A 72,089-nucleotide genomic window follows, 5' to 3' on the forward strand; every position below is an offset into this window, starting at 1 on the left:
TTTTCATCAATCAACAAAATGCAGTGAATGAACAAAAGCAAAGTCTTAATCAAATCAATATTTGGTGTGTCCACCCTTTGCCTTCAAAACAGCATCAGTTCTTAGGTACACTTGCACACAGTTTTTGAAGGAACTCCACTGGTAGATTGTTTCAAACAAGAACCAATCACAGATCTTCTGTGGATGTAGGCTTCCTCACATCCTTCTGTCTCTTCATGTAATCCCGGACAGACACGATGATGTTGAGATCAGGGCTCACTTCCAGTACTTCTTGTTCTTCTTTACGCTAAAGATAGTTGTTAATGACATTGGCTGTATGTTTGGGGTCATTGTCCTGCTGCAGAATACATCTAGGGCCAATAAACAATCATTTATATTTCTGAAAGCATTCTTTGTTTACAGCATTTTTTCACACCTGCCTAAAATGTATATGAATATGTAGAATATGCATGCAGGGAGAAGATTTTTGGTACTGGATGTTTTTGGCCAGTCAAATTAGAGCAAACTTTGGTTACAGGGTTAATTTAGCTATAAAGTCAAAAGATATGCCCATTTTATAACATAGTGAATATTGGTTTATTTGAAACAGGACCAATAAACTGACCAGCCTAAAATGTCTGATAAAAACATCTTAATTCAAATGTATTGATATATTCAAGTGCAAGAAAATATATATGCTGCTTAGTGCATTATTGTACATACAATGTGTACATCCTTCTACTATGGAACGCCAGGACTGCCATAATGAATTAATTAAATACACCATTAAATAATTAAGAATTCGCTGAAGAGGAAGGAACACAGTAACTGATTCATCATAGCATTTCCCCAATTTACCAAAAAGATCAGGATAGAAAGAAGAGAGCAGACATAAAATTCAAACTTAGGTTTCCAGGCATTTCATTATTGTGCATGAAGGCAGGCAGATGTGGATGCTGTTAACATTTACAGAGTCCGTCTCAACATAACTAATCAGTGTGTAATTGGGGGAATCCACGCGGAAAAGCAGCAGATCACTGACATCAGAAGACTAATTAAATGGTAAATCTTACAAAGGTCAACAGTGTGTTGGCTAAGGATGAAGAGAGTAGCCACCATATGGCTAAAGATGCCCTCAAGAAGTGTGTCTTCACTGCTCTTTTAATCTTTTGAGCTAATTGTGCCCCCCCTGCACCCCCAGTCTTCTCGTGATTGTGGCCAGTGCTCAGGCAGACAAAATGTGGTCAAACTCTAATCTACTTAACTGCTTGGCACTTTGTTTTTCCAATTATGGTTAGGCCTTGTTATTGTAGTGCTGAAACCCGCTGACATCAGCATTTATTTGGCTTTCTAAGCAAATTTTCTACTCAGAGTTTAACAGACGTGAAACAGTTTTTACAGCGTAAAATAAACAGATACAACCAACAATTTATGAAAGAATCATTTATCCAATGAATACACAGAAACAGTGTGAGGATACTGATCCGATCACTTTTGCTGAGCGTTGTAATGAGTTATTATTTAGCTATTCAGCCCACAACAGTTCACTCTCACTGCTCTCACAGTGTAAGTTTTACTAAAGAATCTCATTAAATTTACTGCTAACCAAGAAAGTGTCAGACTGGCTAATCAACACAGTGGAGCACCTGAAAGAGTACTTGAATGATTGTGAAGATTGGACTTGTATTCATGTTCAGACTTTGAGCAGAGAACACTATAGAAGAACAGCCCATTTTATACTTACCTTTCATTTAGGGAGATGTAAATGAATTGTAAGGTTGCAAATTTTGTAAGGTGCACTGTAAAATCTAATTAGTTCCCAGAACTCCAAAAAATTGAGGAAACTCGTTGCCTCAAAAAAATTGAGTAAAGCTTAGCTAAAAATGACTAAATTAGGACAACTTATTTATTTTGAGTACTCTGTACAAGCTCATTTGTTCCCAGAACTCAAGAAAATTGGATCAAGTTTACGTAAGTTGACCAAGTTAGGGCAACTTACTCATTTTGAGTACACTGTAAAGCCTTGTTAGTTCCCAGAACTCAAAAAAAAATTAAGGAAACTCATTGCCTCAAAAAAACTAAGTAAAGCTTACTTAAGATGACTGTTAGGACAACTTATACATTGCAAGTCTGCAGTATTAAGAATAACTTGATATTTCTGACTGTACAGTGCTAATTGTTTACTTACTGACAAACATTTCAAGTTCAACTAAATGAAAAAACAATTTGTGGTAACCTGAATATGATTAAAAATAATTAACAACACTTTTTGTCATGATGTTAAAATCAGACCAACTTTTATTTTCAAACACAACAAAGTATAACAGCCAACATACTGGACACTGTTCTGCTGAACAACAAACAATTAATATTGCCATCACTGTTATAATGTTATAATCTTAAGTCTCAGATGTAATTATTCTGAATAATAAGTTTAGGTCTACCACAAGTTTGTTTTGTACTTACTTATATAATCAAAATAAAATATTTATTGTTCTGTCACAAGTGCAATCTCTGATTTAAACAACACATTTGTTTTTCATTCCAACACAGGAGCTGGAATGTTGTAATGTTTTAAGGATGGCTTGTTTCCAGTCCAGGCATTACTGCCTGAATGACTATCATGGATCGAGGTGATCCAAATGTAGGTGCAGAAGAAAGTCTTTAACTTCCCTTAAATACAGTGGCAGTGGATGTGGGTTGGAGATGCAATGAGCTTGAACCGGCAGGCGACCATCTTCACTGACCACACCATCTGTGACCGAGGACTCATCTCTCCTGGTGTCCTGCAAGCAAACAATCATATTTTTTGGAACATGAACTTAATTGCTTTCTTAAAACATTTTTTTCTCCATTTGGTATAGAACAGACTCCAATTTAGACAATCTCAAGCTTCCTCCCAATCAAAGAGGTAACAATGTCCCAATTGTCAGTCTGGATAGCCGTGACCACCACCCAACATACAATAATGTCATGAAAGCATCATTTTAAAAAGGGCTATGCAAACATGGCCAATAACTTTCATTCTAATGATGTGCAAAATGATTTGGGCACAAAACAAATTTTGTTGTTAGAAAACTTGCAGACTTCACTATATACAGTGTAGACCCTCTAAACTAAGTTTGGGGGATGTGATCTTTCAAGAAATGCAGACTGTTGTTGTTTGTTTACTTACACAGCATGTCTTGTAGAATTAACTGGAGTCACCAGCAACAGCATAGTGCAGTCATATCTCAAGTCTAATAACAGAAGACAGGAAAAGATCAGTAAAGAAACAACTTCCTCAAACCAAAGCACAAAAAAAAAACCAATAAGTAAAACAGGCTGATCTAAAGTATGATGAAAGTTCAGCCTGATTAATATAAATGTCACTGACAGTTGCTAATATATTGGAAAACCAAAATACTTACCACTGAGTTGATGTCTTTCTGTCCAACAACAGGAGTGCTGGTCCCGAGCCTCAAAGACAGTAAGAAGCAAGCAGAGGGAGAAAAAAAACAGAACATTTTTCAGAAACTGATTTGATCCTTAATGGCTGTGCAATCATTGTTACATAGAGTTTGCTTATGTTGTTAAATAAAGGCTAGATTTGACATTAATAGATGTCACAGATGTTCAAAAGCTGCCACAAAGCATGAAAAAAATGGACGTCTCTGAAAACTTCGGCGCATTTTTGCAAATATGTGATGTCTTGATAACTCGAGAAGATATTTGAACTTTACACAGCTACATTCGAGCCTGAAAATATCTTAAAAGTTTATTTTGTGACCCAGAAAAAGTAATACGTTTTTTAGCCACGCTCCTCCGCCATTGCCACGCTTACAAGTATGCACAGGCTCCGACAAATGCGATCCTCCTTTTCCCCAGACTACCCTTTCTGGGTCACAATATAACCTTTTAAGATATTTTTAGCCGAGAATGTAGCTGTGTAATGCTCAAATATCTACTTAATTTATCAAAATATCACATATTTGCAAAAGTACTTCCACGTTTTCGGAGAGCTCTGTTATCCACCAGCGCGATAGCTGACCGGGAGGTCAAGGCTTGATAACAGTCTGCGAGCACAACTAACTCCTGGCTTATTGTTTTCAAACCCCCTGCGGTCTTTTGCTACTCAGGTTAAACATGATATATATAATTAGTTAGTTAGTTAGTTAGTTAGTTAGTTAGTTAGTTAGTTAGTTAGTTAGTTAGGGCTATGGATTGAAAATACCCCCCACACCCCACCCCTAAAGGCTGCACCTCCCGAAGAATTTTGTCTGGGCTCTTAACTCACTTTTTTATTTCAAACAATCAACAGAAAATTTCACCGACATAGTTTTATGTAAGGTTTTTAAGGCTGTGGTGTTAATTTTTAAGTAACATGAGCCCAGCGGCAGCAGCAACGCTAGGCTAACACTAACTAGCTAGCAAGATTGTAAACCTGGTGCTAAACTAAGAGAAGCCACAAAATCAGTTTGAATAAGAGTAAACATTTACTCACCAAGTCAGTGTATCAGGTAAAGATCCACAGCAATGACAATAATCTCTTGAGCTGACGCTTTTCCAGGTTTGGTCTAGTGATGTGCGATACCACTGATTTCCTTTCCGATCCGATACCAAGTACTATTCAGGGTGGTATCGACGATACTGATCCGACACCGATACTTTGTACAAAAACTTATTTTATTTATTGTATCTCAAATTATAGTGTCATAATGATTACAGAACATCAGATTATTTGTTCTTATCACTTAATAATGCAGAGTTCATCATAGGGCTGGGCGATATGACCCAAAATTCATATCTCGATATTTTTTACCTGGACGGCGATATAAGATATATATCTCGATATTTTTTTTAAAAGCCATAAAGTAAGAACAAAAAGAGAGTTCTTAGTCAAAGCTGTGTCCCAGATGTCACACAGGCACTTTTATTAACATAGAGCATAGATGTACATAAGATTTACTCAAAAATAAATTATGAGCATTTATTAAATAATAATGCTCCATAAATAAAAGAAAACAATGTTGTTTTTGTGCATAACAAAAAGCTCACAATTGTGCAGTCAAAATGTAAACTAAAAGACGCTGAGCATAGTAACCAAGACAGATTTCACAGCTGTTCAGTTCCCAACTTCTACTGTGTGACTGACAGCATTGAGTTTGAAATCCTCTTGTAACCACGTCTCTTAACAGGTGCCATTTATAGTCCTTATACACAGTAGGGTAATATTACGTTGAAGCACAGTACGTATCACTCCGCAAAGGCTCCTCGGTAGCCGTAATGCTCTGACAATCCATCAAGCGGTGCAGCACCATAGCTTACCAAAGTTGTACTAAAACATTTTTGACTTTTGATTGCTGAGCGCTGTGTACCACATAAAATCGGTTCGCGGCCATCAAGCACAAACAGAATTCATACATAAGGCGCGCTGTCAACTTTTGAGAAAATGCAAGGATTTTAGGCTGTGCAGCGCCTCTGGGCTGCATGGCGTTAGCGTGGTTAGCTCGTTAGCGTGGTTAGCTAGCTAACACGTTGACGGCGTCCAGCCCCACGCACGGCGATGTGCAGTAACTCGTTAACGGAGATTTGCCGTGTCCATCTTGTCGCTTCCTGCAGGTGAAGCGATGGGGGAGGAGGGGCGAGGCCGAGTAACGTTGCGTAAAGACAAAAGTGGACGAAAGAGAGGCAAACTTGCGGCTCCACAAGTATCCGATTGTTCAGTCTGACGTCACTAGCCGTGTCTGGGTCTAAACTCCGCTGCAGGTCCATATATCAAACGATCACTATGGCATTACTGAGAGTTGTCTGTCTAAAGTCTTTCATCTTTAATAAAATGATCAGCGTTCTGCTCTACCAGGTGTAACAATTGAGTTTAACATCCAGGCATCCATGAAAACGGAATTTATGACATTTAACGTAATTAGAAGTTAGCAGGGAGTTAGCTCGCTAGCTTCTATCTAAATACAATATAGCATGTCCTGACTGCGGGGTTTTGGAAACAAATTAAAACGTACAGCTCTGTTATCACTTCCAGCATAAATGAAGACAGAAAACTAAACAGCAGTGACGTTTGTAGGGTTACTGAAGTTGGGCTAGCTGGTATATAATGATGTGCTACGTGACCGCTAGCGACACAGCTATGTTAGCATAATATAAACAAGCTAACTTTTTTTCCACTCGATAAAAGTTAACGTGAGTGTTCTCGGTGGTCAGGAACAAATGTAATCGCATGGCAGGATTTCTCCCAATTTTCCACCCGGACAACAAAATTGAAAAACCATATCGCAGAATTCATAGCGCGGCCCAGCCAATTCCAGTTTCCAACAATGACGGCAGCTACTTAGTTTTAATATTACTCTTATTTGTCTTTCTGGGTCGCAAAAGAACTTTTAACATATTTTCAGGTGAGAATGTAGCTGTGTAAACTTCAAACATCTGAGCCGACCGACACATCGTTTTCAAACCCCCGCGGTCTTTCACTGCTCGCGTTAAACATGATATATAAGTCACTTTGCTAACTTAAAAATGTTATTGTTAGGCTTTTTCAGTGTTTTATTTGTTCTTGAGTAAATTGGTTTGGCTGAGATTAAAGTTATTAGATTAGATTAAATTAAATGTAACTTTATTAATCCCTCGGGAGGGTTCCTCCGGGGTTTTCACACAGCTGAATAAACGTCAAACAGAAAACTAATTAAACAAAGTGTGAGACGGTAGAGAGTTTACGCCAGCGCCCGGTTATATTTTAGATAGCAAGGAGCAGACGGCAGAGTCTCACTCCACCGAGGGAGCTCGTGATGTACTACCCGGCTTTCTTTAGACCGCGGTCGGGCCGGGTCCTCAGGTGGAACCAGCCAATAATAACGGTGACATTTCGCGTATTTTATCCGATAAATAAACACTGTAAAATGTATTTATCCCCCCCCCAAACAGCCCTTTTGAATGTCTCCCTAATTCTGAGGTCTCAAGGTTGGCAATTATGGCCACAACACCTCACTTTTTTTGCCACATGTAGGATCGATCCGCACATCACTAGTTTGCTCAACATATTCCATAACAAATGCTGGCGCCATGAACATGCGGACTGATCCGAGAGGGAGGAGGACGGTAGTCACGTGGCATTTTCAAAACACATCTTTCATCCTTCCGCCCTGAGAAGCAAAACTTCCAGCTTACTTAGTTTTTCTAAGTTAAGACAACTCAAATAAATTGAGTTTATCAGCATTTTGCATATAAAGTACTGGTAACTTATTTAAATCGAGTTCTAATAACAAATTGATAAAAAATGAGTTCAGCCTATTTCATATTTTGAATTAAACACAATATTACATTTTACAGTGTGCTTTGTGATAACATTTATTTAAAAATTGTTTTCATAGCTTGTTTTTAGTTAAATAAAATATAGCTAATGGCAAGTTTTCAGAAATACAGAGGTCATGTGTAAAATTCTTCAACACACCCCACTGAATGCATATTTATTAATTCATCTGAAATATGTGTTAACTTGTTTATTGAAAAATTTAAATGCATTGTTAGGTTGTTAAATTGCACAAACTTACAGAAACAAACTCAAGAAAAGGATCCTTAGTGTCATCCATGACCCTGTTTAAGTCCTCAGAAAGCGAATCCATAGATCTCCAGAGTGTTTCTGTGTGTCTATTTTAGCAGTTATTTTCTATTCAGCTCAGTCCCAGTAAGAAGCCTTTTGTCAGAGAGCTCAAAAAACACACCATACGTGATTTTCTCTGTAATAAAAAGCAGACAGTTGGCTATTAGCTAGTTAAGAGTGTGTAATATATTGGAGCTTAAGACACCAGAGCTGAAATGCAAACAAACATTGGACTTAGATTTATCATTCTGCCAAAACAGACCACGAATGAACACTGTGAATTTTGCTGGCATATGCAGGATGCTGTTTTCTAAAGCGATTATGTCAGATGGTGTAAAACAAAATTAATTAAAGCGTTCATACGTCCAATCTAAGAGCAGTCGTTAGCGCAGTTATTCACACACGTTACAAGCGCAGAACAAAAAGCAAACAAACAGTGAATGAGTACAGATGCCACTGCGCAGATGTCAGAGACCCAGCAGCTTGTGTCCCCTCCAGATTTGCATCTTTCACTTGAACCGCTCAACTGTTCAAAGAGACAAATGATGAAAATGAGCGGGGAGGCACGAGGGCATTGAAGCGTCAAGGGATGACGATGATGATGGCACTAACAGATAGAAGTATTGTTTGACACCTGTTCTGAATTTTACATTTGAAACTTTCCAGCAACCTTCCATCTCTTATCTCTAGTTTGATGTAAAAATCATGTTAGCAAAGAATATTTTATAGTTTGCTTTTCTTGGTTTTGAGTCCTTTCGCACCTTAATCATAAAATAATGTAGAAAGCTTTTCTCTTAGCCATAAACTTACTGGTATTTTGGTAAAACAAGAACCCAGTCTTATTTAAATATGACAAGAAAGTTGCTTGTTTCATATTTCCTACCTCAGTTTTGCATGCTTCTCCTCACCTCCTCACCAGATCCAATCTCATACCTGCTCCGGCTAATAAACTGCCGCTTATGTAAATGCCACATGTATGATAATTCTAGCTTCTCAATAATAAATGGGAAAACCTCATGAATGAGCCAAATTAGTGCTGACCATCACATCAGCCCCCCCAAAACTCCATCATTCTCTCTGTGACCTTTCTCTCCTGGCAACCTGAGGAAGTGGATGATCTCCAGTTTGACAAAAAAAGGGGTAGAAATGGGAGTTAATAGGCAGCTCCTCTGCAAACACTGGGAGTCTTTATGAATAGGAGGCAATCACACAGATCAAATATACAGCAAGGGGAAATGGGTCTGGAATTCAGGAGGCAAAAAAAAAAAAAGAAAAGAAAAGAAAAGGAGGGGAAATACAAATTGAAGATGCTGGTAAATATAATAATGTGTGCCTCATGTAATTGTCCGTTTAAATGCAGATACTGAAGAGGAGTGTTGACTGATGTAGACAGAGGAGACACAAGGAGGAGTGCCTGGATGGGGACTGGTCTACAGTTACAAGACTTCTAGCACAGAGCTGGAGATTTTGTTGTCATTGCTGATTCTTTTTTGTTTGTTTGCTTGTTTGTTTGTTTGTTTGTTTGTTTGCAGACTTCATGACGATCCATGTCTGAGCAGCACCATTGTGCTGGCAATGTGACTGATTGATCAGTAGATGAACAGTAAAGATTAAGAGGATGACAAATAAGCATGCTGCTTACACAGCGCTTGGGACTAATCCTACCCCCTCCACCACCCCCCGGGTTCCCTTTTGAGGACCTGCTGCTGAGGTGAGCCCACAGACAGTGACAGACATCGGAGGGAACACACACCCACACACAACCTGTTCACGTGCAACAAGTGTCAGCTGGAGCTCATGACAGGACCCCAGCTCATCTGAACAACCACAGCAGAGGTTGCAACACACAGCACGGGCTCACCCTGCCATCTGTCCACCGGGGACCACCGGAGGCCCTGCGGCCCTACGTATTTTTATTTGAAGCAACTGAGCAGAAGAGGACCAAAACTTTTTCTTATCTGCCTTCGTCAATCACTAGAGGAGATATTTTGAGAGAAAAATAATGGAGGATCACCTTACAAAGATACCCATGATGCCATCCTCTTCCCCCACAGAGTCATCTGGCAGCGGTGGGACTGATGACAGCAGGGGAGGTAAGAGCTCCACACCAACGACAACAAGTTGCCAATGGAGTCTGAAGAGTGTAACACTGACTTGGCTCGGTAACAGGGAGGAAAAGTTAGCACTTAAACAATATGAAAGTTTGAAACACCTGAAATTCTTTACTCAACATGCATCGGGTTATGAATGAAATCCAACACAAAAACATTAAAAACTCTCATAAAAACACATAATTATGAGCAAGCAATGCTTTTTTAAAATTATAGTTAAGGATTTTATTCAATTTTTGTGAGTGTTTAGACAGACTGTCCTGCTACCAGCAGACAGAGCTGACTGTACAGATGGCAGGCACATGTATGAAACAATACCAGCCCTAATGAGTGGCAATAACCGACCTACTCTGTGACTGTTTTTGACTCACAGCCAAGAGTCCTGCACCGGGCAAAGCTCTGAGCCCAGCTCTGGTCTGCAAAGTGTGTGGAGACACCAGCAGCGGGAAACACTACGGCATCTACGCCTGCAACGGCTGCAGCGGCTTCTTCAAGCGCAGTGTGAGGAGGAGACTCATTTACAGGCAAGAGGAAACTCAGCTGTAGACAGTTATTCCAGCTTCATCGTGTGACGTTTCCTCATCTATTTAAAATAGTCAATATTCAAGGTGAAAGGAATATAAACTCTGGTTTTAGCCTCTACAAACCCCATATTTTGCCAACTATTATTGTAAATTAAAGTGTTTCCTATTACTGTATAAGTAAATGCCTTTCAGATTTTAAAAAAATTGTAGCAGCACAAGTCAGTGTGAATGAAAAAAAATGCACTTTTTGCACTCAAATATAATAATAATAATAATAATAATAATATTGACAGAAAGTAACTAAGAGAAGTAAAAGTAAGTAAAACACAAATAGCTTTAATAAATATATATTAAAATCCCCTTTAATTCCATCTGTGATTAAAAGTAGAACCCAAAACTTTTCTTTTCACTTTTGATATTTTTCTTTTGATGAATGGCAGGTTAAAATTAAGGACTTAGCCACACTGGTTTACTCAGAATTCGGACATTTTCCATATACATTCTAATAGCTGATCTTTAGTAATTAATATGTTCTTACTGCTTTCAATATTCTGTAAGCCAAAAGAAAATAAGTGAATGTTATTTTGTCATTTTGAGTCGACTCTCCCTTTAAAATGCGTGACTGTTGGTTAACAGGTGCCAGGCCGGTACAGGCATGTGTCCAGTGGACAAGGCTCATCGTAACCAGTGCCAGGCATGTCGGCTGAAAAAGTGCCTGCAGGCGGGCATGAATAAGGACGGTGAGTCGTTTTAGCATTCATGAGCTTCATTAAACTGATTGGTGTCCAGTGGAACTCAAACATGAACCTGTGAGCGGTTAAAATCATTCCTGTATTATCACCTTAGATAACAGGTTGTGCCTTTCTGTCTCCCCCCTGCAGCGGTTCAGAACGAGCGGCAGCCCCGCAGCACAGCTCAGGTCCGCCTGGACTCCATCGATGTGGACCCGGAGAAGGAGCACCTGGCCACCACACGGGAACCCACCTCCTCTTCTTCCTCCTCCTCTTCCTCATCTTCTTCATCATCCTCCAATGGGTCTGTCATCACGTGGCCCCACATCACCTCCTCCATGTCCATCACTTCCTCTGTTGCAACCCAGCGCTGCATCAGTCCCCAGAACAACCACCGCTTTATGGCAAGCCTCATGACAGCTGAGACCTGTGCCAAGTTGGAGCCTGAGGATGGTGAGCAACAGTTGTCAAATGAAAGGTTTTTGCTGTAAATTTAAGGTGAAGCTTTCTCCTTCACATTAGGACTTGCAGGGGAAATGATGGTTAGAAAACACATATTCTTGGGTAAAACGCAAATGAGTGGGGTTCAGTACAAAAAGCAGAGCATAAGAGGGTGTTATCAGGTGGGCAGTGAAGAAGGTGGGGTTGATTTCAAATCTGTCATGGTTACATCTCCACTTACCGGAGCATGATGAGATCACCATGATGATCAATCCCATTCTAGAGTGATCAAAAATCTTTACTAGCTAACCAAATTTGCAACTCTGCTTAAATATTCTTCTAATTCAATTTAATATTTTAAAGTTACTATTTAGCAAACATCAGGTGAGTAGTAGCATGTACAAAATGCTAACATGTGAAACTATGATGACATGTTCTTTAGTCTTAGAGAGACTTTTTTTTGTCCATATGGGCATCTGCTGACTTTCAGCTGGAGCTCAAATTTTATGACTTTATTACATAGTAATAAAGTCTAATCTAACCTGAACTGAAGCACATCACAACTACCTGAAGTTTAGTTTCATCTGTCTATGCAACAAGTTGGTTTTGTTTCCTCTGCACTCTTGATTCTGAGCTCATCTTTTCTGTTTCAGTTGATGAAAACATAGATGTGACCAGCAATGAACCAGAGCAGGCGTCTTCAGAGTACCACATGGCTTTGTACCCGTCTGGTTCTGAAAATGTATACGAGACCTCAGCAAGGCTTCTCTTCATGTCCGTGAAATGGGCCAAGAACCTGCCCGTTTTCTCCAACCTGCCCTTCAGAGACCAGGTAAGCTGAAAGTGAGGGTTTTTTTTGTTTGTTTGTTTTTTAAGATAGTCTCTATAAACTTTTTCACTTTGCTTTGGAACTATTTTTAATAGGTTAAAATTGACCTCTATTCTTGTTAGAAAAAAAAGTATAATGATAAAAGACAAATTAAAGTTACAGATATAAAAAATATAAAATGCAGATGTCTCTTTTATATCTAAAAATATATTGAATCATGATTTATCTTTATATGCGACAATGACAGAAAAAGACAGAAATTCTTATTTTTATCTGTAAATTCCAAATACCGATGTCATTATGTGCTTACAGGATTACATATGTTGATGTAACTTCATGTTCATGACATTCATGACATGGCCACAATGACCACAAAGCACATTCAGCATTATGAAATGACAATATGACAGTTAATAGTACCACAAATACTGTCTGACTATAAATAAGTAAGTGAACACTGAATTAGTGGTCCCATTCCTGTTTGACAACATTACAATGTGATTGGCTCTGCAATAAAAGGGAATGTCAGGAATGAGCATCTATAGTTTTTCTTTGTGATTTCTTTGGGTCGAAGGTGAAGCTGAGTACAGGGGTGCATATTCAGTTTCTGGTTTTTCTTCTTCACCAGGTCATCCTGTTGGAGGAAGCATGGAGTGAACTCTTCCTCCTCTGCGCCATCCAGTGGTCTTTGCCACTAGACAGCTGCCCACTGCTGTCTTTGCCAGACCTCTGCCCTGGCATGCAGGGAAAAACCAGCTACACTAGCCTGGACCTGCGCCTCCTACAGGAGGTCTTCAGCCGCTTCAAGGCCCTCGCTGTTGATCCTACCGAGTTCGCCTGCCTGAAGGCCATTGTGCTCTTCAAGCCAGGTGAGGAACAAAACACTATTCAGTTGATTGTCTACAATCTGGCAGATTACCTTTAACATGATCACAGTACGTAGCTATGTCCACTGTCATTGTTTTCAAGAGATAAGCACCACGCAGAGGCTAAAATTTCCCTCAGTGTGTTTTATTTAATTAAGATCACTATATTACCATACATGTCATTTAGTAATCATATCATCACTTTATAATTATGATGCCCATCAGTATGGTACATCAAAATTATAGAGTCTTTTTTTTTTATTACATGGAATGTTATACAATTTTTGTCAGGAACAGTTTTCCCTAGAAAGCAAAGATTCCATAAAGTATTTCTTCTGCTTCACAGAGACTCGAGGTTTGAAAGATCCAGAACAAGTGGAGAACCTGCAGGATCAGTCGCAAGTCATGCTGGGACAACACATACGGTCACACTACCCTAGCCAACCAGCCAGGTAACAACCTACCTGATAAAGGTCACCAATTCAATGGAACAAAATGACAAAACACAAAACAAAACTCCAGTGTGTTTATAACAAAACACAGAATTTTTGTTCTTTATTATGTTTAAAAGTTGATTTCTGGATTTGAAAGTAACCTTCATTCCTTCATTCTGTTTCATGACAAGCATCCTTAATTTGAGGTTTTATATAAAAAACTGATTTCCCTATGTAACTGATTCTACAATGTGAAAGGCTTTTGCTTTAAATTATTTGACATGGCCTTAATTTTATTATGATCTTTGTGTTTAGGTTCGGAAAGCTGCTTCTTCTCCTTCCCTCTCTGCGCTTTGTGAATTCTGAGCGGATAGAGCTGCTGTTCTTCCACAGAACCATTGGAAACACTCCCATGGAGAAATTGCTGTGTGACATGTTCAAAAACTAAAAGAATCACAGAGAAACCCATGCAGTCATCAGTAATGTCCTGTTTTGGATGGGATGATGACTGACAGATATTTGTTTTGTATATATACAAGAGATTCTGCATGCTGTTGTTTGTTGTCTTCTTTTGTCACCTCCACATCAGTTAATTTGACAAAGAAGAAAATGCAGTTCAGTTTTTGTCATAATGCGTTTTCTTTGTATTATATCAAGAGTCTCTGATTTGAAGTTATGGTCATACTAGTTTTGTTGTTGTTGTTTGTTTCAATAAAAATACTTTGTTTGGTAATAGTGTAATTTGTTTGGTAACGTGTGTGTGGCCCTGCTGATGTTAATGTGACTGTTGTATTTATGTTGTTACGCCTTGAAAAAGTAAAAACAAAGAAGAAAAAATCTAAAATATACCTGTTGCTTTAATTCTATGGAGCAGGAATGTTTTCAGTATACTTGCTATGTTACTAAGAGCTTGCACCGAACCCATGAAACAGTGCCCTCTTCTGTCTGGTTAATACACAGATTCTTCAACACACTCTCACACACAATAAATATAATAAAAAAGATGACTAAGATGTAAGTTGAGCCCCTTTAATCTGTACCTCCTATTTAAATTAGAATTATGAAAATTAAGCAAAGTGTGAGTAAGACTAATGCTTATACTGGCGTATCAGCATTACTGCTTTCCACAGACGTGGAGAGTGACATTTCACTTTATGTCTTTGTGTTAAGCATTAACTGTATCAATTTTCTTATTGCTTCTCTTAAATACAGCTGTGGAGTCATTTGAAAACATTGTCATTCAGCCTTAAGTGAAACTTCATTATTTTGGCGTGTTGGAATGACAGCATCATGTATGTGGCACCTTTCCACCCACTTTCTCAGTGACAACCAACGAAAAAACCAAAACCAAAAAACATTGGTGAGACATCTTTAACACTGCTGGTAGAAGCAAAAAACCTTTTTACTTTTTCACTTTTTTTTACTCCAGATGAACCATTTTCACTCAATTTTTAGTGTGAATGTTGCAGAACACACACTGACAGTTTGGACTGACAGATTTCGGTCAGTCCAAACTGTCTGTAAATACGGGACAGAAATGCTTCTGAATTCTTTTGCAGCTTTTTGACAGGTATATATTGCTGTGTTACTGACAAGATTAGGAGCCAATGTGCAGGAATCAGAATCGCCACTGAGCTCAAGATACAGCTTTTTGTGCTGGACTCACAAGGATCAAAAATAGAAAAGAACTTAACTAGGGAGAGACTAGGAATTTGCTAACTAGGAAACTACAGGAGACACTTGGAACATGAGGACACTCAGCAAGCGGGAATGAGGGACAACACAACAAAGGGCAAAGGGACACCGAGACAATAGCTGTGTCTCACTTCAGGGGCTGCAGTCTTCGGAGGACCCGGCCTTCGCGGTCTACATGTGCCAGATCCTCCGAAGACCGAGAAGGCCGGAAGCGAGGCTGTGAAGTGGGATGGTCTAGCCTTCAGATTTGCCTCGCCAGCTGTCTCGGTGGAGTTTAATAAAATGAGCCGTCTGCTCCTTGCTATCTAAAATATAACAGGACATTGGAGTAAATTCGCTACCATCTCACACTGTTTAATCAGTTTTCTGTTTAATCAGTTTTCTGTTTGATGTTTATTCAGCTGTATGAAAACTATAACTTTAATCTCAGCCAAACCGATTTACTCAGGAACAAATAGAACACTGAAAAAAGCCAAACAATAACATTTTTAAGTTATCTAAGTGACACGTTTAACCTGAGTAGTGAAAGACCGCGCAGGGTCTGAAAACGATGTGCCGGGAGTCCGGTGTTCTCACCTTGGCCACCCGGTCAGCTATCGAGCTGGTGAGTAACAGACGTGTTACAAATATGTGATGTCTTGATAAATCGAGCAAAAATTTGCAGTTTACACACCTACATTCTTGCTTGAAAACATGTTAAAAGTTTATTTTGTGACCCAGAAAGAGTAATATTTCAAACTCGTTAGCCGCACTTCTTCGCCATTGCCGCATTTGAAAAGTATTTTTATATTATTATGGAAATTTTAGGAATAATAATTTAATTAATAAAGTAATAAGAGTAATTTTACAACTAAGTAGCTGCCACCATTGTTGGAAACTGGAATTGGCTGGGCCGTGCTTTGAATTCTGGGATAGGTTGGGCCAGGAAGGATACACCCAACCTATCCTTGAAATCCGGGAAATTGAAGGACGCATTTGTCGGCTGGAGCAGCCTTCGAATTACGTTGCGTCGCTATGACGTAATCGGCCTTCAAATGCGGCCTCTGAAGGATGGACTGAGATACAGCTGGTATACAGTCAATAAAGGAAGAGGAAACAAAAGCAGTTAAACTGAAAACAATGCACACAGGATAAGAGGACCTTCAAAATAACACAGGAACCTGACACTTAGACAAAACAAACATGGACACATGACTGAAACACGGGTCACAGAAAGTAACAGTTACAACTTATCATCAGTTATCATGCTGTAACTGCTCACTATTATGTTATTTCTGCTTAATGTATTTTGTCTTTTTTGTGAAAAGCATTAAATTCAAAATACAAATACACATTTGAATATATAAGTATATGTATACTCCCATGTATTTCTATGCCTCTGATTGTCAATTCAATTCAATTTTATTTATATAGCGCCAAATCACAACAAAAGTCGCCTCAAGGCGGTTCATAGATACAGAGAAAAACCCAACAATCATATGACCCCCTATGAGCAAGCACTTTGGCGACAGTGGGAAGGAAAAACTCCCTTTTAACATCCAATATTTAAAAGGTAAACAAACAAAAAAATTATTTTGACCAGACTGTAGTCAGACACCTGACTACATCAAGAAGTAGTAGGATCTTTACACTCTGTACCACGTGTCTTCACATTTCCATCTACACAGTGACCTTATAACAGTATTATTAAAATGAAGTAAATTCCACCTTGAAATGAGGTTTGAAATGATGAGTTCTATGTGGTTTAAATGAGCGTTGGTGTACCTCAGCCAAATGTCAGCTTGATAAGAAACGTCAGTCAGTATTTCTTTACCTTTTGATTCAAACACACTGCCACTATCAAAGAGACACAGCAGAGGAAAGGAAGTGGACCCCTGCTGCATTTCATTGAGACATCAAACTTGTTTTTTTATGCTTGCAAGCTGAATTGAAAGAGTTTTCAGTTGCTTACAAAGGCAAGCAACTGAAAACTCTTATTTTAACACAAATATTTTTCATTCTAAGCTGAAACTGAGCTTGAAGTCTGGGGTTTAAGAAGTTAAGAACAGCATCCAGCACATCTGTGGTGATTTTTCTATGTTGAAATAGCAGCATTTGAGCCATCTGGATCCAGTGCCAGGCCCTTACAGTCCCAGTCTTTGGATCAGATCAGCTGGCCCTCTGCAGCCTTATGACAGAAACTCACCAGTCCAGATTAAAACACTTTCAGCTCCCACAGGCACCAGATTTCCCAGCAAAATATGCTTTGACTCAAATGGTGCTATTAAATTTTCTTTTAAGATACACAGCATGAGCACTGGAAATCATCATAAAGTCCTGCTTCAGCTGCAGTTTGGAGAAGGTGAAGGTCTGTTGTTAGTGTTCGTCCTCTGCAGCGGCACTGGATGCTCGTCACATGGTTTCTTTCTGTCTCATTTTTATTTCATAAAACTTTAAGTTGAGGTCCTTACGTAACGTGTCCCATTCTCATTTTCACCTTTCTGTCACTCGTTCACACAAAGGTTGCCTCTGTTTCAGTGAGATTTTCATCTTAAAAGATTAGTCTGTTAAGTAACAAGCGGAGGGAGGCAAACAGGTTGGTGCCATTTGCTGTGCAAAAATAACATTACCTAATCTGAATGACAAACCCATAGAGTCGTAGGTGAAGATCATGAGATGTCTCATTAGATGAGCAGCAATAGCTGGACCAGTCTGTCTGGCAACAACCAAACGACAACCTAATTTGATGCTCAGTTTGATGTTTCTCCCATGTGACTGGCTGAATTCATATTTGTGCTGAAGAGCGATTGTGCCTAATACATGGCTCTTGACTGTAGTCTTGTTATTGATTAACACTCCCATTGGATAATACAACTTTAGCATGTTTCACTGTAGAAATGGTACTGGCCAGATGTGAAGAATTTACTGGACTCAGACTTATTACTTACGAACCATTTAAATATCTGCACCACCAAACTCAACAATGCATTTTTTTTTGTTAACTTGACTGTTAATTAAATCCCTAAACGTGATGCTACATTGTCTTTGACCAAATATTATTCTATGAATCACTTTTAAATGATTATGTTGCAAGGTTTAAAACATTTGTTCCTCCACTTGCTTCATTTCACGTGAATGTTAAACCTTGCTCCACTCTCCCTCCCTTCTGTGCAGCCCTTAATCTGCTGCGTTTAGTTATTAGCTGGACTGGAATGTGTTGGGGTTCTTGGGCCAAGCTGTCCTGACACGTTGCAGCAGCACCAACAGACTGCTGACTGGAGCTGGACCAGGAGGAGTCCTCTGGATCCTTATTTGTCCTGCTTCACCTGTATGACTTGATTAAACAGCTGCAATGAATCAGAGCAAAGAGGGAGTTGAGCCTTTTCAATATTCCTATTATGACTATTCAGACTGGTACTCAAACAACGCAGAGCCTACAAAACCACCCAAAGAGTGAGTATAAAAAAGTTGAGTCAAAGGTGTCAAATGGGGCCATAAGCATTGATTATTTTCACAGGTTGGGTCCTGGTACATCAACAAGGTCAGAAAAGTGCTGAGATGTGGTGGTTTGATTTGTTTTAGGCTTACTTTGCACATTTTTTAATGATGGTTTTAGTCCTTATTTTCTTTTTGTCGCAGAGTTATTTTACCATGTGACCCGACAGCAGATGACAAGCTCTTCCATATATGCATATTATCGATATCAGTAAGTATACTTGGACCTGACTACTCTCTTAAGGGCGGGGGGTTGTTTTGTTGGGTTACTGCAGATAAATTGGGGTCACTTAAAATACAGCATAATATCAAACTTGTTGAACACATTAGCACTCTCCATCACCATATTCCAAACACCAAAAGAGGGAATAATTTAGAAGAATGATGTTCTTCTTAATCCAGTACAGATCCACAGACGTGGAGAATCAATATTACAGTGCACTGACGTTGTTCTGGTTGTACATGGTGACACAACACCTTACTCAAGTCACTGAGTGTTGCTTTTTTTTCTTTAACTTATCACCATCTAAGTTATGATCATATGGGAAATAATGCTAATAATGCATTAATTTATCGGACCTATAGGCTACTGTAGTAGCACAATGAAATGTAGTATTTATAGCTTTGCTTCATTAATGTATAACTGCAAATTGTTGTTGTGTTAGGCTAAAATAAGTCCCTTTATAATTTAAAAGGTGTCTAAGGAGATGCAGCTTTAAAAAGTAAAGTATTATATATTACTCTTTACTTTTCTTATAAGTAATGCAATGCAATTAATTACTTTCTTTGTGATTCATTACTTAGTAATTCATTAGTAATTCATTACACTACTCATTAAAATGCAATAAAAAATAAGAGGATGCATATCCACTCCTCAAAGGCTGTATCACCCCACAAGCTTTTTTCCTCCTGCACAAGAACTGAAATTGGCTGATTGTGGCGCGAATCAGAATCAGAATCAGAATCAGAATCAGAATCTGAATACTTTAATAAGTGCACAGAAAAAAAACATTTGTTAGATGTTTTTTTTTAATCCACCTGTGTGCAGATGACTGAAGAACGCAGTTTATAACACAAGCAGTGGCAAAATTTAAACTGTAATGAAATGACTGAATTTAGTTCAGTAACATGCTACATTACTGTGTTGCTGAAAATGTAGTGTGACTACAGTAATGTGTTACTTTTTAATCTGTTACACCCAACACTGCTTGTTTCTACAGTAAGGCAGAATGAACAAGAGAAACACTGATAACTTTGTAGTTTCTTGGGAATGCATGGCTTAAGCAGTTTATAGCAATTATAGACTGTATAAAAGAGTGGACATTGTCACCAATGTAATCCGCTAGTCATCTTAGTCTTAAGATAGCTTTTTGCAAACAAACATAACAAGCAGGGGTCAGCTCTGACTCACAAGCCAAGAAATTTTTATGTAGTATCAGATAAAATTATAGATTTGAATGTCTGCTGCCAACACAGCTTGAACATTTAAACTATTCTCCTTTTAAGTGGAACATAAGAGGATGAGAGAGGTTCATTTCCCAGTACATCCTTTGGTGCATTTTCCAGGAATCCGTCAGTTGTCTTTGCTCCCAAAGGATATGCCATTTAGGGACTTTTACTGTCATTTAGCCTTCAACCAATTACGAATGAACACAACTGACTCAGTCATAAAAATCCTTCTACTGTGTATAGAATGGACACGACCCAATTTCATTGTACGGTAAACAATCTGAAAAACTATTAGAGGTGGGTCATGAAATATGTTTTCTACCAAACAAGGTTATTTATTTGAGGTTCTTCTGACTTATAGGTCAGTTCCTGACATATCTACAGTGCTGTGTTATTTTGGAAAGTTGAAGTTTTAATGAGCTCCTGGAGCTGGCAAAGGCTCTGATAAACACAATCAAATACAACTTAGCCCTGAAAGATAGGGGGCACAGTAAAGCCTTATCATTTAGTGACACGACAGCATATTAAGAATAACCTTTGCAGTTCACCATTTGTACCTGAAACGAATGTCATAATCCTGTCTTAATCAGATTGTCCTATCATTTCAAGGAAGCATTCGATTACACTTGTTTACAAGTGTGTTACAAACAGTCTTTTTTTATGAATCTGCCAACATTTTGGGGCAGCTTTTGACAAAAGGAAACTTTTTAGAACAAGCTAGCCTAAAATTACGTTTCCAGCATGTAATGTAAAAAAACTATACTACTTTACTATATTAGTATATAATGACAATCACTGATGTGGCATTAACTGTATGACGCGTAACGGAAGATCTAAAATTTTGTCCTTCCATCTAGCTGGTGATCATGTTAATCCTGGCAGGTCTCACCAGGAAAAATAAATTCTGCCAGGGTTTCGCAAGAGGATCCTCAAGCATCTTCAGGTAAATTTGGTAAATACAAATTTAACTGCACATTTGTCTCATGTTATCTGAGCCTCCCTGTGTGATCTCACAGTCCAGCCAACTTCCTGGATCAGACTCAGAAAAAAGGAGTGGTTATGGCTGTTTTTGGACTGGTGTTCAGCAAGCTGGCAATGCTGGTGATCACCCCAGACCCTCTGCCTTTCTCCAAAGATACTCCAGCAGATAATAAAGGTAGACATCTGAATGCTTGTTTGTTCTTTAGTTGCAATGAAGATTGTAATTGCTTCAGTTATATGGTGGTTTGATTATCATGCCAGTCAGTGGTTTTTGAACATACACTGCCTTTATTATTATCCCTTTATTATTAAAAATCAGATTATTCACGTGGAGGATTCTAGAGAGTCCTTGTTTTTCCATTTTGTCTATACTGATTAGATTAGAGGTTTCATTTTAGGAACTGATATGCCCTGTCTTTTTTTGGGTCCTTTTTTTCCAGAGTACATGAAGATAATCGCCATATTTTATTACCCAATCCTGTATTATCCTCTGTTGGTATGTGGAACTCTGCAGCGCAAAGCAGGTTATGTGTTTGGGACACTGCTCTCCTTCACTCACTTTGGAGTCCTGGTGTGGCAGAAATTTGACTGTCCAAAGACTCCAGAGGTAAAATACCAACAAAAAAATACTGATGTATAATGTTTAAGGGAAACAAATGAATTTCATATCTGAGAAGAATACTTTCTTTAAAAGTTTATGTTGCCCTTCTGTTTTCAACGTCAGACTTGGTATAAAAAAATCCTACACAGATTTCAAATATCTGCTGAATTTAAAGACATTTGTTGCTATGCAACCTCATGGTAGATTTTGAGGTGCATGAACAAGCTACTGTGGCAACAACTCAACCAATCCCAAAGATTTTCCTTTCCATGTTTCATTTTCATGACATGCTTGTACAGTGTTGATCTTGCTTCTAGTTGTAGCAGACATAAGCTAGTCAAAAAGTTTGAAAACAGTGCAAAAGCTGGAAGAAATAAAACCCAAACAAGATGGGAACAGCCAAGTCTGGTTATAGTTGTTTAACTTTTGTGATTTGTCATTAAGTAAGTCCTTTAGTAACTGATAATTTTATATAATTTTGGGTTTGTATAAAATACATCACGTTACAATTGAAGGAACTGATACTTTAAAGGACAGCATATTTTATTTGTTTACAGATCTATAAATACTATGCTCTACTCGCAAGTCTGCCTCAGCTGGCCTGCCTTGCATATCTCTGCATTCAGTTCCCTTTGCTGTTTGTGAAAGGACCAAAGACGGACGAGGTGAGAAAAGTCAGAATACACAAACATTCTAAATTTCAACATTCTAAAAATGTATGATATTTATCTCTGGCTGTGGCTGGTGCACACGAATAAGTACGTAACATAGTTCAATTATGTAAAACAGAACTGTGATTACAATGAGCAGCTTGTGCAGAAAAAGAACAGGTTTAACCCTGTGTCCTTCAGCAGATTATGACGGGAGAGGTGACATTTTCCCACCTTCAAATATATTAATCCAAGACTTATACTTCAAAAGCAGATTAAATCCCCAACAAACACTAATTGGTAACATTGAAATTACAGAGTTATGAAGGAAATTAAACTTGTAGTTATGTTCTGAAATACTGACACCTTAAAATGTTTTTGCTCACAGGACCTTGACAGTAGCTACTACACCAACTATGTGAAGTTACTTCTCAAGAAAAAGTCCTCAACTGCCAGGTGAGCAGAGATTAAAGAGTGATTTATTTTATTAGACTCAGAGTGGTGACACAAAAAAAAACATGATAGAGGTCGGGATCATATTTCAATGAAGACGACAAAATTTATAATGAAAGCTTGCTCATTGGCAGTTTTGCTGCTGACTTTAATGTGTTCAGTTCCAGTTCCATTAACTGTGCCATTACAGTGAGCTAGCAGCTTACTTTGTTGCAGTGTGATCATTTTCTGACTTCTCAGTTTCAGAATGTAATATGTGACAAAGGCCTGATAATGTTTGTAGGTTTATTTTTAATCGATATTTATAGAGTAGTATTTGCTAAAGATTTTCCTTTCAGAATATTCTTTTCTTTCTACATTGTATTAGCTGACTGTCACTGGTACAGAGCCCAGGCTCCACAAGTTATAAGCTAAAATAATCGCTCTTTTGGAGTAACTTCAAAAATGAGATTAGTGGAGTCTAGCATTTGATATTAAATCAACTGATCATTTGCTTCTCTGGCTTCATGCAAATCAAATTAATTGCACTTTCAAGCCACATGCCAAAATTATTATTTTTTGTCTGTTTTTTAAAAGTGAGATTCCTACTGGCTTCAACTGTGTAATTGTGTATAATCCTTTAAACCCACAAATATGTTGAAATTTACCACATTTCTCACCACATGTATGCATGATTTTCATTCAAAGTAAAAGCATTTTAAAACTGTGGATTACCTATATTTGCTTGCACCTTCAAAGGTGATAAAATTAGGATAGTTAAAACAACCAAATTCACCTTAAAAATCCAGGTTACTGTTAAGACTGATAGGAAGAAGAGGAAGAACAAAGTTATTTTCAAAACAAGGTACAAAGAGTTTACGTGCAATTAAAGAAGTATGAGTGAAGTTTATTATATAAAGACAGGCCAAAAGCAAGTGACAGTTTTTAAAAAATAAAGAAAATGCTGAATTAAAAAAGATGAAGTGTTATCTTTGTTTATCTTCAACAGGCCATTGAACAATTAAGGTGCTTACAGAAGGTTTACTGTATATTTCGGGGGATAAACCTCTATAACCGAAATGATCATTGCAAAATGGGATTTGGATATTTATTCAGCTTTACCTGACGATCAGTCTGACTGTGTAATTCTGAATCAGCTCAAGTTTGTTTTCTTTGTCTTTGTTGTGTGAGCAAAAAAAAATGAGAACAGTGGATTAATCTAATCAAAATCAAAGGTAGTATTTTCTAAATTATTTTATAGACAAGGTTTTTTAATTTTGAGAACTGTAATATGCATAAATAAACAATTACGTTAATATCCTTGTTGAAATTTTAATTATTTAAAGATATTTTTTAAGCATTTATTAAATAAATACTTACTGGAAGACTGAGATGTGAACCAAAATAGGAGGAAATATAGTACTACAGTGTTGCAATGGAGCTTGTGGCCTTGAATTGTTACTGTAGAAAATGTTTGGTTACTAGCGTAACCCAGATTCTCTGAAAACCAAGGGGGATATGAGAGATTATTCTGATTCTGATTATCTGATGGATCATACCGGAGGGCTCTTCCCATAGTGAGGTACTGGGGGGGGCTTGAAAAGGAACTTGCAATTCAGTTGCAGATATCAGCAATACATAAGTAAATAAGTTAAATAAATTAAATATAAATCGCATTCATGTAGTTTGCAGCTCTCACGACTTGTTCTCTTGTAGTTTGTCAGCATCTGACAAACCAGCGCTTGCAGAGAGAATTCTGGAGGTGATTAAGGGTTACATTTATATTCCTGAAAAAGGTGAGTGTTCTCATACAGATATATTTTTTATGTAACGCTGACTTAACTTCTTCTGCATATCTGACATATTGGAAATGCTGCAGTAACCTACTTGATCATTTTTCCTTTCAGTGTTTCGTTTTCCACTGAAGCTGGCGGTATCATCTTTTGTTACCTGTGTGGCTATACACCATGTGAGCTTAAATAAGCCAATAATACCTTTACCTATTTTAAAATGTCATACCATCTTGGTTCATTTGTTTTACATTCACCATTGCCTGTTTCACCCTACAGACCGCACTCTTGATAGTTGTCCTGGTGGTGCCCACTCTCCACATTGTTCGTGCTGGTATTGATGAAAATATCGCCTTCTTGTTACTGGGTTTTGGGATTGTGTTATCAGATGACAGGATGGAGGTTGTTAGAATTGTAACTTTTTACACATGGCTGCTGGAAGGTATGTGGGTCTGTTTGCTGTCCCTGTAACAAAATACCAAAGTATTTTTGTTTTAAAGTAAGACTAATTTGTTTTTTCTTTTGCATCATTTGCTTGTTAGTATGCTACCTCTGTGCGATGACCCTGTCTTGCTTGGTCAGCCTTATTATGCTCATGAGGTCCATGGTTCTCCACAGGTATGTGCAGTAAATCCTCAGAGACTGGAGGCATTGGTTAAAGGAAACTCTATTTTCTCCATGAAAAGTTTACTTATTCTGAATACTGATTATAGTCTAACCCCAATATTGCCAGACTTCTCATTGTTGCCTGATGATAAGTATTTCAACTTTGTTACTTATTTTTCTCTAGATTTTTCTCAGACAGGCCTTCCTGTCTGAACCTGATGTGTCACTGGCTTAATGTGTTTCAGATCAAACCTAAGAGGACTGTATAAGGGAGACATTTACAAGCTTTGCAACAACCAGAAAACCATGCATCCGTCTAGAACAGGTGTTGTCTGTTGGATGGGCTTGACGGGATACCAGGCTGCAATCGTCAGCCTTGGTAAAGCTTGAATAAACTGCATCACTGACTTTAGTTTTAAGAATAATGCTGGAAAATACCACATCATGAAAAGAAAAAAAACAAAACCCTTTTGACTTGTCCTTTTAATAGGGATTGTCTCTCAAAAAGTTTTTTGTCCGAAGAAAAGAACTACAACTAAAAAAGACAGGCTGTTGATCTGGATGGCATGTTCCCTTATTACCATGAATGCACTCATTGTAGTTTACTAAAGTACTAACTATGTAGTAATCCAGCTTTGCAAATGCTTGTGAGTGATGCTTAATAAAACCTGTAGTGCTGGCCATTTAAAAAAGGCTTAAGGGGTTAAGGAAAAAAAATACTTTTAGAAATGATTTTAATATTCAAAGTGGCCTGTTTCTGTGTTAACTCTGCAGGAATGGCTATCCAGACCATTGTGTTTTTCATCTGCTTCTTGTTGCTGGTGTTTTTGATCATTATCCCAGTGTTTTACGGCCGTAACATCATTGTCTTTGAAATTGCAGGAAAGGCATGGTGAGTCAGCAACAATTCATATAGCTCTTTCCTTTTTTCTCTTTTCATGAATCAATGATTCAAAACACTTTCATTTTCCACCTTTGTGATGTCTCAGGCCGGCCTGGGTCACACTGATACTGGTGACAGGGCTTCAGCATGTGACTGCTAAGTTTGCTTTCATCAAACAAAAAGCCGGCACAAGAGACCTGAACAACAGGTGTGTTTGTTTAGTCCTACTCATTTGTTGGAATGCAGTTTAATTAGGTTTTGTTTATTACTTAGACATTTCAATTACTAGTTGTAATTTTATTTTTGTTCGATACTAATAAAAATGCAATGCAATTCTGAGGATGAAACTGTTTAATTATTAGTAACACGTGTCAGTTATTTAGTTTAGCTCTTTTACAGCATAAATGATGTCTTTAAATTACAAAGAACTGAATAAATAAATAAATGGTTTTCCAACTATTAGTACTGAAGGCTTTGTATCTGTATCGTCAAAAAATACTAAAGAAGTAGATTAAGTAGATTACAACATGAATACTTTCTCACTGGGATTCAACTTGTTAATTAGAGACATGCAACTACTTCTGAGGACACTGGGGTCTTTGTTTTGTGGGAGAGGGGGCCTCAGAGAGTTTCTGTTGAGTAGTTTTAGCTTTAGGCTGAAAACTGATTCAAAAACATCCATTTAATACAAAGACATTATTTAATTTATATAGATTGTTAAAGAATAATGAGTGGTTTTATTTAATTTTGTACTGAGGCATAAAGTTGGAGAACAAAGAACAAATCTAGCTGAAAGGGTTGAGATTTCTTGAGTTTTAAGACCTATTATGGTCCAATCTCAAATACCATTTCCCACAATGCAACTCAGAATCCTTTATTTGTTGTTGTTGTTTATTTGTTATTACTTCATTTAAAAATGTGAAGCCTCCACTCATCAGAGGTCAGCACTTTCAGGGTCACAAGCTCTGTCACAGGCTTTGTATTGCTAATGTAATTAACTTCATGTTTACACTCAGTTTTTTCTCACAGTCTCCTCCATGATGCTTTTCAGAGAGAGTCTGTTCCTCCTGACGTACCTGCTGTTCCTAATCAACACCGTGGTGGGGCTGGTTGTTGCCATATGGAGAATAGTAATAACAGCTTTGTACAACATCATCCATCTTGGTCGTATTGATGTCAGTCTGCTGCATCGCACAGCAGAGTCCTATGACCCAGGTACGATTCATTCAATTTGTCTAGAACAATGGAATCCTGGAGTATTGAGGAATAGGCTATATAGACCTTTGTGAACACATCCTTTATGTACAGTAACACTGTTACTAATTTTAATCATCTTGAATGACTTGATGATAATAACAAAAGTATGCAATTGCATTTTTCAGACAGTCTGATTTAAATTCTACTCTGTGACCTTTAACTCTATTTAGCCTACTGCTACTACACACACTTCCTGAAGGTGGAGGTCAGTCAGTCGCACCCGGTGATGAAGGCTTTCTGTGGGCTGCTGCTGGACATGATGGTTGGGGGTGGGAGAGCTGGACAGAAAATACAAGATGCAGAGGAAGGTAGAAATCCTAAACTGGAAACACATAAAGACAAACATCCTCTCTCTCTCTCACACACACACACACACACACACACACACACACACACACACACACACACACACACACGCAAACACAGTCCAGCTTTTGTGCCACTACATTTAAAACATATTGAACATTAAGTATTTAATAAGAATGTAATAATAGTGCTTTATGAAAAAAAATGCGTTGTGGGCAGGAGAGGGAGTTGTTGTAATACCTAGAATGATCACAATTGGAAAAAATTAAGTGCTGACTTATTCTTTTAATACAGCCGTGGTTTAACTTCTGAAGGCCACAATGTGTTACTCTCAACATGTCAAGCTCAGCTCTACACTGTCCAGCTTAATTATCCTCACTGTCAGGAAGAGCTTTTACCGTAGACTCAGCTAATTGCTACTGCTAATGCTGTGGTCCAATCATAATATGTTTATTATTTAGCATTTCTGCTTATTATGCTGCCATGCTGAAATCTGCATCCTGGCAATCCTCACTTTATGATTATTACTACTGCATGTTGCAATTGTGTAACATTGTTAGTATAAATGATAAAAAATTTAGCTTACAGGAAAGAGCAACATTTATCACTTTAGAATGGCATGCCAAAATTAGCACAGGACCATTGTGTTTTCATTAAATCCACTTTTCTCTATATTATATTATAAGTTGCTGACTCTCAGATGAATATGCTTGTAATGACAAATATCAAAATGGATATTTAGTTGTGTAGCTTTTACTGACTACAATTTCTAAACCCACAGAGTTGCCAAATACAGAAGGCTTTGAGTGTTTCTCCACAATGTGTTCTTTTCAGTGACACACACATGAAGCATGCTTATGCTGTTATATGGGGTTGTAACAATTTCTTAGCCACTGTTTTCAAAATACGTCATGCATACATTGATACATGACACTAAGCATATTCAGCCCCTTGGTTTGCTGTCTCATTCTGCCCTCAGCCTGCTCCTCCTTCATGCTTTCAGGAATTCAGGAGAATAAGCCAAGCAAGGCGAACAGCAGTCAAAGGATTCGCTCTCGCTGGCAGCTGATGTACACATTGGTTAACAACCCCTCCCTGCTGGGCTCCAGGAAGCATTTTCAGACTCTGCAGAACTCGGAGAACGTCCTGAATGGCACCCCCAACCGAACCTCCAAAAAGGGCAGCAAGATGGAGGCCAGCAAGCTGGGCGCAGAGCCAGCAGAGCCCACTGAGACCCCTGAAAGCCAAGAAAAAACTGAATGAGTTTGAGTTGGCAATATATTTCAAAATTGTACTGGGTGTAATCTGCATTAAACAAACCTGCAAGTGCTAAATATAACTACTGCAATCAACCGCTTTGCTTCAGAGATCTTTTAGCATTTAACTTATGTAAATAGTTGTCTAAATTATTCTGTTTATTTCTCTTAGGTTAGCTTTAGGCAACAAAAACATTACATTAAGATCGCATCCAGAAAGCACAAAAGTACAGAATATGTACTTAAACAGAAGTACAGATACTAGTGTTAAAAAATACTCCAGTGAAAGCTGAAGTATGGATTCAACTTCTATACTAAAGTAAAAAAGTACCGGCTCTGAAATGAACTCAAAGTAATAAAAGTAGCTCTTTGGAGAGTGTTTCTACTACCTATTTTTGTGCAAAGTTAACTGAACTCTGTGCTGTATTAATGTAATGATAAAATAATATCAGTAGAGGGAACAAAAAACATGTTTCAGTCTCATTTTTAATTCTAATAAATGTATTCAGCTTGAATCGATTATGAGAAGAGAAAAAGAAGGAAATAAAATAAAATAGCTCTTTTTTTTGTTGCTTACATTGCCGAGGCTGATTTTGCCTCTAAAAATGAGTACAGTCAGGGGTTAAAGTGAGATTCAGCAGGTGCAGGAAACCTAAAATCAGTTCTAATGGCTCAGAGTGGGGAAAAGAAAAGCATCACACATGAAATTAAATAACACAGTTAGGGTTAGTCTACCTCAGTTTTTGTTGCAGCTTGTTTCACAATATGAAAAAAACGTGTAACATGTACAGACCCAATATCTGATTTAGAATAAAATAGACCTTTATTGTCATGTACAATAAAAGTATAGAAATTATAATTTAAAAACATGAAGACATCATGTAAGCTTTAAACTTCTGGTTTATCAAATCCTAATGAGGAAATAGCTGTAGTCCTTATTTCTCTTCTTCCTCTCCTGTCCTGTCTTTCTTATCTCCATCTCTGAATGAATTTAGCTCTCTGACTTTTCTCTCCCTGTGAAATAAGCAGTAGCAGCAGACAAACTGCGCACAAACAGTGTTTTTGATGATGCTTGCTGTGCTGATAAAAATGTTGTATGTGAAATTACCTGCCACTAAAACTATGTCACTCCATTTTTGTTTTGTCCTCTTCTGTTAGGCTAGCTAGATGCTGAAGTACTTGTGTTGTGTCGGTGTTGTGCCAGAAAAAAAGAAAGCACAAACCACTTTAACCCCTGACTTTGGCACACAGGTTTGCCTCTTTCATCTCTTTTCCCCTGGTGAACAGGACTGCCTGTCTTGAGTTACTGTTCAGGCTTAAATCGGTTTGATGTATGAAGGCCCGCAGTGACGTAAAATAATAACTCCCTGTCAAATGTTTTAAAACAAAAGTAACAAGTCTGTTAAGAAGTAGAACGTACAGATATTTATTTTAAAATGTAGGGTGCAAAAGTAAAATGTTGTCAGAAAAAAAACTACTCAAGTAAAGTACAAATACCTGAAAATTCTACTCAAGTTCAGTAAGTTTTTGTAATTCGTTACTGTATGTGTAACAAAGTAAATCATAGGCATTGTATGTGAAGTTTGTGTTTACTGAGATAGCTCACAGAACTCCCTCACACAACAGTTAGAGTGACAGAGTTCTCTTTGCCACAAATTGACTCCACCAGTTAAAACTACTGAAAGTGCTGCAGGGACACACTGAAGCCTGACCCAAAGGAACCACTGTGCATTTCTCAGTGCCAGAGAATAAAGGATGTGCTGAGAAGTTCCCAGTCGGTGACCCAAAGGGTCAGAGACCCTAGGTAGTCTACAACTTAATATGTGGTTATAATCTTGAGGTTGATTGGAGTGTCTATCACTAAAGTATCCCTGCAGAGTGTACATCACATTTCAACCAACCAAAAGGAACTCTGAAGAAATGTGGCTGCGAAAAGAAGATCCAATGGGATTCCAAAAGAAATATTAATAACAATGCAGGTCTCAGCTCATGTATGAAAAATATAATTTAATTTTGTTAAGCTTTACTTTACAGTATTGTTCAATTAGTCTGGAAGCCTTTTTAATTAGTTAATACTGACTTGCATGACGCACAGACTGATGGCAGTGATCAATGTCAGCATCAGACATGCAGCACGGAGTCAATAAGCAGTCCTAGTTTATTTTTGTCTGGGTAATGTAGCTATGCCAGCCCATACTGATTGGATATTTGTGTTCTCAGTGGTGTAGGAGGATTTTTAAGACCATGGACGGGCAAATTTATATATAAACCAACTTCACAGCAAAATCTCACAAGCTGAAGATACAAATATTTTATATTTACTCTAGTATAAACATTGTTTTCTGCTGCAGAATACAGTGTACGATCTTAATATGCTGTTAGAAGACTGTATGTGTGTTTGTTTTTATTTACATTTCAGCTTTGTCATAATATCTTATCTTATCTCATATTTAGATACCTAATTACAGTTTCCTATTAGTTTCCTATTATGTTTGCTGTTTTACATACAAGTCCTGAAGATAAATAAAAAAGCAAAAAGATAATGTGCTAGTAAATTTGCATATTTCTTTTTTTAGTCATTCTTTTAAAACTATGTCAATATTTTTTTAAAGAAAATTCACAGTTTTTATATGAATTTATTTTGTTGATGACTGTAAATTACTATCCAATAATGCATGCATCTTCTGGGCTCAGCCAATCAGAGCCAGCAGATTTCGTTACACAGGCATTTTGCCGTTACAGGGGCAGAAATATTGCTGTTAAGTGCCTTCATAACTTGAATTTTTCGTTAAATGGGGTATTCGTAAGTCGGGGTTCCACTGTACTAAGAATATTAAGCAAATATATTAAATATTATATGTTTTCATGGTTTAATACAGTTCTTGCTTGGTGAGTGAAAATATCCTGAAATGTAAATGTTTCAGACTGGGTTGACATCTTATTACTGTTAAAGAAAGACAATAAACTAAAAGGGTAAATAATGGAGGACATGCTGACCAGGGTAAGGATATACTACTTTACTGTAATTTAACAGTAAAAATTTCCTCCTGTGTACTCTTCCAAATACCAGAATTTATCATATGTTTAGTGTTTATTGATCTTATTATCTTAATCATTAAGCAGCTTTCTTGTTTGATCTAGTCATTAGTAAGTTTTTACTAAGAAGTCTTTTACTTCCTGTTTTTCTTTTTTTAATGTTTAACTTACATTTTTAAGGAATCACATGATCATTTTTACAAGAACTTGTGCATCATCTTCCATGCATGTACATTTCACCTATTGCATTATTGTTTTCTGATTAACAAAACAATGTTAGTGCTTCAAGATGTGCACTGTGAGATAAAATTTGAATGAATAAGAAATTACTTTTTAAAAGTAAACAGGACTGACAGTTGAGGTGCATTACATTAGAGTGATAGAGAGACGTTCCAATGAGTCACAGTGCACGGACAAGTGGACAAGTTACACGAGAAGTACAGGCCAGAATGCTTGAACTGTATGGGTACTTCTTTGCTGCGGGCGTTCTCTTAGGTCCACTCTCAATTGCTCCATTTCATCACTAAGCATCAATTAAAAGTTGTTCTGAGTGATCATCTTTATCCTGTCATGAAATATTTATGTTCTGAAAGGAATGACTCCAGCCACATCCCAAGACTGGTTACTGAATAATCTGATGAATATAAATATGACACAAATTATATGCTATGGCCTTCACAGGGTTAGACACGTTAGCGTGCTGTCCACCATGGCATCAAAAGCATGACATTTGTTTGAAGAATGGCGCTTTGCCCCTGCTATGTGGATTAGAAGGACTTGGAGAATATACTGTAGGTATGCCAAGGTACACTGACAGCTGTGCTGGCAGCATGTCGTAGCCCACTTTGAATTTTGAGAGAGAGGAAAACAATGTGGGTTTTTTTCAAACTTTATTGAGGCACATAGGGCAGTTACAATATTTAAACACTTTGGTAAAAACATACTGTTCCCTTTATCACAGGCATAAAAAAAACAGAAAATAGACAACAAGAAATACTGATCTAAAGTTATTATTTGGGCCATTTATAAGACACAACATACTGTGACTCCACAACAGGCAGCATGCAGGTCCTCTAACACTGTGCCCTGGGAAAAACAGCAGGACGGACACATGACCCAGATACAACAGAGCAATAACAGAGCACACACACACACTCATAGGTGCTTCTACATTTGGAGTAGGGTGTCTACATTTTATCACGATGGAGTCTGTTTAAAGCAGCCTTATATTTGGAGTCAACACACTTCTCCTTATTGGACATGTTTACCGTATAGCTGAACAAAATGCTCACAGCTGCAGTACACAAAGATTTGATGTTTTTTTTATGAAACAACACAGTTTTCATTAACATTTAAACTCCATTAAGTGATTTTTTATTAAATTTCTATTTTAAGCCACTACACTCCTAATAGAAGCACACACATTTACTTTAAAGCAGAACATAGGCATATTTGTTAGTACTGATTTCACTACGCACATTGCTTTGCGCTGCAATTCATATGTGACACAAGTCATTTTTTTTCCCTTAATCAAACCTTGATTGTGACTGTTGTACTCATCCTGACAGGCAGAAACGTGTGCTCTCATCCATGACCCGCCTACTGTTATCTAGAAACAGGTTTAGCAACAGTGCTTAAAAATGAATGAGATATCAACGTTTCTGAGGTTACATAGGCTTCCATTTCTTGTCATACCTGCACTCATGTAAACGTGGATATAACCGTTGAATAACTGGTCTGAAAAAAACATTTACATGCAGGACTTAGTGTTGGTTAGTCATAGTGTGCACTTTGAAATTATTAATAGATATTCAGTCCCTACTGTGGAAATTTTACCTTCACACCACAGAAGATTTTATTCTTGCTGTTTTGGTCATACTGTGAATTTTTAACTCGTAACTTTCTGATTTTATGTAAACAGCATTTACTGGGATAGAGTTACTAAAATTTGGTCAAGTCCGTGCATGTTTTGTGGGGCTTTTTTTTCTTTCTCAAGATCACCAGTACTGAAATAAATTTTTAAAAAGACGTTTGAATAGTATACTTGTTATTGTGTGCATGTGTGTATATGTGTATTTTCGTGTAGATCTGTATCTAGTAGGGGTGCAACAATACACAAAATTCACGGTTCGGTTCGATACTTTGGTGTCACGGTTTGATATTTTTTCGATACAAAAAAAATGTTCATGCCTTTTTAATTTGTCATTTATTAAAATTATAAATATATATTTTACCCCAAAAGTACAGTTTTTAAATTTAATGTTGCTGAAACAACAAAGTAATAAAAAAAAAAAATATATATATATATATCTGATTGAGGAATCACTCATCTTTGGAAAAGAGAGTTTATTACAGAGAAATGGCTCTTTCCAAAATAAAAGCTATACTATACGCTTCTTCTGGGCTATATTCTCAGCAGCATATTAAACATATCAGGTCCCCATAAGGAGAATCATGTGCTAACGGCTGTCTAAATGACACGGGTAAAGTTTGTAGCATGCATGCTTGTTGTTTTTGTCTGCTTCCACTTGTCTTTGCACTAGGATGCTGTCGGCGTAAATGTGCAGTCATATTCGTTGTGTTCCCACCAGTGCTGTCAGTGTAAATCTCATTGAAATGACGTTAACGCCACAACACGGCAAATCTCCGTTAACGAGCTATCGCGGACCACCCTGTGCATGGGGCTGGACGGCCAACACGTTAACGAGTTAATTGCGCTAACACACTAGTTCCCACCAATGTAATTGAGCATTGCGTGGCACATCCAACATACTGTTTTACTTTAGTCCATGACGCGCTTACCTTCAGGGTCATATGTCACATGAAAACCAAAATAGTTCCAAACGCCAGATCTGAATGAGGGTGGGGGAGGTTCAATTTGCCATGTTGCAAGGAGAGCTTAACTTCTGTCTCGCTAGCTCGCCCTGCGCTCAGTGAATCTGCGTTCGACTACTCTGCCTAGGCTGCACTGTCGTGCGCAGATCCACTGAGCGCTCAACACAGACAGCATCGTAAGAAGGAAAGTTGAATTTTGTATTGTTCGATACATATGCATACCGAACCGAAAGCACTGTATCGAACGGTTCAATATCGATACGAGTATCGTTGCACCTCTAGTATCTAGGTGCACATTTAAAAATGTAAAAGATTTTTTTTATTCAAAGAAGAAAACCAGGAATTCTGCAGATGTGGTCACAGTGCATACGTCCTCTATGCTTTTCAGTTTGCTTTCTTTCTTCAACTTTCTCCAACTTTTTATTACAGTTTTCGTAAATTCACTGTAACCTCGAACTTCACCAGGCAGAACAGATCTCTGCATTAAATACACTTCACCCTACAAGCGTGATATTAGAAAGTCTACACACTGCGTGGTTTGCCCACGTGTGAACAGAGCAGGCGATAGTGTGCCCGGTGATGAACATCACATCCTGCCTCCTGCACGCTCCTCACAATGTGCAGGAGGAGTGTTTTCAGTAGTAAATACACATCTGTACAGACAATCCCCTATTTTCTCTTACATGTGTGAAAATGACCAAATGAACTCTTTTTACCTTTAGTTGTTTAGTGCTAAGATCAATCAATGGTCACCATGGTGATAATCATGTTCTCACCAAGAAGAGAAACTTCTTTCCAAATTTTAAAATAATAATTTTCAAGTCATCTCTTAACAAGGTAGAAGTGTACAGACAATTCCTGCTTTGATGGAGGGGATTTTATCAGCGCGTTGTTGTCCTATTTGCTGCACTGGAGTGTCTGGAAAATTTCCACAAGTGATCAATAGACAGGCAACCAGTTGCCCATCCAATCATTGAATGCTGCAGCATGGATTGTTGTTTCAAGCGAGTATAGTAAAGTCATATTTCTATGAAACTGAATGGCACCAACAAATGAAGCAACATAACAATTAATAAACAAATGATAAACAATCCTGGATCCAAGATAATTAAATTCATAATTTAATTATCTTGGATTAACTGATTAACTGATGTAGTTTATTATTCATAAACTACATCAGTAGTCACATTTTAGGGGAAATATGGTTTCCAAAGTCATCATCTACGATAATTTAAACCAGGACACTGTGTTTCAGCTCCTCCGTGGAACCTTTTGATTTAAATTATCATGGTTTGGGTTAAATTCCATGGAGACTGGTCTTGCGCAGCTAATATTTACATAATTGCTAAAAAATGGAGCATCAGAGAAAGGTGAAAATATAACTGATATGTTAATTACAATCAGTATTAATGAAACAAATACAATCATTCTGGAGGATGTCATTTAGTTGTGTGGGATTGTAATTTTGAGGTGGTGGGGATGTTACGAAAGCAAGTTACATTATATCACAGGTAGTGATATTTACTTTTTAATTATTTTATTTGCATTTTTAATCACTAGGGTTTGAGAGTAACGAAATTTCTATTCTCTGTATGTCCTGTACATGTGGCAGAATTGACAAATAAAGTTGACTTGACTTGACTTGACTTGACAAGTTACTGACTGGGATATTTGTAATTAGTTGTAATATTCACTGCTTCAGCTCCCAGAGGCAGCCTGTCACTGTACTCAGATCCCACCTCACAGTCGTCCAAATTCCCCCTGCACTGAGACAAAGTAAAGGAGTCAGTCACCACACTCTCTTCCGTATCAGCCTCCTTGTCCCCATCTCCGCTCTCCGTCTCGTCTTCCTCTTCATCCAGCTGGCTGCTGTCAATCTTCTTCAGAGACTCGGCGTGAGGTGCGTAGATGTTGAAGTTGGTGGTGAGGTTCCTCTCTATGTGATACTGGTCTTTGGCCTTAAGGATCAGCTTGTAGGTCTTGCTGCGGTACTTGTACACCAGGTGGAAGCACGTAGCCCCGAGCAGAGGCACAGTGGACACGGTCAGGAGGCAGATGCTGACTGAGATGATGATGAAAAGGTTTGGCACCTTCCTTCTTGTGGTGAACAGCACGTGGACCTCACAGTCCTCCCCTCTGTAGGTCAGGCAGAGGGAGTAGTTGGTGCCTGGTCGCAAACCGCTGAACTGATACGAGTTGACGCCATCCCTGATCTTCGACCATTGCACGGCAGAATGTTTTAGGTCCGCGGTGACGCACAGATACAAGCCATTTGAAGGGGCTTTTTCTGAGATGTCTGGAAGGCCATGGTGCTCTTTGTTGTCAGAGGTGGCATCAGCTGCCTGGTTGCCCTTTTGTCTGGCCATGAGAAGAGGATTGAGTCGCACTGTTGCCTGTGTTTCTGACACTCCTAATGCAATCACACCAAAGTCAAACATGTATTTAATGTCATCTAGGCTCCCGTTTGAGACAGGGCTTGAAATATAGCTCGTATTAGCCGTCAAGCCACATTTGCTAGATAGATATTTTGTTAAATCCTCATTAGGTTCGGAAACACTGTCTGCAGTTGGTCGGTGAGTGGGTATGATGCTCGTAATTTTTTTTCTCTGCACGGCATTAAAAGCAGATGCTTTGACTGTTTCCTGGCGTGTAGAAGGGTTTGTTTTAGTGTAACTGGGTACTGTGGTCATTTGCTTCGTGGGTGTTGGTGTAGACAGCGCCATCACCTCAACTAAAACTGAATCCTCCGCTCTTCCAAGCTCATTTGTGGCAGAGCAGCTGTAGTTGCCCCCATCTTCCTTCCTGAGGTTTGAAACGAGAAGTGTGCCGTTATTAAAGACTTTGACTGAATCCGACTCGTAGGACGCCGAGGAGTCCTCGCTGGATTCTGCAGAGCCCTCCTCAGCAAACAACAAAGCCAGCTCCTGTTTTCGGCTTTTGCTGTGAATGCTCCACAGGACTAGTGGTTTTGGGTTTCCTTTGAAATCACAAGTCAAGACCAGTTTGCTGCCCTCATAGAATTGTGCATTATCTGGCTCAGTCCATACTGTGACATTGGGGCTTGTACATTTTGTCTCAGGCAGTTTCCTGATCTCCATTCCTTTAAATTTCTCTGGTGTTGCACAAGTGATGGGACTGTGCTCAGTGAGTGATATGGTGGTTGTTGAAATCCAAACTCTGAACCATTCCAGGGAGCAGGTGCAAGCGAATGGATTATTATAAATCTGCAAATGTGACAAAGACAGCAAACCTTCAAATGTTCCTTCAGCTATGGTCACAAATCTGTTATTGTTGAGCCGAAGAGACTTCAGATCTTTCAGGTTGGAGAAGGCGTCCATTGGCAGGCTGACCATCTCATTGTGATTCATCTTCAGCATATACAGTCCCGTGAGGTTCTGTAGATCCTCCCAAGGAAAGTCTACTATTTTATTGTGGCTGATGTCTAAGTTTTGCAGATGAACCAAAGGCACAAGCGCCCCCTGTTCAATGGACACAATCTCATTGTGTGACATCCACAAGGAAATCAACCTGGTGACATTGTCAAATGTCCCCAGAAGTAGTACACTGATTTTATTAGCAGAGAGACTAATGGTCGCAACACTGGGAGGAAAACCCTCTGGGACTTTATCTAGCTCCTTGTAGGAGCAATCTGCAAAGAGACGGCTGTATTTAACCGAGCAGGTGCAGAGCTGAGGGCAGATCAGTCCTGTGGTGAAGGCTGTAGAGACCCACAAACTGAAGAGGAGGATGTATGTAGCTGCCATTCTTCTGTTCCTGTAAAATGGAGTCACAGTCCATCTGTTAGTGAGTGCATTAAATCGGATAAAAAGTGCTGCGAAAAAGTATCCGCCCCTTCCTGATTTTTAAAAAAAATAAAACCATCATTTAAAAACTGGATTTTGTATTAACTCTGGTTATCTTTGTTTAACTTGAACATTTGTCTGATGATGTGAAATATGTAAGTGTGACAAATATGCAAAAAACTAAAAAACAGGCAAATACTTTTTCACAGTGCTGTAAAAGACAATATTAAAAAGAAGAAACATTGGCATATAAACAACATGAAAATGGAGCGTGTTTATATAATCCAAGACAGATTTGTAAATCATTCAGAGAGTCTCCAAATGAGTTCAAAAAGCTGGAGAGAGTCCTGACTGCATTAACAAGCGTGCACACTGCTCTCTCTGTCAGTCTGCAGCCTGACAGAAGCTACACAAAAAATCTAATTTTCCCAACATTTACACCATTGATACAATGAGCTTACAGATCACCTTACTTTTAGCCAAACTGTGTATTTGTGCTTGAGACTTTACATGGAAAGGAAATGCACACAAAACATCATTTAAATAATTTGCTTCATAGCTTGAAAGGACTGATAATCTTTAGAATTCATGGAATTAAAATAAAATGAAGCTTTTTCTGTTAAAACAGCACAGAGGTGGTTCCAGCTGGAATACTGCTCTATGACTTCAAATTGTTCTTAATTAAAAGCCAAAAGCAGTGAAGTTTGAATGTTTAAGATCCTGGCCAGCAAACAAAATTAAACCAAAAATATAAAGTCTCAAATATTTACAGAGTGTCTCTGGCTCAGTAAATGTTACTGATGCTCTAACTGAGCCCATCTCTTGCAGATACAAGACTAACTATGGAGAAATTTCACTTAGGCATTGGAATTCCTACAGATACAAAAGCAAAACTGTCACTTTTTTTTCACAGTTTTTATAATTTTAACAGTGACAGACAGATTGACCATACCATCATCTAAAGAAACAACTTAGAAACAAAGCCACTGACATCTATCAGTCTGGAAAGTGTTACAAAGCAATTCCTAGCCCTTTGGGACTCCCGCGAACAACTTTGAGAGCAATTATCCACAAATGGAGAAATTTTTAACAGTGGTAAAGTCCGGTCCAGCAAAATGTTAATTTCTCAGTTATTTCTCTGGCTCAGTAAATGTCACTGTTGAACGCTTAAAGTTGATCCATCTCCTGCAGGCACACGAAAAGCTGTGGAGAAATCTCACTACAGTTCCTGCAGAGACACAGACACTGTTCCATGCAGAGAACATGAAATAATATTTAGCAAGCATGAGTTATTAATCCATTTACAATACAATGCTAACCTGTTTTACACCGTGCCGTCTCACTTTTGTTCTTTCTGCGATTCACATAAAACAAACTGTACTGGAGAAAGAATGCCCCACCGCTGATATTCCTCAAGTTTCTTCTCTATTTCTCTTTAAATATTTTCACGCATTCGTGGCTTTCTCTCATGCCAGCTCTGTACTCTGACTAAACACGTTTCTATCGGAAATGGCAAACAAGGAGGAGCCCTGTAGCGTCTGGAAAATCAGGAAAGAAAAGAAAACAGTGACAACGATGTAATTTTCGAAGCTTCGAAGGTATGCGCTGACAAACTACAGTGAGTCAGTGTATCCTTCAAAGCAGCAGTGGTGGAGCTGAGTGCTGGGCCGCTGGGGAAAGCCTTTGGTTTCAAACTACGCAGCAGCCTCTGTCCTTGGTTCTGAAAGATGAGCAGCGCGTCTGCGTCCACGCACCCTGTAATGTCGCTGTGAAAGAAACTGTGAAGCTCGCCACCCGCTGTTGGTCGACCAAAACACCAAAGTTTTCCTGTGCGCAGAGACTTCGACGTTGGGTCAGCATGTAAAAATAATGCTGGAGGAAAGAGCACACCTATTCTCTGCGTTAGCGGCCCTAAACCCGGTGACGTGCTTACCTGCGTGTGATTTGTTTTGCTTGTTTCTGCAGAGAAGCCGCTGTTTGCAGTCACGGCACCGCGAGCTTCAGGCCGGATGGAAGTTTAAAGCTGAATGTGACTTAGCTCGGCTCTCTGGCTGCCTCTACATGATGAAAACACGCGTGTCTCCTGGGATATATGTCAAACTGAGGTATCCCCCCTCCTCACACACACATACACATCTCCCCTACTCATCCTCAGCCCCGGACAGAACTGCACCAGTGTCTCCCCCCCCCCCAAAAAAAAAAAATTTAAAGGGGAATTGACCGGCTTGGTTTGAAATACATGGCGACTGATGTGAGAGCTCTTTAAATGTGGCAGAGCTGCTTAATCATGACAGCAGCAGCCAGCGATTATCCTGCTGATCAGCCAGATAGTTATTCATCAAGTCTTCATGTGTATTTCAAAGCTTGCTTACTTATCGTACTTAGTTAGTTACAGTTAGTTAGTTGTAGTTAGCATCTGTAAATACGTATTTGTGCTTCTGATGGTTTCCCCAGAAATTGTGTGAAATAGTCGTTAAACCTTAATCTGAAGCAGGAAAGAGGTTTTGAACACACAGCATCACGTTTTCTGATATCAAACAAAACCAAGTTCCTCTCATGCCCACTTAAACCTGGCTCCAAAACAAAACATTTCACTCAGACTTCAATGTTAAAATATCTGAAATATCAAAGGAAAAAGCATTAAAAGATTTTAAACCTTCGAAAATGACCTAGACCTTAAAAACAGAGAACCAGTATATGATCATAGCGAAGAGGTCGGTGCATTTCTACCAAGTTGAAACAGGGCCGGCTTTAATCTTATCTAGTACCACTCTGAAACACAGGATGGGGAGCTGAGTGAGTGTATACAGTTCAGCAAGAGAGGTCTTTCAGCTGCCTTGGGATCTGGAGCTGTGAGGGATATACTCCTGTGTTCAGTCTAGCACAGCAACAAATTCAGAAAAATTTAGATTAGGAAGCACTGCTCAGGCATCACTAACAATGCAGCAAGTAGAACCTAGACCCTTGCTTTTGGCAGGGGTATCAAAATAAGGCACATGGGCCAGAACTGGCCCAGCAAAGACTCCAATCTGGCCCAGCTTCATGGCTTTGGAAAATGTGAAGGAGGACATCAGTTCTGGACATTTGACAAAATTTTCTGTCAAACATTACAGCTTTTGCTATACTCATCCTACATCAGAGTACTTAAGTAAAAGAAAAAGAACTCAGTGACTTTCTGTGTCATAATTACAAGACAGCCTGTGCTATGAGCTACCAGAACTTTTTCCGTAACTGCACATGTTTATTTCTTCCAATTTAAGAAGAAAAAGTCGCACTGACAGATTATTTACTTTTTAAATTTCTTCAGCAGCATTTCTTTATCATGTAGAAAAATTGAGATTAGATTTATTTTTATTGTATTAAGATATCTCAGGTTTTAAATATGTAGTTAAACTCCTTTACGCTGACAGAAAGGGGACTTCGGCTGGTTGTGCCTTGAGGCGACAGTTGTTGGGAACTGGCCCAGCTTATTATACACAGCAGTTGCAGTACAGATTACAAGGTTGACAGTTTTACTGCTGTTTATGTGCACTGCTGCTATCTTGGATTGTGAACACAGAGTTATTGGGAAAGCTCCAACTTTCCGAGTTGGAAATATGACTTATTAAAGGTCCATTTGAAAATTCTGACTGGGAACTCAAGAATATCAGCTTCTGACTTGAAATGGAGTGGACTGATATCAACATTATTCAAGATAATGTTAAACATATAATGTGATTCATGTTATTCACCAATTTACTTTGGTACCTATGAAAGCACAGATTAAAACACAAAAAACAAACAACCAGATATTTGTTTCAAAGTCATTTTTCAAAATAAAAATAAAAGGTATTTGGATGCTCCTTATTCCCCTCACAGTACATCCGTATATTTGATTTACCACTGACTTTATGCTGGATGTTGATCCTGATGCTCTCATTTACCCAGGCTTGAGACCAATATGAGGCACATATTAGCTTATGCCCCCTGAGATATAAACATCTCAAACTAGGGATCTTTTTCATGAAGGGCAAATGTCTTAACCAATTGCTACATCCCCAAACAAGGGCTAGAAGATGAAATGAGAAGTAAGAGCCAGGAAAGACAGAAGTCAAACTGAGTGGTGTACATAAAGAGTAAGCTTTCATTATTTATTTTTATTTTTATTTAAAAAGGACAGTGCATATTGATGAACATATACCAGTGTAAATATGCCAGATTTATCCAGAAGGCTATTTTCCATCTGTAGTCCCTGACAGGTCAGACAAAAATGATATATAAAGAATATAGCACACCATCAGACAACAAACCCAACATGAAGAGATGGCTGTGTCACTGTATCAGCTAAATACAAACCTAAATATCCTAAAAGAAAAAAGAAATGGTTAAACAAAAGAGAAACAAACCCAAGCTCCTCACTAGCAGCACTAAAACAATACTAGGCTCAAACAAATCACATCACAACAGCTCTAAACTCTCAGGGCTGCTTCACACACTAACTGACCAAGTAGCTCTTAACCAGGTTATTACTGAGTGAGGCCTCGTGCACGCTGGCTTCTCAAGAGCAAGACTACACACACACACACACACACACACACACACACACACACACACACACACACACACAGATCTACTGCATGTAACACCAGTACACAATGGAATAATTTCTTATGAAATATTCTTCTTACATAGAAGAAAAGATTGAATCATGTTGTGCTAGACTTAAAATTTCTGGTAAAAGTCTGCCACCTTATGGTTAAAAAAAAACCTTTTGAAAAGAATGTTTTGAGTCTCTGGTTTTGCTAATTCTGGCAAAGTTACTCCAAAACTGAAAGGATTCAGTTTAAATGTACTTTTTCTAAGACCATGGCATAATGAATGCTAATTCTTTCTCATAGTTTAATAAGACATTGATCTGAACTTTGACGAGGTTTGTTTGGCTTTTTGTCACACCTAAGAGGACAAAACAATATCAATATGTATGTGATGCATTCAGGGTCTGTTAGGATGCCTTACCATTTCATTTAATATTTGTGTTATAAAGTCTGTATTTGAGATGACATGTGCTCTTGTGAACACTCAGTATGGCCTAAATCAGGGGTTTCAAACTTGTAGCCCGGTGACCACTTGCAGCCCATGTCACCCCCTACAGCAGGTATATTGACGTGAAAAAATATAATGCAATTTGGCCCTTAAAGTTACCGGTTTGTTAGGGAGGATTTGTTTGTTGTTGAGTGCAATGTTAAAACAAGTTCTTTGAAAGGCTAAAAATTATTTAATATGAAGATAATATGAGCAAACAGTACAAACATGTTGAGGGACTGGCAGTAAGAGAGTTATTTGTAAAGAAAACAATTTTCAGCAGCAGTCGAAAACTAATTTGTACACTTATGTCTGCATTTTTATTTTGTTAAATACGAACAAAATTAAAGCAGAAGTGCTGCCACATCTGACCAGAAAGAGAGTACCAGTGTGTAAAAAGCTTCAGTTAGTAAGGAGTGATGAGAAAACAAAAAATAGGTTCACGTTTGCAGTTTTGTCTTGTTATACAATATTTGAAATATAAAAAAACAATTTTTGGAAATATTGGAGGGTGTTTTCTTGTTTGTTTTGTACTATTTGAACACTAAAGTGGCCCTCTAATGAGATGACAGTGCCAGCAGTGGTGTCATGGCTACTGAACGGACTCACGCGCAGACAGTTCTTTCTAAGAGAACAAAAGGAGATTTATTTACAACAGGGATCACGTCAGTGCTATATATATGTACAGTGAGTTGGGAGGGGGGTTTCCCTGGGTCTTTTCCCGGGTTGTAGTTGTGTGTCTTATTTTGAAATAAATTTTTGTGCATTACCATACCGACCAGAGAGCATTGAGCGGCAGAGAGGAGGATGTTACGCTCAATGTTGTTGGTGCATTTCAGGAGGACACTGCTAATAAAGTTACACAATTACACAGTGAATTCGGGTTTATTATTATATTTACAAAATACCACAGTTTTTGTCTTGGTCGTATCATTTTATTTTGTTGTATTTACTCCCGACACCGTGAAAATACATTAAACCGGTCAATGGTGCAAAAAAGGTTGGGGACCGCTGATCTAAAGGATATAACTTGTAAGCTAGAGAGGAAATGGCACCTCACTAATTTAGAAGATCATTTAGCCTGGAAAGATAGTTTACTGCTTTGTTTTGTTTTTTTTAAAGCCCACTGTAAAGCTTATTATTCATCACTAATTGAAAAAACAAGAACAACCCTAACGTTTTCTCCAGCACTGTGGCCAGGCTGACAAAATGTCCGAGCTCTGTTTAGCCAAGCACTTTAACATGAACTAGTAATGACTTCATGAATTTCTCTAAAAATAAAAATTTTACCATTAGAGAAAAAATGACTCATAAATGACTCATAAAGGCTTATAACACACAAGCCATCTCACAGACGTAGCATTATGGACAGCTATTTTCAGTACCATTGATATTTATCTAGACTTTTTTTCTTTCTTTTTCTTTCTTCCTGAGTTAACTTAAGTGAGTTAACACACACCAAATAGTTAAACTGCATGAATGTCTTAAAGACATAAAGACCTGGATGACCTCCAATTGTCTCTTTCTAAATCCAAAGGTTATTGTACTCGGCCCTAAAAATTTAGAAATATGGTACCTAACCAGATTGTTACTCTGGATGGCATTACCTTGGCCTCCAGTAACACTGAGAGGAAGCTTGGAGGGTTTTTTTTTTGACCAGGATATGTCCTCCAGTATACAGATATTAAACAAATATGTAGGACTTTCTTCCATCTGCACAATATCTCTAAAATTTGTAATATCCTGTTTTAGACTGACTCTGTAAAATAATTAATAATTAATGCATTTATTACTAGGCTGCACCACCATTATTATCAAGTTGTCCTAAAAAGTCTTTGAAAAGCCTTCAGCTGATCCAAAATGCTGCAGTGAGAGCACTGACAATGTGCTCTAGTAACACAGAGCACATTTCGCCCAGACTCTTCATTGGCTTAAATTCTTCTCATCATGTACAAAGTCGTGAATAATCAGGCCCCATCTTATCTTAATAAGATTATAAAACCATATCACCCCAATAGAGCACTTTGCTCTCAGACTGCTGGTTTACTTGTGTTTATTAGGATATCTAAAAGTAAAATGGGAGGCAGAGCCTTGAGCTTTCAGGCCCCTCATCTGTTGGACCAGCTCCCAGTCTGGATTTGTTTCATGTGTGGCATCATTAGACCAGTTTAATAACATCAAATGAGTGAATAGTAGAATAATCCACTAGAATAGCTCAGTGAATTAAACATACAGTACCAGAAGTCATAATGAACTTTAAATGGTGCACAGTTTGTTCTATTTGAATCTGTCTTAAAGCTGCACACTGTGTAATCCATCCTTCTGAGGCAACAGTGCAATGTTCAACATGAGGTCAGTTTTATCATGTTTAGATGTGATCTGCCATTTCCTGAGCACAAAAGCCTGGTTTCAAATCTAATGAGGCATATGAAATCAAAGAGAAGTCATGTTTTCAATTAGCAGGCAGCAACTGTAGCATCACTGGGCCAGATGCAGGGAGGACTACAGTATCACGTCCTGTCAGGTTTTCTGTTGTCTCTGTGAAATGATCTGGTAGTATGGAAAGCTATTTCTTGTAAAAATTCAGGAAAACATGGCCCACACTGTGTCATGAAACAATACAATCAAATAAGTGTGAAGAAAAACATGGTAAATGTTTCATTTCAGCTTAACGTAGTCTGTAAATCACAAAATCAAATAAATTCATTTTTAAAAACATGTTTTTCGTAATGCAACTGGGTTTGATCATCAGTGAATTTTAACTGATCACCAACATGTTTGAGTTACCAGCAGAACTACTGTGGTCACCCGTAGTTAAAGGGGTTATGTATGTTGTAGAAAAGAGGCATAAATCAGTGTCAGGCTTCTTTCTTCTTTTACTCTTTACTCTCTGTGATTAGCTCTATGGCTCTATCGTCAACAAAATGAAACCAAAAGCCCAGAAATCATTCCTCCCGAGTAAGTGTTTCATAGTTTATTTTACAGTGGCTGTAGAGCTTGTGCTAAAATAAATTTGAATTTTGCAGTATTACCATGGACTCAATGTTACCTGGCTTGTGTATTGAGAATCATTATTGCTGGGTCTCATCTGGAACTCTTCCACTGAAATTCCTGGTTGTTGTTTAAGGTCTTCACATCCCACCTGGTCACAGCCAGTGACAGCCAAGACCTGAAGCTGGGTCTGTCAGAAGTCTCTTCCTGTTCATCTCATCACATTGGGTTTTTCTTTCTTTAATATTGTGTATTACTGGATTGAATATCCTGAGAGGATATTATCTTCATACCACAGCGTTTTCATAGTTATATTTAGTTATATTGGCATTCCATTGTAATGCAAATGTATACATGGCTAAAAAGACAGTAAGTACACTGTAAAAAAAAAACGTGCTGTTTTTACAGGAAAACCCTGGCAGCTGGGGTTACCAGGGACTTCCTGTAAAAACGCTTTACAGATGCAACTTGTAAATTGATTTACAGTGAATGAATCTCAGATTAAAACTGTTAAATCTACAGGAAAAAGAAGTTAATTTCACACATAGATGTGATATATAAATACACTATTTCCTGTATCTTTTACAAGTAATAAATGCTTTTTGTGGATCCATAAACTGCAAACTTAACAGGGAAATATCGTACAAAGAACTAATTTAAAATGGTAGAACTACGGTGAAACTGTGCATATTAAATGGAGCTGCTCTGTAAATTATACATAAAATCTATGCTGAATATTATATGTTTTAATGTAAAATTTTAACCATAACCCAGCAAATTTCTTACTGCTACGCTTACACCCAAACATGCAAAAATACACATGAGAAAACACAAGAGAGGAAAATATCACTTTTGGGAAATTTATTTTGCAGCCACATTAGCAAAATGACAGCAAATGGATCCATTTTTCCAACTAACACAATATGCAAGGCACACAGCAACTACACAATTCAATCAAAATATAGGCTATAAAAGCTGTGGAACATTCCTGCAAAGCAAGAACCATGTTCATGAAACAAGCATTTGTTAGACCCTCCACCAGAAAAAGTTAAATAACCTGTTAAGACTTTAAAACAAAAAACACATATTGTGCCAAAAATGATCATAATCACCGTGCAACGCAACACGCACCCTGCTGTCACCACAACCATGGCCCTGGTCAGAAAACATCAGCAAAACCACGTGGTGAAACAAACCTACACATGTGGTCTAGAAACACTGCAGTAGCAGCATGTTGTTTTTTTTCTTTTCTTATGTAAATAAAGAACATTCCTACAAAGAAAGAACATCTTCATGAATTGGCTTCATGCATTCGACCAGTAAAAGGTTCCAGTACACATTGTGGAACAAAATTAACAAAGTAAAACTAACAGTCCACAGAGAGTCAAGATTTAGGCTTAGCGCCACTCGTGGTCGGCGAGATCCTAAATCAGGGTGAGGACTCGAGGGTTCACACTGAGACGACGCTTTGAGTTTTTGTTCTCTACTTTGGTTCCTTTTTCTGGGTTTATGGAGAAGAAACACCTGTAGAATAACAATCATATAAAAGTTTATTAAGCATTTTTATAATTGATCAGTTAAAATACACATACAAAGTAAGTAAAAATTAAGTATATACATATATATACAGTCATGGCCATGACCACGTTCAAGACAAAGTATAACCAAAATGCTGTGGGGAAGTGAACAATGCATGGTCAAAAGTATTGGCACCCTTCACGAGTGTCTTCTGCAGTGATATGTCACACTTTAGCATTGTTAAAATCCAAAGCAAAGGTTATAGGTAGTCAGACGTCAGTTGACGCTTGGTCTAGCCCTGAGTCTCGGCCAGGCTTGGACCCGGATTCAGACTGTTAATGTATTTAAAAAAACCAAACAAACAAAAAAAAACAACAAAAAAAAAAACAGAAAAAACAACTGAAACCGGCTCCAAAGCCGACCGAGACTCAGAGCCAGACCTGGACTCGAACCACATCAAAGCCAGACTCCAGATCCCAGAGTCTCAGTTATAAGAAATAACAAAGCCATATTTGTTCACCTCTGAAGAAACTCTAAAGTGGAAGCCAGCTCAGATGGATAATGGATGTTGAAATTGTAGTAGCTCCCGAACATGAGGCACAGTGCAGAAATGAAGGAGGATATGTTTGTGCTGACGAGGTGCCGATCAACACTCAGCATGTATCTTCTTGAGGAATAGCAGGACTGTCCTGTGAAGAAATTATTTAACAGGTTATATCAATAAACACGGCAGTCACATGACATTCTATAAAAAATGCACTTAAAAAAAAAAAAAAGAGAGAGAGATATGAAACAGACTTACCACACATGATAATAGTGGGTGTCAGAGGCACTTGCTCCAGTTGTACCTCATCTGCCAGACATGTATCTTCAACACAGAGAAGCATGGACTCCTCCTTCTCTTCAAAGTAGCTGAGTAGCTGTTTAAGGTAAAAGAGACACATGTTTCTGAGATAAGAATGACTATCCTTCTCTGGCATATCACTGGCTGAACTAGCAGATGCCATGGTTTCATGTGTGTTTTCTGAATATTCTGTACTGTCATTTGGGGGCTGAGGACGAGATTCCTTGTACATGTCATCAATACCATCTGGGGAACAAGCTTTATGCTTCCTACACATGTGAGAAGTAAATGATGACTTTTTTGTAAACATATGCTTACAACCACTTACTGGACATGACACAGACCTGCCCCCTGCAATATGATCATTTAAGTGAGACACTAGCTCTTTCACTGTTTGAAAATGGCGGGCACATAATGAAACTGCACATTTTAAATCTGCAACAAGAGCTTTAGGAGTAGCTTGAAGTGCAGGTGCATTGTGCACACGATAAAAATGCCCCTTGAAAGCAGAGTAGGTGGTGAATGTTTGGCTGCAATTGGCGCCAACACATTTAAAAATACAACAAGGCTCATTCTTATGCACTCTGCAATGTAGTACATAGCCTCTTAATGTGACCAATACCTTTTTACAAAAGACGCAGATGATCATTTTTAGTATTTCTAAAGTTTGCCTGTGCTTTTCAGCTGAACTAGCATGCTAGCGCTAGGTTATGAGCCTTGGTCTAAATATCAACTGGTGCTTTTATCTCGAAAAAACGTCGCCAAGATATTGAACTTACCGTGCAGACTTTCTGACGAACAAACACAGATCCTCAAAAAACACTTGAAATCGTATGTTTGTAATTTGTCCTAACAACGTAGTTGCTGAAAGTTCGATGTTTTCTTCTCCCGTCTTCTCTCTCGTGCTGGCTCGTTAGCTATAGTCGTGAACTAGGCGCTCTTCTCCTCCCGCCCTCACGTCATTATCCAATCAGAGACGAGCTTCAGATGCACATTCAAAATTAGGCGCGCTCAGTGCAACTGTGAGTGGCCTGAAGTAGCTTACAGCTCTGTGGAGATGAGGCACCATAGAGATCCTATGGGAGGCACTGTAAGTTTGTTTAGCCTTTAATAATGAGACATTGCTGACCTAACCCAAAAAAGTATTCTAGTCTAAGTATCACATTGCAATTAAAAGAAACATAAAGAATACAAGCATTATGACAGAAGCATTACTTAGTCGTTAAATAATAATTTCTTATTGGTTACCCTACAATAGGCTGCAAATGATTTAAGAAAAAAACATGATGTAAACAATTTTAATTGTATATTTTTATATAGCCTATAAATGGAGAGGCAACCTCTCAGGTTCACAATGACATCTTCTGTGAAAACATTTTTATTAGTCCAATCCATGACTTTGCATCATTTCATGAATCATGTTAAAAGTAGGCCCAGTACATCCATGCAGTTGTAAAGTGACTTACATATACGTCATGTGTTTTTAAGAAAAACTGACTAAAACTGTGATTTTTACAGTATTTGCATGTCAAATTAACATGATTGTTTGGTTATGAGTATTACGGTGTTTCACTGTTTTTATTCACAGTATTTGTAGTTTTAACCAATAAATTTGATTATAATCACACATTCATGTTGTAAATATAACAGGAACATTCTGTTTAAAGGTTTACAATAATTCACTGTGATCGAAACAGGAAAGTTGTGTTTTGGGGTTTACTATACATTTCTGTAGGGGTTTTACATGGTTTTTATGTCAATTTCACTGCCCTTTTTTACAGTGTACATAACAATAATGTGTCTTTGAAATTTGACGTGGTATTCTTTGTGATGGTTTTTGAAAGAGAGGTATGTTTTAAGAGCCGTTTAGCTTAAATGCGATCTCATAATCTTCATTTTTAGTAAAGAAAAGCAACACAGTCTTTATTTTAATGATTTTGACACTGTACAGTTTTATTAATTTCAAGTTCCTGTTTGTTTATTTAAATACTAAAGACATGGAAACAGGGTGATTAAAAGAGATTCATAGGCACACTGGCAATGTGTCTGGGGTTTGTTGTTTAAAGCAGATAAAGAGAAAAAGAGACCTTTTTTTTACATTGTTTTTTACTCTTTTTTTTGGTTTACATTTTTGTTGCAAAGAGGTGAATTTACCAGCAGATGGCACCACAGTCCTTTTATGCATACTCCTCCCTTTACAAGTGCATGATGGCAAATATGTCGCAAAACATGAAGGAGCATCTCTTCTAGTCTAAACAAAATAAAATCACGATTTGCTTTCACATCAAGTAATAGTTTGCATCAAAGTGAAAAAAGAGAAAACTTGTCTTTCTGCTGTTATCTCAAAGTTTATTGTTTTTATCAAGTCTCAGTGGAGAGTTTTAATTGACCATTTCTTTATAAACAACATTTTAGTAAATACTTAAAGCAGTCATTTTCTGTTTTTTGAAGTTGTTTATTGAATTCAATGCTTCTTGTGCAAGTCGCAGCCAAACAACAAAAAAGCAAAGTGTTGCTGCCATCAGGCTTGTTGTTAAGGTTTTCTTTACATTTAATTGAACTGCTTCTTTTCTAATCCAGTATTTTTTGATTTTGGCCAGAAAGCCTGACCACTCATTAAAAAAAAGGTCTTGCTTTTCCAGATGCTTTGCAGGGTTACTGGTACAGTTAGCTTCTGATGACACACTGACCCTGTTTATGCATTAAAACACAAAGGTGTACTACAAAGTGTGATTAATGGCTCAGTGACCCATATTGAGCTCAAATACTGAGTTTTCTGTGTGGTGAAAGTATATCTGTTTTTACCTGGCCCAATGTCCACGGTAATTTTTGCTGAACATGGGAAAGATTTGATTTGTGAACATTTGTGAATAAAATATGGGCTTATGAGATTTGCAGATCATAGCATCCATCCATCCATTCGCTTCCACTTATCCTTTTCAGGGTCGCGGGGGGCGCTGGAGCCTATCCCAGCTGTCATAGGGCGAGAGGCAGGGTACACCCTGGACAGGTCGCCAGTCCGTCACAGGGCCAACACACAGGGACAGACAACCATTTGCACTCACATTCATTCGAACATTCACACCTAGTGACAATTTGGATTAATCAATTAACCTATCCCCACAAGCTGCATGTCTTTGGACGGTGGGAGGAAGCCGGAGTACCCGGAGGGAACCCACGCAAACACGGGGAGAACATGCAAACTCCACACAGAAAGACCCCGGCCTGATGGTGGAATTGAACTCAGGACCTTCTTGCTGTGCGACAACAGTGCTAACCACTGTGCCACCGTGCAGAGCATAGCATTCGGTTTTTATTTGCATTTGTGATCCAGCTTTGTGGAATTGGGGTTGTAAAGTGAAGATTCCTCATAAATGAAGAGACAACTACTGTAAACAGAAACAGAAACAATTAATCACATCTATCATAAATACTTAGTGGGGCACTTTCATGTGTTAGTTACCAGCAAACAAACATGTAACTGTTTATACAGGTGGCTGTAATTACTTAAATGTTGTTACACTGGGGAAAAAAAACAAGTCAATAAAGGAATATTCTAGAGGTCAGCAAATAAAATTTATAAAAGTAAAACATTAAACATGGTAGAATGAGATCATGCAAACTGACCCATATATGTACATGTAAATATATACCTACATACACATATCAAGGATTGAGATCAAACCATGTCACATCAGATTTGAGCTCATTCTGCTGTAGCACCTCTGCACCAAAGTTAGCAGGGTTTACAGTTTATGGCATCTACCATAAAGGTATCTGTGCTCTATCTAAATACACTCAAAATGTAGGCTTATTGGAATGGTGTTAGTTTTGCAGCTATTTGGTATTCAAATGTTGGACAAACTTAAAACTTAAATTTAATTAAGACACTAAATCAGTGGTCAGAGGTGAAAGTAGTAGTAGTACACCTTAGGGTGGTCAGAGGTGAAAGTAGTAGTAGTACGCCTAGAAATCCTAAGGTGTACTACTACTACTTTCACCTCTGACCACTGATTTAGTGTCATAATTAAATTTAAATTTTAAGTTTGGAATCCTGCTAAAGGTGTTTCATGCACAAGTGATTAAAAAATATAAATCAGTTGCATTATGTATTATTGATTCCTAAACTAATTAAACTACACTCAGTTTAGTGACTGGATTAATTGTTTGTTTGTTTTTAATATTCTGTATCATGTTTCACTGTAATTATAAGCTGGTGTATAGTGTGTCAAATGCTATGAAACCTACAGAAAAAGTAACTGACAAACACAGTCATGTTCAGAAAATTAATAGATGATAAATATAAATAAATAAATGACCAAGAAAGACTAATCTAGCCTGTAAAAGAGTTTTGTCAGTGCAGCTGCTTCCCTGCCACTGAAATATGACAGAGAAAATGACTAAAGATTTAGTTCAATTTAACTTCATCATCTTAGGGTCAGTGCATGGCGACGAAGTGAAGTGATAGTTTTCAATCTACATTATGGTGCAGTGTTGTATTATTTTTAAGATGGCATTTGGCTGGAGAAACAATTACTGAATAAATTATTGATAAAAGTTTTGAGCAACAACACCCTAGATGAAAAACTAGAAAATCCTGAAGGTGAATTTAATGAATACTAAATTTAACGGCAGTTAATTTGATAGTTCTTGAGACATTTCACTCAAACCACAAATGTCAACCACACGGTAAGGTCAGCAGAGCTGCCAAGTCATTACAGTCATTACAATGTGTCCACTGGGGACTATAACTGTCTGAAGAAATGCTGGTGTAAATTTGTAGACTTGGAAATATTTAATAGGATAAGGGAAACCTTTGACCTAGCACTGGTTAAAATACACTCATATAAAGTTTTCATGTGACTCTATGAAGTCCTGTTAAAAAATGCTTCCAGATGACTTAGCAGTGAGGTGCTGTTAATCAAATGCACTTGATGAAGTGATCAAAAAGCGTGAAATAAAAGGAGAAGTTTTGGTAGTTGGGTTTTTTGTTTTGTTTTGTTTTTTTACATCTGGAGCATTCAGCTGTGTGTTAATACATCCATCCATCTTCATCCACTTTATCCGAGGCTGGGTCGCAGGGGCAGCAGCCTAAGCAGAGAGGCCCAGACCTCCCTCTCCCCAGCCACCTCCTCCAGCTTATCCGGGGGAACACCAAGGCCAGCCGAGAGATATAATCTCTCCAGCGTGTCCTGGGTCTGCCCCGGGGCCTCCTCCCGGTGGGACATGCCTGGAACACCTCACCCAGGAGGCGCCCGGGGGGCATCCTTGTCAGATGGCTCGAAAGGAGCCTCAGCTGGCTCCTTTCGATGTGGAGCAGCAGCAGCTCTACTCTGAGCCCCTCCCGGATGGCCGAACTTCTCACCCTATCTCTAAGGGAGAGGCCAGCCACCCTTCGGAGGAAGCTCATTTCTGCCGCTTGTATCCGCGATCTCGTTCTTTCGGTCACTACCCACAGCTCGTGGTGATAGGTGAGGGTAGGGACGTAGATCAACCGATAAATTGAGAGCTTCGCTTTTACACTCAGCTCCCTCTTCACCACAATGGACCGGTGCAGCGTCCGCGTTACTGCAGCTGCAGCCCCAATCCGTCTGTCGATCTCCGGCTCCCTTCTCCCATCACTCCGACCCGGAGTGGGCACTCCACCCTTTTCCAGCCGGAGCTGAGAACCATGGCCTCAGATTTGGAGGTGCTGATCCTCATTCCCGATGCTTCAGACTCGGCTGTGAGCTGTTCCTGTGCGAGCTGGAGGTAATTCACCCGATGAAGCCAACAGAACCACATCATCCGCAAAAATCAGAGATGAGATTCTGAGGCCACCAAAGCGAAAGCCCTCCGCCACTTGGCTGCGCCTAGAAATCCTGTCCATAAAAATTATGAACAGAACCGGTGACAAAGGGCAGCCCTGACGGAGCCCATCACCCACCGGGAACGAGTCCGACTTATTGCCGGCAATGCGAACCAAGCTCTTGCAATGGTTGTATAGGGATCGAATGGCCCGTAGCAATGGGCCAGACACCCCATACTCCCGCAACACCTCCCACAGGACACCCCAAGGGACATAGTCGAATGCCTTCTCCAAGTCCACAAAACACATGTAGACTGGTTGGGCTGGTCCAGTGTTCCGCGACCAGGATGAAAACCGCATTGTTCCTCCTGTATCCGAGGTTCGGCTAGCGGACGAACTCTCCTTTCCAGCACCCTGGCATAGACTTTCCCAGGGAGGCTGAGGAGTGTGATCCCCCTGTAGTTGGAACACACCCTCCCCTTCTTAAAGATGGGGACCACCACCCCGGTCTGCCAGTCCCTGGGTACTGCCCCTGATCTCCACACGACATTGCAGAGGCGTGTCAACCAGGACAGCCCTACAACGTCCAGAGCCTTCAGGAACTCGGGGCAGACCTCATCCAACACCAGGGGCTCTGAAACCAAGGAGTAGTTTAACTGCCTCAGTGACCTCGCCCCCGGAAATTGGCGGGTCATTCCCCTCATCCCCAGACTCTGCTTCCTCCTCGGAAGACGTGTCAGTGGGATTAAGGAGGTCCTCGAAGTATTCCTTCCACCTCCTGACAATTTTCTCAGTCGACGTCAGCAGCGCTCCGCCAGCACTATACACAGCGCAGGTAGAGCACCACTTTCCCCTCCTGAGACGTCTGACGGTTTGCCAGAATCTCTTCGAGGCAGTCCGAAAGTCTTTTTCCATGGCCTCTCCGAACTCCTCCCACATCCGAGTTTTTGCTTCAGCCACTGCCCGAGCCGCATTCCGCTTGGCCTGTCAATACCTGTCGGCTGCCTCCGGAGTCCCACAGACTAACCAAGCCCGATAGGACTCCTTCTTCAGCCTGGTGGCTCCCTTAACCTCTGGTGTCCACCATTTGGTTCGGGGATTACCACCACGGCAGGCACCAACCACCTTGCGGCCGCAGCTCAATGCAGCAGCTTCGGCAATGGAGACGCTGAACATGGTCCATTCGGACTCAATGTCCCCAGTCTCCCTCGGAATACTGTTGAAGCTCTGCCGGAGGTGTCCGTTGAAGATCTCGCGGACTGGGGCCTCTGCTTCCCTGCAAATTCACCCCAAAGTAAACTTGTAATGCTCAGAGATCTTGCAAGAGATCCAAGAGCTACTTCTCAGACTCTACAGGCCTCACTTAGCATGCCAAAGGCTTTTAGCCTCATAACGGCACAATTAAAAAAAGTCTTTAAAAAGTATGGCTCATTTGGAAGGTTGCTGGGAGACAGCCTCTATCTAAACCTCTATCTAAAATTGCACCTGAAGAAACCACAAAACTTCCCGAACAATGACAAAATCAATGCACAGTGTCACATTTAAACGCCTCATACCAATTATCAAGCACGGCCGAGGAGGGGTGATGATTTGGGCATCTTGCGGTCATTGAGTGGACAATGAACTGAGTAAACTGTGACTCAGTTGCAAATTAACTGTGAGTTAATTGTGAGTTAATTGTGTGCCAACCAGAGATGGGCAGTAACGCGTTACTGTAATCTGATTACTTTTTTCAAGTAACGAGTAAAGTAAGGGATTACTATTGCAAAAACGGTAATTAGATTACCGTTACTTTCCCGTAGGAACGCTGCGTTACTGCGTTACTAAAACCGTGATTTTTTGCGAGAATGTCTCACGACAGTGACGTAAGCGAGTGCGTCGTTAGTGACAACAGCTGTGTGCAGATCAACAATGGATCACATATCGATTGTGGGAGAGAGTATGAGCGTGCAGCGTTTAAAGCGTGGAAGTACTGACCTTACTTTGAGTTTGATTCCATAAAAAGTGACAAAAACATTAGTGTCCATCGTGCATGGGAAGAAAACTTCTTTTTACAGCGAAAAAAACCCCTAAACTTCCAAGCAAGCACCGAGTGCGCAATGACGTAATGGGAAACTCACAGAGAAACTCGCGGATTCTTCAACTGACCGTGGCACACCTGCACCAGGGTAAACCTCCGCCTACCGAAAAGGGACCTCTCCATTTGATTACATTTTGTATGATGGATTATGTAGAAAAAGTCGAATTGGGCTGAAAGATCTATGCTTTATCACCTCTTCAGGTTGTAAATCGTGTTTTTAAAAAGTAACTAAGTAACTAAGTAATTAATTACTTTTGAAAATAAGTAATCAGTAAAGTAACGGTATTACTTTTTTGGGGAAGTAATCAGTAATTAGTTACTGATTACTTTTTTCAAGTAACTTGACCAACACTGGTGCCAACTAGAGTCAAATGTGAGTCCATCTGATGTACAACTAAAGCTTGGCTGCATCGTGGTCCTTGTACGAGAGGACAATGACCCCAAGCACGCCAGCAACTACAACAAAAGAATTACGGTGTTGCAATGACCCACCCGACTGAAATCCAGTGGAAGGACTTTAAGAGAGTTGTGTCTACATGAATGCGCACAAACCCAATTAAACTGAGGTCACTTTGGAAAGAAGAGTGGGCCTCCACATCATTCTCAGAGTCTTACATACACATAGAAAATTAGGACTTCAAGTTATTGTTGTTCTACAAGCTGCTGAATCATGTGGTGTACTCATTTTTGAGCATCTTTTCAGTATTTTGTACCAATTCATGAAGGTAATGTTGTTTTCTTACTTATGCAGGGTTTGGTAGTTTATGGCCACCTCCTCCTATGTGTGTGTTTAAATGTGGAATGGTAAAGTGCTTTGTAAAACCCCATTTACCATTTAAATTTTTTTACTTCTTCCACTAAAAGTAAAAAATATCTACTTCATGATGTTGTTACAGGAAGATGAATCCAGCTGCCAGCATTGCTAAAAGTGATAATAATCACTCCTGCACTTCACTGAAAGCCACAAATCGATGCTACAAAACTGTGTCATAGGGTCTGAAGGAGCATTTCTCCCGTTAACACACTTGAATTTCCAAATGCACCAGAGGTGGGTGTGCAGCCAGTCAGTCAGTACACGCGCTGCTTTGCATCTGAATCCAGCCGAGACACAATCTAATCAAGTCATCATCCATATTTCACACTGCCAGGGAAATTAAAAAGAGATCATACGTGTCAGTGCAAATTGTGGAGAGGCCGCACCTCTCCCCCACCTTCATCGCCCTCGCCTCCTCCTGCGAGCTTCATCCATTTCCCCAGTAACTTACACCCCTCAGTGGAGGAGAGCAATGTGATTTCAGCAGTAATGCGTTTCTATTGCTCCTCCTGTGATGCCCTGCGGTATCACTGACTATCACACCGCTGTATGGAGAGCTTGGAGGGGCTGTAGAAAGCCTCATTTACCTCCATAATCTTTCACATTCATCGACACGCAAGTACAGTGCAATGCACTCATGCACACACTCTAGACAGAGTAAGAGAGAATGAGCCTAAACACAAAAGAGTCCTCTTTACATGGCTGAGTTGAGGGAGGATTAACATAGTGAAGACTCTGCATTATGCAAATATGTTATGGTTCCTCTCTGACAGTGCTGGTAAATTGGATGATGTTTTATGATGATGTAAGAGTGAGTTAAGGCAAGGCAGATCAGTGCATTTAAAACCTTCTTTGATATGTGTCTTCCTCCTCAACTGAGCCCCCATCAGCCAACTCGGAGATGCGTTTGGCGTCTTGGCTTCACAACGCTTCCCACAAGCTGTTACGAGCCTTGGCGTTCAGGCCCAGAGAGTTAATAAGACAATAAAACAGCATTGGATTAGCCTGCGGATGAACAGGGGGAAGATGCTGGCTGTATCAGCTGACTGTGTTAAAGCTTACTACTGGCATAAAGGGATTGGAAATGTGTTCAGGCCTGCCACGGCTCACCTGGCGGTCATTTTTACTGAGTTAAAAAGAAAAAAAAAGAAAAAAAGATGCGCGTTTTTGGTGAGGTTTGCAGTCTTGAGGACAAATAAGGATAAACGGATCATCAGGAAGGTCAGACGCTTAAAAATAAACACGAATTAATCCTGTTACAGTGGCTAAGGTTGGGTGAAATAAGGGAGCGTTGCAGTAACACACACAAACACACACATACACAGCAGCACACTCGGGACGCAGCCTTGGCTTTGTTCTAAAGCTCTTAGCCGTTTGTCTAGTGTTACACAGGCTCCATTTACTCCTGATTGCCTGTGACTGGTGACCTCTGAACCCAATCCACACAGGTGCTGCAGGAGGAACCATCAATACTGGCAGCAGGTTGTTTTTGCCTCTGGGCTGGTGGATAAATGATGCCCTTGGTGGACACACACACAACCAAAAGAGAGACACAAGCACATTTGAGCAAAGACATGCAGGAAGGGCTGCACCAGTGTGTTTGCATGTTTCAGCCATTTAATACAAATTGATTACCCTTTACACAACTTAACGTTTCCCTACTGTGTTTTAGAAATGTGGATGTACTTTGTTTTCTGTTGCAGGCAGCTGTTTATTCATCTTCATTCTATCTGATATAAAAGTCATTAGCAATTGCAACTAGCAATTTGTAAGGACCTAATATGCTTTATCTAATTTTTAGATAGGCTTTTAAACTTAAACTCCACTAAACTGCTCTGGACATAGCTAATCTCATAGTGTGGACAAACCTGTGTGATGTGGAATGCCATGCAAGGAGCTGAAAGTGCACTAATGCACTACTAATTAGAGGAATAAGGACCCTTATTATTTGTGAATGTGTGTAAATCCACATAGCTGGTCCACTGACACACAGGTGACACAGGTGGGTCCTCCTTCTGTTTTCCAGGAGATGAATATACATATTGATCTCCTACAAAACTAAATAAAATAACTCTGTGGGTTTTTCATTTATACCCGTTCGGTCATCAACAGTGACCACTCTGCCTCCTTACTTCTGGTGCTCTTGTCTACAAGGTAGCCCACTGACCTTGCTTTGCTCAAAGCCATGAAAGACAAAGTAACAATGCCTCTTTCCTTAAAGTATTTTTACTGTTGTGAACAGTTGATGTAAGAAGTCTCCTTTTTTTCTAGGAAACACCACATATTACTTTTTCAGTTTGTCAGGAAAAACAGGAAACATAAATAATAAAAACCATAAAAAATAACAAATAATATTAAAACAGTAAAACAGACAAATAAATAAAATTAACAATAAATAAAAAAGATCAGTGTGTGGCCAAATAACCAAAAACTTTGGTGTTACTTCTAAAATGCCTTTTACAGAGATTTTTAAACCCCACGTTTTGGGGCCAGCCTAATGTGAAGCGGTATCTTATTCTATAACATACACAATGACAGATGCAGCAAGACGCGGCACTCAATTTCTTCCACAGATTCTCTGAGCAGTCAGGACCAAAGTCAGGTGAAAGATCTACTTCACTTCGTAGCCACAGCTCCCAAATTATGTGGACAGTAAGTCATTTGGGTTTAACATCTGGTTTTATACATAAAACAGAAAAAGCAATGGAGTGTTGTAGTAAAATGTCTCTTTTCAATTTATCTCTATTGGTTTAGACAGAACTTTAGTCAGAATTGAAAGCCAATATATATAATATATACTAACTGACCACCTCATTTCTAAATTAAGTTAACTTCCAGGTAAGGTCACAGAAACTTTATCGATCCCACAAATTGTTGTTAAATAGCCAGATACAGAGTAAAAATAGTACAGTCTGCAATAATTTAACAACAAAGTTAAAGTAACAGTGCCAGAGAGGGATAGTGCAACAGTTTTGCATATCTATATTTAATATTTTCACAGACACATTTTAGATCTACAAAATCAGATAAGAAGCTATTTTAATTCACCTTTTTTATGGCGTGCTAATGTACTGCAGGTAGAAAAAAACGCAGTAAAATATTATACTATACAGTGCGCTGTGCATGTAGAAAACACACACACACGCATTCACAAATCTATTCAGGGTGATGAATAGTGGCCTCGTGGCCAGGAGGCCTTGATTTTGGGACATCATCCAATATCAGGCCTTGGGGGAAAAGGAGAGACGATACACACTCATATATATATTTATCCCCCCCCACCCCACCCCACCTCCCCACCCCCACTTCCACACACACACCCATGAACACGCATATACCCATCCCCCACATCCGCCCGCCTTTGTGCCGTCTTGCTTCAGATAGAGCAGATATATTTGGGGGGCCAGGCACCCAGGGACGGCACACTCCACACCTCCTCTCCCTCTTTGCCTCATCCCGGCTTCCCATCACAGAGGGAGCAAATGCATTCATCTCATCCTCTCTGGCCAGAGAGGTCGCAACCTTATCTCGCCCTCTGCTGTAGCGCTGTCAGCTCACAAGCCACAAACCATAACTTCTAACTGCTAGCAACAGCGCCGTGTGGTCGGAGGCTGGCAAAGAAGGCAGGGAGGAAGACAAGGAAAGGAAGGGAAAAGGCACGACGAGGGAAAGGACAGTGGTGATCATAAAGATTGGAAAACCTGCAGAAAAGTTTGTTCTCACTTTTAAAACAGCTTTTAAATAATCTAACATTATTTTCTTCACATTGTACAGGGGTCGGTGCATATGCCAGTTTTTTATGTAACCATAATATGCCACTGAAGTTTAATCTAGTAAAGTCGATCTCTGTAACCTCCAAAGAATTCAGACTAAAACAGGATGTTTACAGAGACAGGTCCACTTTTCCAAGTTAACAGAATTCTATATGGGCTTAGTGTATTTGCTGGGTAACCTCAATGTTTCTCACACTCCATAAACAACACTTTGGCACATTTAATTTTGGCATCCTGTACACTCTCCACTGGTTTTACGCATTATGCTTGTCTGGAATCCTCAAAAACATTTAAAATAAAAACTTTGTTCATGTTAGATGGTTAGATTAAAAATGGACCTGTATAGTAAATAGTAGCATGATTGAGATACAGAATAAAAATACAGAATGAATGCAAAATTCTACAACCCCCCCCCCCCCCCCCCCCCCCCCAAAAAAAACAAAAAACAAAACAGGTTTATTCAGGTGGACATGCATTTTATTAATTTGGTTTTCTACAGCTGCCAGTAGATGTTACTAAAGAGCAGTTTCCTCCTGATCAAAGCAAAGATGTTTGGTTGTGCACTCTTTATTTACCTTAAACTGAGACTGAAAACGTCTGCATGCATTGTGAGGACTGATGAGTGTTTCCATGAACCGAAGACAAATAAGCATCATGTTGGAGAAGAGAGCGAGTGCGGCAGTGGTGGACTGTGGCCCTGGTATTATATGTAGCACCCTTTCCCTCAGCAGGAAGTGTTCTACAATACAGCCGTCAGATGTAGGGGAAGGCACTTCCACTAGAGTCCAGTTAATTAACCACATCAGTTTCTTAATGTGATCAGTTTTAATTAAAACAGAATTTAATCGGGAGTAGTAACAGGAGGGTAGCGGCACTGACAGTCGGAGGAGGGGAGTGTGAGGGGTGTGAGGGGGATACGCCACACTAGACAGGTTGCTTGAGTGTGCATGCATGTGTGTGTGTGTGCGTGTGTGCCCGTGTGTGTGTGTTTGCGCCAGGAGCTGCAGCAAGGCCAGTTTCCCTCACTTCAGATTTGTGGGTGTCTAATTAATATGGATGGAGCATTAAGCCTTTTGGACTCTGGTGCCTCTCATTTCATGACTATTAATGATTTTAATGAACTGGGCTAATAAGGCCGTTTTTCTCCACTGAGCTCTGGAAGGGCTGTCTGACACACGCCAGGGTCAGGAGGACGGGCTCCCCTGGCCTCCACATGGGAAATTAAAACAGCACTCACAAACCCATTAATGCTACATTGTCCATGCGCTCATCAGACACTCAAACACTAAGAGCGCCATGTGAAGCTCTGTTTATCATAGAGGCAGCCGTTAGTAAAGGCAGGGTACACGGTGCTGTGTAGAATAAAAATGAACAGTGAATCAGACCAAGCCCCTTTTAGACATCAAATACATAACAGGGCTGGCTTCATCTGTCAAACTAATGGCTCTTAGTCTTTCAGACACATAAATGTTCCGTAATGACTGATTGAGGCAGCGGTTGTGAAGTTCACTACTTCTACCAAACATCTTGAAATAAAGTGATTCCTGTTCTCTCAGGCTAATGCATAAAAATTATTCATCAGGTGTGTATCAAATCAAGCAACAACAAAAAAGTAGGACAAGATAGTAAGGAATTTTTTGGGTGTCTTAGATTTATTCGCATTTGGCATAGATTATTTTCCTCCTCGCTTCTGTGATCCCCACACTGGTGTTGAAATCTGGGGATATGTGTAATATCCAATTAATCTCCCAGCAGACCACCATGTCAAATTTATTTAGAGCAAAATGAATTTTCATAGCGACAAACACAAATTCCAGCGTAGACGGTATAAAAGATCGACTTATCCACCACCAAGTTTGGAAAATCTAGTTTTGAAACCTGGAGCTAAATGCTTAAATGGTTGCCAACTTGGTGTTTGGAAGCATGAAACCAAGCTAATCATTAGCATGCGGGCATTAGCTTTTAGCTCAAAGCTTTCTGTGCATGCTGTGAATGCTTTGTGGAATAAAACTGAATGGTGACACTGTAGTATCTGTAACCAAAATAAGTGGCCAATGTTGTTATTAGCTTTGTCTTTTCTTTTCTTTTCTTTTTGGAGGCAAACTGTTTGCCCCTCAAGCTTTGTCTTTGTACTAGACAGACCTGATTCCTCCTGTGCGTTTCCAGCAAGTTTTTGAATTGATCAGTGAGAAAATAACAGCCATTGTCTCAATACAAGTAAAACAGTATTGAGACAATGGCTGTTGTCTCAATACTGTTGAGACAACAGCCAATACTGATGATGACATCAATATAAGGACTGTAAAATGTCAACAAGTGCCATGATGGAGCCTGCTGAATCTATGGAAATGACGTGAGGGGATGTGTGAAGACTTGGAAAAACCTGAGGGGCAAACATATTTGCCCATTAAAAAATTGAGAGATTTGGGGGGGTGTCAATTTGGACCGGCTTGACTGACACTTGGTGAATGTGGTCACACTGAAACTATAGGCCATGTCTGATGATAAAATAGAGACAGGACTCAGTGTCAGCACTTGGACATGGTTTCAGTGTACTTGGGCTGACTCATACAATACTGAAGCAGATGTATTTCATCTGCCCTGCTGCATGTGGAGGTGACCTATTTTGGCTACCTATACATTGAGTCCTATACACATCTTACCATGGATATTACAGAAACTCAGAATTATCTTTTCCTGAAAGAGTTATGGGAACTTGGGTCAGCCTGGTGCATTTTTTAAATTTGTGATTAGACTTTTACAGAAAAGTGACTTTAAAGTCATGTCTGGAGAAGATTCAAGTAAAACTCTTCTTCAGTTTTTTAAATAAATAATGCCAGGGCTCTGCACAGAAACACAATCTGATCAGTTTAACGAATGACGAGTCATTTACCTGAGCAGAAAAACGCAACCTTGATGCATGAGGGCTTTTATTTTTATTTTTTCTGTTTAAGCTTCAATCAGTGATTCTCTTCTGGAGAGGTTTTGTCTTGTCCTGCGGGAATGAATGTGTCTCATCTCATTTTAGTTCATTGAATCAACTTAGAAACAGCGAAACATAATAAAGTGCTGCAGAGCTGAGATGCGTTTGGATGAAATAAGAAACAGCACGTTGAGGGACTGAAGGGTGTGTTCTTTTTGCAGGAAATAACAAGGTGAATTCTTTTGTTTTGGTTTTTTTCCCTTCTTTCATGTCCATAATTATGATGTGGAAGACTGCACTTACTTTCATCGCTAAGTTCAAGGTCTGGGTTTAAAAGGAAGCAACTGTGGCCTGTTTGTCATGCATGAAAGCCCATGACCTCTGCCGCCATTTCACACTGAGCACTATCCCTGACCACTGCTCTTCATACTTTCTCCTCTCAGGCCTCAGACAGTCGTTCTCATGCTGATAGAAAGGCACTGATTATTGCTTCGCTACAGCAACAAAGCTGTAGAACTCTAGCCCACCAATTACAGCCTGGCCGAAACTGAGCGTGGAGCACACTCATCCTTGACTTCACCCTCCTCCATTTCGCGTCTCCCCATTCTCCTCACAGACTGGGTCACATCACGGTAGAGTCGCTGGCCTTGTGTGAGGAAATTTACAGCCTGATGTAACCATCTGTTATATAGCAAATGCACGATGCTCGAGCTCCTTCACCTTCTTGAGCGCACTGCTTTGTATTGTAAATGTGCTATTAGCATTCATGAAGGTATTTACATGCATTTCCAAGCCGATATTTTTTATCACACCTTGCGCACAGCAGAACTTATGGCATTCCAAGTTATAATGGCTCTCGCTAAAGGGAGAATTTAACAAATAACTCACAATGTTGAAAAGATGAACTGCGGCTTTCCCACCTTTTTGTGTTAAGTATAACTGGCTAAATTAAAACACGCCAAATCAAGTCCCCACACCTAAACCTCTGTAAATTATTTCAAATCACGGAGACATGTGGCTTTTGCAGCATGATGTCTTACAGTAAGCACATCTGCCATCAGTAGCAATGAATTCAAAGTTAATGCATATTTGAGATTTTAAATGGTGAGTTTGCTGAAAAGTGTGTGTGTGTGTGTGTGTGTGTGTGTGTGTGTGTGTGTGTGTGTGTGTGTGTGTGTGTGTGTGTGTGTGTGTGTGTGTGTCATCTTGACAAATTGAGGTCGGATATTTAATTTTGATACAGCTGACATAAAAAGTAAAAAATGTTCAAAAAGGGCACCCACTTTCCCAGATGCACTTGACGATTTCACAGTGGAACGACCCTGAGCCCACACAGTCTTAGTGAGCAGCACAGACTTCAAGGTATGTAAGCTTTTTTCTAGCAATGAAAAACAAATTATTATCCATAAGTTGAAATTTCAAGTAAAATATTTCAAAATTTCGAGTTAGGTCTGCCAGTCAGGAAGCTCTGTGAAGGTCCGGAGTTTCTTTGTTATCCAGAAGCTGAAGGCATCAGCTGTCCAACAGTTTACCATGAACACACTGATTCTATACCTTTTATTCAGTTATCATTCACTGGTGCCAGTGTGCTATACATGGGTAGCTCACTGATGCTGTCACTACCTGATTTTGAGCGTGCATGCATCTGCTGAATTTTCTTCTGGGTAACAAGGAAGTGCAGTCCTTCACAGACCTGTCTGAATCCTAAAACTAACTTGTAATTTCAACTTACTCAAATTTGTAAAATTTCAAGTTATCCAAACTTTGAATTATTTTCTCAAAACTTGACTTATTCACTTGAAATGTTAAGATATAAGATAAGATAAGATAACTAACTCGAAATTAAATCAAAGACCTTCAAGGACCAAATATCAGAATGGGCATAAGTTCATGCAAGAGTAAAACTCAGCTGAACGAAATTAAGCAGGACTTTGAAACTGAAGCTGAAAAATGGAGTTCATTACCTAGTGTTTAGAAAGTGTATATACGAGTTAATCTTAGTTTTCCTTATCCTCACCATGTCACCACCCTTCTTGATCATCACCCATTTTAACATGTCCCTGATCAGCTGAGCAGTGCGTGGACCAACCAATCAGCTGTGTCAGTTGCAGTGCTCCAGTTATCTAAACCTGTTACCTTTTATCTGATTTGATGCCATCACCACTTTAAGTACATTATCAAATATTTTTGTCATCAAACTATAAATCAATCATGGGTTGATTCATAGTGATAGGCTTGATTTGACTTGATGACTGATTTTTCTCAATTGTAATTAGTCTGTGCATATAGCATAGCATATGTCGCGGAGCAATATATGTTATCTTGCAGTTGGTCTTATTTCAGTTTGCAATAGCAAATGTGCAGATGATCATATCCTTTCAGAGTTTTACAAAATCAGATGACTGTGATCTCCACAAACACAGTCATTAAACATGCAAGCTATTTTCACTAGATTTTAATGTCTGGGTCCCCCCCCTCCCCCAGATTCAGAGGTGCAGGGTCAAATGCTTGACAATTAACATGAAAAAAAACCCAACAACTGGCAATATTAGACCCATTTGACACCACTGAACTCTCCACTCTGTACATCACAGTGTATGAATGGGCATAATAATAGTCACAAAACATTATGGTGAGATAAATGACTGCGGCCCGCTGGCATTTAGCTGGATGCTCCTCTGTATGCTGGACATGTGCCTCCTCTCCTCAAGGCCTTTAGTGGCTGAGATATTCGGCTCCGCTCTTGATGGCAGAGAGAGCAGAGCTAATACAGCCATGCCAGCTTTTACAGCCACATCTATTACAGTCACTAACTGTCTCATTTTTCCTCCTGACCAAACAACGACGGCAGCGGGCTGAAGAATTCTGGAGGACCCATCTGTGGTGGAGGAGGACAGTGGTTGGATGTATGGAGAACTAGCCATGTTTACACAGACGCCTTCCACCGCATTAGTATTTCATTTAGTCATTATTGGTTCCCTCACTGACATAATCATTATTTTTAGTCACCATTAAGGGCTTATTGCCTCTTTTTTAATTAAGCAAGTTTCTTAATTAGATGTGCAGCATTCAGGACTACAAACGGCCTGTCGAGGTAATGAAGTAAAGGCCCAGGTTTATGGAGGGAGAGTGGATAAAGAGAGGACAAATGTGTGTGTGTGTGTGTGTGTGTGTGTGTGTGTGTGTGTGTGTGTGTGTGTGTGTGTGTGTGTGTGTGTGTGTGTGTGTGTGTGTGTGTGTAGAGGGATGGTGGGTTTCATAGAGTGAGTAGAGAGTGATGGTGTTTCTTCGCTTATTGTGTTGCTCGGTGATGAATGTGTTTGCAAGGCGAACAGAGCGAAACTGAGAAAGAGAGAGAGAAAAAAAGCGTCGCCACGAGGCAAATAGTTTCTTCATATTAGTCACCATTGACATCCTATTTTAGAGCAGCCTGATCTGGTTAGTGCTGCCGCAGTCAGATGTTTGGCTGCCAAACATTAGCCTCATCTCTGCGAGACATCACACGCTGCCTCACAATGAGGACGTGCCCTGAACGGCAACAACCAGGCATCAGAAATGGAAGGACAGGACCTATCCGTTTCGGCGAGATGTTTTGTGCGCTTGCATCTTTTAGCAGAGTAATTCACAGTACGTGCGTCAATACATCATAGGCCTCTCTAAATTGAGCTCTGAAACACAAAAGGGAAGGGCAAACAAGATGGACACAGAAATCAATCTCCCGCCTGATAACACAGAGCGAACGAATACGCTGCCGCTCCGAGAATTGACAAGGAGTCGGCACGTGGCAGTATCTGTCCATCTGCTTGTGATGTCCTCTGAAAACAATCGTCTCTGACATGCCGTACACAAGGCACGAGGCGGGCACAGATAAGGCTGTTTAGTCCTGGCCAAAGCTTGAAGAATGCTGCACATGAATCAGCATTGCAGAATTGAAAAGAAGAAAGGAAAATCATTGCGGACACAGTGAGTGAAAATATCAAGTGCACCAGTAGTCCAGGGTTGTTTATGCAGTCATGCTGAACTTTTTCTTCTTTTAATTTAAAAGTTTGGAATGTCAGAAACCTCAGATCAAGCAGAAGAAGTCTGAAATTAAGCCCAGCCTGCATTTGTCTCTGTTAAAAGAGAGAGAGAGGGAGCACAGTGGCCGTGTTCCTGTTGCTGTAGTGCAGACTTCATCTCAGCCCTGCCTCTGAGCTACTATTGATCTGAAGCACATTAGTTCTGCACTAGGGGACTAAACAAGGCCTACAGAGCTCTGCCACAATCACGCAGCAGGCTAAAGATAGGCTTTTGACTGGAGACCTCTGCAGAGAAGACTGCAAACACATGCCCAGTGTGCTTAGAGCGTTTTAAACTAAACGTTTTCTTTCCATTTTGCTCGCTTTACTGTTGATTCTGATAATATGTGATTTTACAGATGAAGCTCTCCTCTTGAGTTTCTTTTTGTTTTAAAGTTCATTTTAACTGCAGCTACCTTACACATTTTAACTGGAAAACAGAATTAACAACAACTTACATTATCAAGGTAATGGGCCGGTGTGTTTTCCAGATTAAGGTACAAACAAATTCTAAAGTGGACTCTGAGCGGTGATGGATAGGGTCACCGCAGTGAAAGTAAATCAAATGCGATTAATGTGGGTAAAGTGAACAAGAGCCTTCATTCCACAAAGATCAGCTTTTTCATTGTTTATGAATGTCGAAAAAGGACGTGAAATAATGTGTACCCCAGGAATGGCACAAACTCTGACATTTGAGGATGGAGTCAGAGTTGGGATTTCCCCTTAATGGTTTAGTCATCTCCTGACCCTCATATATTTTCTATTTATATACCCCTTGTTTAATCAAATGGGACTGTGCCTACAAATGGCACAAATATGTTTATCAGCAGTGACTGGTAAAGTGACCGGCCTCAGTGATTTTTGACTCTGTGTCCTCCTTTATCTGCTAGTCTCATGTTTAATCTCACAATTAAAATCATTTCAAAAGAGCTGTGTAGAATTATTAGGAGACAAGTCTGTGACTTGTACATGTTTATACTTTTACTTGTTTCAGGAGTTTAAAAATAAGGGCACAAATTCATGTTTTCTTTCATTTTGCATGATGTTGTGAGTTGATTGGATTACATATCAAATCCTATCCTAAATCCTAAAGATGAATATACAGTCCAAGTGAATTTTGACTGTTAGAGACACTTAAACTATATGCAAATACTAAACGTATTTGCTTTGTACTGGTGTTATTTTCACCTTCTGATTTCCAGGATAAAGTTAATTCACTGTTTCAGCTCAGTTTTGGTCCTACTAAACACTCGAGGATAAAACTTGGCTGAATAATCTTTTTCTGTTTGATGATTGGCAAATCACAGATACAGTTTTTTCTTCTGTAAACTGTTGCTGCTTGTTAAGGCTGAAAATAAGGCAAAAGAAATGCTAAAGAATGTCTTTATGCATGCTCAATAATCCACATAAACAAGTCCCTAAAAGTTGATTGAGTTCATCCGGAGCCAATCTTTTTTCAGTGGGAGAAATGTTTTATCCAAATGACATCCACTTCATCACTTGGATGAGTTATGAAACACGTGTTCTACTGAAAACCACAGCATTATATATATATATATATATATATATATATATATATATATATATATATATATATATATATATATATATATATATATATATATATATACATTTATTTATTTATTTATTTATTTTTTTAGATCTTTTAACAAAGTGAAAAACATGTTTTAGCATAATGATGTATAAAGTGTGGAAAAGTCCCAATTTAAAATGGACTGATGGTGTAAGGAAGTTAAAAATTGTCATTTACTCGACCTTCTTCTGGTAGTCAGATCATACCTGCTCCAGCATTTTTCAAAGTATGTAAACTGTTTTATTTTAAGTCGCTGTTGTTTCTGGAAATTGTAAAGTTAGATTTATGAGCTCTGGCACAGGGCAGCTCAGGGATGTGAACTGCCTGCCACAGGTCCCTATTCATCATCTACCTGAAATTGAGGTATTTATTATTTTGCCTGTTCCCATATCTTTCAAACAAAGCTGTAGAAAGGGAACAATTTCTTGCTGATGAGTGGTCGTTGCTCTCTCTCTCTCTCCTACTCTCTCTCTCGATCTCTGAAATTGTTGCACAGATATAATATCTATAGTATCTCACAAAAGTGAGTACACCCCTTAAATCTTTGTAAATATTTTGTTATACCTTTTAATGTGACAACACTGAAGATATCCCATATGGAAAAGAAATAGTAAAAACATATATGATTTACTCATGAAAGTGGCCACTTTCTCATTACTTTCATATATTTTTTTAGTAAGTATCCAAAACATACAAGTTTCATTATATAATTTTTCAAGGGATCTTATATCTGTTTTCACTCTTGTATGCTTTTCATACAAGTTTCATACAAGACAGATACAACCTTTATAAGATTTATATATATCTTTTCCATATGGGATGACTCTTTGTTACAATGTAAAGTAGTCAGTGTACAGCATGTACAACAGTGTAAATCTGCTGTCACCTCTAAATAACTCAACACACAGCCATTATTGCCTAAATCGCTAGCAACAAAAGTGAGTAGCCCCTAAGTGAAAATGTCCAAACTGTGCCCAATTAGCCATTTTCCCTCCCTGGTGACATGTGACACATTAGTTTTACAAGTTCTCAGGTGCAAATGGGGAACAGATGTGTTGAATTTGGTGTTATTGCTCTCACACTCTCTCATACTGGTCACTGGAATTTTAACACGGCACATCATGGCAAGTAATTCTCTGAGGAACTGAAAAAGGGAATTGTTACTCTAAATAAAAATGGCCTAGGCTATACGAATATTATCGACACCCTGAAACTGAGCTGCAGCATGGCCAAGACCACACAGCAGTTTAACAGGACAGGTTCCACTCAGAACAAACCTCGCCATGGTCAACCAAAGAAGTTGAGTGCACGTGCTCTGCGTCATATCCAGACGTTGCCTTTAGAAAGTAGATGTATGAGTGCTGCCAGCATTGTTGCAGAGGTTGAAGACGTTGAGGGTCAGCCTGCTAGTGCTCAGACCATATGCCATACACTGCATCACATGGCTGTCATCCCAGAAGGAAGCCTCTTCTAAAGATAATGTACAAGAAAGCCTGCAAACAGTTTGCTGAAGACAAGCAGACTAAGGACATGGATTACCTGTGGTCTGATGAGACCAAGATAAAATATTTTGTTCAGATGGTGTCAGGGGTGTGTGGCAGCAACCAGGTGAGGAGTACAAAGACAAGTGTTTCTTGCCTAAAGTCACACATGGTGGTAGGATGTCATTGTTTAGGGCTGCATGAGTTCTGCTGGCACTGGGGAGCTACAGTTAATTAAGGGGAGCCACGAATGCCAACATGTACTGTGAAATACTGAAGTAGACCATGATCCCCTCCCTTCAGAAACTGGGCCAGAGGACAGTACTCCAACATGATAACAACCCTGAACACACCTCCAAAAAGACCAGTGCCTTGCTAAACAAACTGGGGGTAAAGGTATTTGACTGGCCAAGCATGTCTCCAGACATAAACCCTATTGAGCATCTGTGGGGCATCCTCAAATGGAAGGTGGAGGAGCGCAAGGGCTCTAACAGCCACCAGCTCCATGATGTCATCATGAAGGAGTGGAAGAGGACTGCAGTGTCACCCTGTAAAGCTCTAGTGAACTCCTTGGCCAAAAGACTTAAGGCAGTGTTGGAAAATT

General features: G+C 39.3%; 3 protein-coding genes and 2 long non-coding RNA genes across 7 annotated transcripts; 2 read left to right on the forward strand and 3 right to left on the reverse strand.

Moving 5' to 3' along the window:
* Positions 1-2,471: 2,471 nt before the first annotated feature.
* Positions 2,472-3,468, reverse strand: LOC113026468 (uncharacterized). The gene is made up of 3 exons (XR_003272928.1): positions 3,390-3,468; positions 3,155-3,218; positions 2,472-2,765 (listed from the first exon to the last, which is right to left on the reverse strand). It is a non-coding gene; the product is annotated as an uncharacterized LOC113026468 (long non-coding RNA).
* Positions 3,469-9,261: 5,793 nt separating this feature from the next.
* Positions 9,262-14,352, forward strand: LOC113027803 (photoreceptor-specific nuclear receptor-like). Its single transcript, XM_026177621.1, has 8 exons — positions 9,262-9,663; positions 10,055-10,205; positions 10,842-10,945; positions 11,087-11,389; positions 12,031-12,209; positions 12,835-13,075; positions 13,419-13,524; positions 13,822-14,352. The coding sequence occupies exons 1-8, from the start codon at positions 9,573-9,575 to the stop codon at positions 13,952-13,954; spliced, it is 1,308 nt and encodes a 435-aa protein (XP_026033406.1). The 5' UTR covers positions 9,262-9,572; the 3' UTR covers positions 13,955-14,352.
* Positions 14,353-18,421: 4,069 nt separating this feature from the next.
* On the forward strand, positions 18,422-31,429 carry LOC113027813 (receptor for retinol uptake stra6-like). 2 transcript variants are annotated; one of them, XM_026177633.1, is made up of 17 exons: positions 18,422-18,633; positions 18,820-18,886; positions 20,982-21,067; positions 21,141-21,280; positions 21,546-21,712; positions 22,264-22,371; positions 22,745-22,812; positions 24,505-24,584; positions 24,696-24,757; positions 24,858-25,020; positions 25,121-25,196; positions 25,430-25,563; positions 25,959-26,076; positions 26,174-26,275; positions 27,119-27,282; positions 27,495-27,632; positions 28,610-31,429. In XM_026177633.1, exons 1-17 carry the CDS (start codon positions 18,533-18,535, stop codon positions 28,891-28,893), a joined length of 2,058 nt encoding a protein of 685 aa, XP_026033418.1. In that variant the 5' UTR covers positions 18,422-18,532; the 3' UTR covers positions 28,894-31,429. The 2 variants fall into 2 exon arrangements, with proteins under 2 accessions (XP_026033418.1, XP_026033425.1); XM_026177640.1 differs by having other exon boundaries at positions 28,634-31,429.
* A 4,964-nt stretch (positions 31,430-36,393) lies between these two features.
* Positions 36,394-40,741, reverse strand: LOC113026513 (immunoglobulin superfamily containing leucine-rich repeat protein 2-like). 2 transcript variants are annotated; one of them, XM_026175431.1, is made up of 2 exons: positions 40,494-40,741; positions 36,394-38,531 (listed from the first exon to the last, which is right to left on the reverse strand). In XM_026175431.1, the coding sequence occupies exon 2, from the start codon at positions 38,519-38,521 to the stop codon at positions 36,413-36,415; it is 2,109 nt and encodes a 702-aa protein (XP_026031216.1). In that variant the 5' UTR covers positions 38,522-38,531; positions 40,494-40,741; the 3' UTR covers positions 36,394-36,412. The 2 variants fall into 2 exon arrangements, with proteins under 2 accessions (XP_026031216.1, XP_026031297.1); XM_026175512.1 differs by lacking the exon at positions 40,494-40,741 and adding an exon at positions 39,880-40,474.
* A 6,717-nt stretch (positions 40,742-47,458) lies between these two features.
* On the reverse strand, positions 47,459-50,754 carry LOC113027828 (uncharacterized). Its single transcript, XR_003273138.1, has 4 exons — positions 49,754-50,754; positions 48,933-49,050; positions 48,651-48,819; positions 47,459-48,136 (listed from the first exon to the last, which is right to left on the reverse strand). It is a non-coding gene; the product is annotated as an uncharacterized LOC113027828 (long non-coding RNA).
* Positions 50,755-72,089: the final 21,335 nt, after the last annotated feature.

This window comes from Astatotilapia calliptera, chromosome 1, assembly GCF_900246225.1.
Source record: "Astatotilapia calliptera chromosome 1, fAstCal1.2, whole genome shotgun sequence".
NCBI lineage: Eukaryota > Metazoa > Chordata > Actinopteri > Cichliformes > Cichlidae > Astatotilapia > Astatotilapia calliptera.

Bases quoted from the DNA above. Each gene is read 5' to 3' on its own strand.
- LOC113027803 (XM_026177621.1), top strand. From the start codon at position 9,573: ATGGAGGATCACCTTACAAAGATACCCATGATGCCATCCTCTTCCCCC. The intron at 11,390-12,030 runs GTGAGCAACAGT...TTTCTGTTTCAG, and splicing joins CAAGTTGGAGCCTGAGGATG to TTGATGAAAACATAGATGTG. The intron at 13,076-13,418 runs GTGAGGAACAAA...TCTGCTTCACAG, and splicing joins CATTGTGCTCTTCAAGCCAG to AGACTCGAGGTTTGAAAGAT.
- LOC113027813 (XM_026177633.1), top strand. From the start codon at position 18,533: ATGAATCAGAGCAAAGAGGGAGTTGAGCCTTTTCAATATTCCTATTAT. The intron at 18,887-20,981 runs GTAAGTATACTT...CCTTCCATCTAG, and splicing joins TATGCATATTATCGATATCA to CTGGTGATCATGTTAATCCT. The intron at 27,283-27,494 runs GTACGATTCATT...AACTCTATTTAG, and splicing joins AGCAGAGTCCTATGACCCAG to CCTACTGCTACTACACACAC.
- LOC113026513 (XM_026175431.1), bottom strand. From the start codon at position 38,521: ATGGCAGCTACATACATCCTCCTCTTCAGTTTGTGGGTCTCTACAGCC.